At 45.8% G+C, this 70,705-nt stretch overlaps 2 protein-coding genes and 1 long non-coding RNA gene across 5 annotated transcripts; 2 read left to right on the top strand and 1 right to left on the bottom strand.

The window, feature by feature from the left end:
- Nucleotides 1–21,406: 21,406 nt before the first annotated feature.
- Nucleotides 21,407–44,338, bottom strand: TRMT61A (tRNA methyltransferase 61A). Its single transcript, XM_066188889.1, has 4 exons — nt 44,286–44,338; nt 41,276–41,640; nt 31,190–31,456; nt 21,407–22,819 (listed from the first exon to the last, which is right to left on the bottom strand). Exons 2-4 carry the CDS (start codon nt 41,604–41,606, stop codon nt 22,491–22,493), a joined length of 927 nt encoding a protein of 308 aa, XP_066044986.1. The 5' UTR covers nt 41,607–41,640; nt 44,286–44,338; the 3' UTR covers nt 21,407–22,490.
- On the top strand, nt 43,975–47,216 carry LOC136292743 (uncharacterized). The gene is made up of 3 exons (XR_010721954.1): nt 43,975–44,119; nt 45,139–45,317; nt 46,839–47,216. It is a non-coding gene; the product is annotated as an uncharacterized lncRNA (long non-coding RNA).
- Nucleotides 47,217–48,813: 1,597 nt separating this feature from the next.
- CKB (creatine kinase B) lies at nt 48,814–56,799 on the top strand. 3 transcript variants are annotated; one of them, XM_066188887.1, is made up of 8 exons: nt 48,814–48,899; nt 50,411–50,598; nt 51,082–51,236; nt 52,157–52,289; nt 53,211–53,382; nt 54,827–54,950; nt 55,662–55,851; nt 56,436–56,799. In XM_066188887.1, exons 2-8 carry the CDS (start codon nt 50,421–50,423, stop codon nt 56,612–56,614), a joined length of 1,131 nt encoding a protein of 376 aa, XP_066044984.1. In that variant the 5' UTR covers nt 48,814–48,899; nt 50,411–50,420; the 3' UTR covers nt 56,615–56,799. The 3 variants fall into 3 exon arrangements, with proteins under 3 accessions (XP_066044984.1, XP_066044983.1, XP_066044985.1); XM_066188886.1 differs by lacking the exon at nt 50,411–50,598 and adding an exon at nt 49,749–49,961 and having other exon boundaries at nt 48,818–48,899; XM_066188888.1 differs by lacking the exon at nt 50,411–50,598 and having other exon boundaries at nt 48,829–48,899.
- Nucleotides 56,800–70,705: the final 13,906 nt, after the last annotated feature.

The following is a 70,705-nucleotide window of genomic DNA, read 5'->3' as shown; positions in this document are numbered from 1 at the left end:
AAAACAAATACCTCAGGATAAAGATCTCCAAACTCAAGCATACTTCTAGGGATGTTTGGGATAGCTGTTTTCTTCCACCATCTTCTCCCCTTGCTGCTTCCACTTTTCCTCTCATGCCAGTGGAGTGAGGAGCTTTAAGGAGATGGACAATCTGAAAAATTAATCCCAAAAGGAAAAGGAGGATATCTGTTTGGTTCCTGCACACACTTGGAGAAACCCCAGTGCTTCATTGTAGGTGAGGGGGTTGGGACCACCATTTTCAATTCTGCAGTCAGCTTCTTGGCTGTATTGTCCTGGTGCTTTCCTTTAATTTTCATTGCTTTCCCCTGCCCTCAGGAAATTCCTGTCATTTTGTATGTGCCACCAAAATATAGAGAGGCAGTTTCCAGAAGGCAAAAGACAGGTAGCATCAAATGACTTCAGAAAACAGATTAGGATTTTTGGAGCATGTGCTGTGATAGGAATCTTCTTCACCTGCTGTTGGGAAGAAGATACTTCAGCAGCTGTGGATATAAATAGCACTTATCAGGCAGTGAAAGAGAAACAAAGGCTTGGGTGATTACAAGAAGAAATGTCTAGGGAAAGATGATTTTTTTAAAAAGAGCAATTAAATTGGCTCCTATGCAGCTGGTGAAGGTAAGAGATGTTTAGCAGCACAGTACAGAACAGCCAGGTCTAAGAAAGGTCTTTCAGTAAAGGTCAGATAAGAGCAGGGGCTGGGAGCTTGTGCATATATTGCACAAAAAAATCAGAAGCAAAGAAAGGTTATTGCGACTTTAATAACTAAACTGGGGTTTCTCTGACTGAGGAACAAGAGCCTGAACCTCTTTCAGCTAAGGGCTATTTTTTTTCACAAACAGCATTCTTCTTGTACCTTCACCTTCCAAAGATGGGCAGCAGATAATAGAAAAGCATAATTTCTCTGATGATTGTACTTCCTCTTCATTTCTTCATTTAAAAGAAAGATCTTGGGAGTGACTTGAATGCCAACAGGCCTCTGCAGTGCTCAAAGCTCCTTGGCATCAGCAGACGTGCTCAGGATGAGGTTGGTAACAGGGAAGGGGGCAGGTGCAGAGGTGTGCTGCTGCATCCTTTCAGCAAAGTGGTCTTGAGTGATCCAAAAAGAAAGTTCACATGAACAGGCACAGGGTGGTGAAACCAGTGGAGCTACAACCATGAAATCAATAAGAGGCCCAGGTTATTAATTCAGCATAAACCACATGACCAGTCATTTGTTTGACTGTGTTTAGATTGACTGCGCTTTACCTCAGTTCTACCCAACCTCTCAGTTTTGCCCCTGTTGAAAAAGGGGACAGGAAATATTGTACTAGAAAAAGGAAAACCTGGAAACACACAGCTCACAGGCAGCTGCAGCTCAGTCTATCATATGTGGGATTACATTTGGCTCACACAGTGCTCAGATAAATGGTGTGTGTTGCTTGAAATGTCAGCAAGGTCGCCCAAGGTGCTGGATGTGACTGGAAGGAGAACTGATAGTGCAAGGCCAGGCTGTTACCTCTGCTGTTCCTGCTGCCTGGAGCGATGGATTTCTGTATTTTGGCTGTGCCAGTGATTTGTTGCAGTGCGCTTGCTGCTCTTCAGAGAACAAAATGGTAACGTAGTTGCATAGATTACTTATCTGCTAATAAACCTCACAATGAAAACTGGGGGAGTGGGCAAGCAAATGCAAATACCTCAGACTGCATCAATCTCTGGGGAAAAAAATACATTCAGGGCAAACATAGTAGCAGGATTTGTTGGTCACTTAGCTCTGCCCTAGAGCAGTTTACTCCCAGATTTTTTTGGTTTTAGTGACAATGAAGGACAAATTGCAGTTGCATCGTGTGAGAAATAATAACTGTGCTACAGTGTGTTTTGCACTAACTTTTGGGGGGCTGATGCTTAGTGGCCAAGACTGGTGCATTTTGAAGCCCCACAGTATGAGCAACATGAGGGAAATAAAGTTTCCCTGAGATCCACTGTGAAGGCTTAAGTCCCTAACAAAACTTTGCCCCTCCTCTCTGGTCATGCCAAACTTAAAGTAACAAGGCCAAGACAAAAGCAGCAAATCACAACGAAACTTTCCTCAATTCTTAAAAAGTGGATTTTTCAGAAGTGATGCTGGTACCTGGCTCTGGTCCTTGCTTCCCTCTTTGGAAAGCCAGTCCAAATAATCCTATGCCCCCTAGACAAAGAGCCCTGCCTGTTTTCTGTTGCCCATAGAGATGGACTTTTCTTGAGCTGGGGATGATTTCATCAGCAATGCTAAGCCCCAGCCTCAGCTCCCTGTGACTGATCTGATGTGCACTGTGGAAAACAATGAGAATCTCAGGGTTAAAACAAGTTAGGATCACTTTTTTTTTTTTTTTTTTAGTAAGGCAAACAATTCCATGGCTGCAGTGCCTAGGAGAATCTCTGCCTCATTCCATTCTGAGTGCTAAGGCAGCACTCAGGCCTGCCAGGCATTTTTTCCCTTTCTGAACTAGACACTACTCTGTGGAAGAAAAAGTGCACAAGGAAACTCTGCATTTCTTGGTATAAAATTCCATGGTAAAAGTTCTTACTGGTCCCACTGCATCTTGGGGTCTGCTATGAACTGGGCTTTCAAAGCCTCAATTCTCCTTGCAGGAGACTGGACCCTCAGTGGAGTAAAGGCTTCAAGCCAGAGAGCTTGGTCACTCACTCATGCTCTCTTCCAACAGCCAGAGGCAGCTGATGTTGGAGACCTCCTGGTTTCCTTCTTTGGTTCCTGACTCCCAGGCCTGTGGGGAGGGGTCAAATGTTGCTGTATTTAGTAACATTTTCATGTGGGTGTGATTTTGATCAGTGTTGGTCCTTTTGGAGTACCTAACAGCTTCCACAAGCCCAATCTGTAGTCATGGTGCTTGTTGGTACCAGGCTGGTCCCAGGAGATACAAATCAGCTGACAAAGTTAACAGTCCACCTCCATCCCAGCTAATTTTTTCTGCAGAGTAGCTGTGAGATGCAAATCTCTCTGCAGGGAGAAAACCTCCCCTCCCCTCCCCTCCCCTCCCCTCCCCTCCCCTCCCCTCCCCTCCCCTCCCCTTTTCACTTTTTTTCTTTTTCTTTTTCTTTATGTGTGGTTTGCACATCTGAGATTCCAAGGGAAGGCTGTTCCAACCCCTTCTAAGCGCACAGAAATAGGCAATGTATCTCTGTTCCTGGGAAGAGCATTGGGATCCAATGGGATGTGTTGATGCCTTGAGCCCCCTGAAAGCTGACCCGTTCATGCCTCATGTAAGGGCGGGGCTTACCAAGAGCACCAGCAGAATTTCCTGCTCACAAGATAACATTATGGATTGTGCCCAGGATTCTTTAAAGCCTTTGATTGGTCTTCTCACTGCTCATTAGTGATGTCAGGGAAGATTTTCTAAAGCTTCCAGCCTCCCCCAATGTACACATGCCGACATACCTGCCCTGAAGATGTGGGACCAGTCAACACCCCCCACTACCAAGAGTAAGGACCCTCAGACTGACCACATCAGGACTCTGCATCCCGTGGTCCACCCTAACACCTGTTCTGAACACAGGTGGAAATCTCGAAGGCCAAAAAGGAAAGCATATCAAGGAAGATCAGAAATACCAGGAAAGCCTCAGGGGCTTTATTGGGGAGTTCAGTTCCAATTTAGTATAAAATTCACAGGGCTGGATCACAGTGGCACCATAGTGACGGACTGTGATTTTCCTGGGTCTGTTCGTCTGCCACCTCCTCTGGGCACAACCGAGTGAGAGGAGCTAATGAGGTCCAGACTGATCCAAGTTGGAAGGAACACACAGTCTGCTTCTCAGAAGGATTAAGAATTAAAGAGCCACTGTCAGGTCCCATAAGTGTAAGCACGAGGTACAAAACCCAGCAGCCCTGAGCTGCTGAAGCTGAAAAAGCTCATTGCATTCTTCACAGCAGGATGCAAAGGGCGTCAGTCCAACAGTGTCTGCAGAACAAGACCTGGCACTGTGTCAGGAGGAGGGGCTCTGCCAGGCAGGTTCTTGCAACAGGTTAGAAATGCAGTGATTGCCAGAGGTGGATTAGCACCTATTTACCCAGGGGACTTTAGCCTGAATGTCCTGGTGCCACACTCTTCTCTGAACATAGAGCTTTGTTGTACCAACCTGGTCCAAAGTGCCCAGGCAGTAGCATGTCCCCCAGTAAGCAGCAGAGGAGCAGAGGTGTTTTTGGAGAAGTTGTCCCAGCTGTGGTCCATGTGTGTCCTGAGTCACCCTGCTCTGAACCTGGAAATCTGAGTCACGGTCCCACTTCCCTGCTGGCCAGGAGCGTTTGAATCAGACCAGCAGCGTGAATCAGGACTGGAATGAGCCCTTCTCCTGAGTGTCAGGAGGCTCTGAATCAGGTCATGAATGAGTCCTTTCCTTCCAGACATGGAGAACCTGAGTCAGGGTCTAGGCTGATGCTCCTGCTCCAGAGCAGAGGCCGTTTGCAGAGCATGATGGCGCGAGTCCCTGTCGGGCAGAACAGGAAGAGAAACCATTGGATGGTTTGATTAAAAACTGCCTGAACGCTCTCATTCTCTGCCAATTTGCTGCAATATCACAGGCCCTCTGAAGTGGAGACGAGAAAGAGGAATACAAAGAGGAGTATTCTGGACCAGTAATGATGATTGTGTTGGAGAAAGGGTGCTAAAAAGGACATTTGCAACCTCCTGACAAGGATGTCCTGATTCCAGAGAGGATATCTAGTAGTCTTCAGCCCACTACAGAGCCTCTTGCCTCACTGCCTCTGTGTATAATGCAGCCAAGCACAGTTTGTGCAGATTTTTACTTAGGTTTCGAGGATCCTTGCCTAAATGTGGGAGTTCCTGTGTGCTGGGCAGAGAATGGTCATCTACCAGGGGAACTTGGAAAAAGATCAAATCCAGATAAGTAACAGTGCAGGAAAGGAGGCACCATCCATATTTTGTTAGAATGAACATTGCCATTATCCTAAGTCACCCAAGGGCAAAGTGTTGCCAGCACAGCTTCAGGCTCAACTTTTCATACTGCTTTTAAAGCTTTGTTTTGCTGACACAGGCATTCTCCCTCTCTGTCAGGGAATAAAGGATGCTTTCTTCAGCTTTACACATTTTTGCACGCATTCACTTTCGTGCTTTGATTCATTGACTTGTTAGTGATGGGAATAATTAGAGTAGGCTGTATGTGCTTTTCTGCACTCCTTATCTTCTTTATTATTGCCCTTGACACTAATAGTGCTCTTGGGCTGGGATGGGGATGATTCATGTGACACATTTTATCATCTGAGGATGGAGTTTACAAGGTGTTTTGCCTTCTGAGCAGTCCTGTGGTAGCATCTCTCAAACTTTGGTTTACGAGCTGCTGCAGTGGAATATTGTTGTCATGTGACCCATCCAAGGAGATGGTTTGTTACAAGAGAAGATGGAGGCAGAAGGAAAAATTTGTTAAAAGTGTGGGCCAGGTACATTTGTGCATGTAGCTCTCTGGTTTCAGAGGATGCATGGGACAGGACAACATGGATAGCCAGTCACTGCTGACAGCTGATCACTGGCAGACATGAGTGGATCAGCCAGGATTGCCTGAATATTTCGTCTCCGTCTTGGCAGCTGCAAATGTGACAGCTGGGTGCCAGCTCCCTACTTCCAGTGTCAAGGCAGAAGATGTTGGATCACATTTGGAGAAGGAGGATAGAGAATGGTGCTTCTTTAGTAGAAGATATGTTATGGCTGGAGACAAGACTGACTAATATCTGGCAGGAATGAAAGGATATTTTGAGCTATCTGTGTAACCTTCTGTTTCCTTTACTCTTTTCCTACAATATTCTCCCTTTCTATTACTTGCAGCTGCTTTATGTTATATATACTTCTGATCTGCTTTAGCACCCCTGGGAATCACTCTGCTGACTTGGAAGGGACTTCTCATCTAAGTGTCTCTGGGGTTTGTAGTGAAATTGGCATGCTATGTTTGGGTCAACAGTGATGATCAGAGCATAAGTATTGAATTAAAAATAAAATAATAACTAAGTGGCATCTGCCCCTAGAGGGGCTTCCCAGCTCCCATCACTGAGCACAGACACAGGTTTGGCCTTGCAGTTAAGTCTGTACACCCAGGGACAAAGTGGATGTGCCATGGCTTTTTTACACCACATTTGGCATGCAGCTCCTCCAGCCCCAAGGAGTTGGTCTGGCACTTCAAAAGCTCCAGAAGGGGTAGCTTATGTCCCTGTTGCTCACCTAATGCCGAGTTTATGCCTTATGATGTTCATCACAGGGGCATTAAATGGCATGGAAACATCTGCTCAGGAGCTGAGGCCAGACCGGTGACGCAGACACTGACTGATAGGAGCTTCAGCAGTGAGTGAAGGCACCGAGGGACTGAGCCATCTAAAAGGGTTCCATCATAGCAGAATAAAATAAAACGGATTTCTACCACTTTTTTCATGCACCAACCCTTTTCCAAGCAGTTACGACTTGTGCCAGCAGTGGAATTAACAGCTCTTATTTAGGTTGCCCTTTAAAGACCCACTTGGTACATCTACTTAATTGCCAAGTTACAGCAGGAGGCAATTTCGCAGTCTGGACCATGATTTTGAATTTAACTGCAGTAGCTAACACTCAGAATGGATTTTTGCTTTTGTTTTGTTGTAGCCTTGTGGTATTGTCCAAGTGCAAGATGCTGGTAGAAAGAATAATAATCCCTCTAGTTTCCAAAGGGATGGCTGGCAGGAGCGAAACAACATTAGTTCATATCCAAGGAATCCTGACGCAGGAGGCTGGGAGGGCAGGAGAAAGGTGATGTTGCTTGCATCTGAGTAATGTTTCGCAGCTCTGACAATAGCTATGGGTCTGGAGGCTTTGGGGTGCTGCTGATGGCCAGAAAGAATTTCCAGGCTCCTGCTGATGAGCTGCACAGCAGGCAACAGGTAGGAAGCATGGAGAAACTTAGCATCAGCTGTCATGATGGAGAGGAGACCAGCTCCTCCCCCCTTCTGAAGGGGCAGCAGCTCCAACCTGCAGGTCCAAGGGCTACCAGCTGTGGCTGTGGTCACCTTGGATTTGGTTCACTTTGATGTCTTGGCTTGCAGAGCACCACTCTGATGGGCGGCTGCCATGCCATGGGCCTTCCCTGGAGTGTAGCCTGCCTGTGGGACGTTGTGGGGCTGTGACATGCCAGCCAGTGCCAGACCCTCCCAGGTGCTGGGAATGGGGACAGGCTGCAGGCACCCAGCTCTCCCCAGGGAGAGGTATCATGGAGGTGTGAGTCCAGCTGGGAGAGGAGAGAGCTCAGCCACAGGAGCAGTGGCTATTCCTGTGTGTGGTTTGCTCTCTCTCCTCTCACAACCCCTTTGCTTTGGGAGGCAGAGCGTGTCTGCTAATGGCAAGCTGACAAGTGAATCAGTGCATATGTGCAACCAGCAGTGCCAGGGGAAGGAAACAGGGATTTATCCTCCCCCTGTTGCTTTAGACAATGCTTCCGCTTGCAGCCTGGGCTCCGGTTAAGGACATTTTATTGATTGCTTCTCTGGTTTACTACTGGCTGCCCAGGGAGCAAATAACAACATTTTAAATGAACAGGCTGAAATATGGCAAGGCGGGAGCTGACAGGCAGTGATTAAGCAGCTCTCTGATCTGGAGGAGGGTGAGAAACAAATGACAGTATATATAGATGTATGACGGCTAATATAGCAGGGGAGAGAATTAACTCATTGTAGGAAGGTGGAAGATCTTTCCGCTACTCTTATTCTTGTCTGATGATTAAGCTGCTAAACTAGAGGCTGCCAGAGGGAGAAATTATCCCAAATACATTTTTAAAAGGCTGCTGCCAGAGCTCTGTGTATCTGTGTTCCCACAGCACCCAGAGAAATGAGGGGCTGCTTCAAAGACTGCTGAAGTCAATGGGAGGGTTTCCAGTGACGTCTGTGGATGCAGGTCTGACCTTCAAATTCTGAGAATGGTTTCATTGAGAAAAACCCTTAATACATGGCACCCTTGAAAGCTGGTCCCCAAATCATTGTACTGAGAAGAAAGGAGGCAGTACTGGTGACCTTCTGGGTGCCACAGTAGCAAGCACCTTGGATCACAGACATGCAATTTGTATTACACACCTTTATATTATTTTTCTAATCTCAAGAGTCTAAGGGAGTAAAGCCACATTTTCCTCTCCCCCCCACTTCTGAACTGGTACATATAGCCTACGGTGGAGGGTCCAGTGAGTGGTGGTCTGCAAAGCATTTTGCTCAATGGGTCATTTGTGCTCAATGGTTAATTCCTTATAGTTAGAACAAATAACTTTTTAGGTAGAAGGAGTCCAGCTGCTGCTCTGCACAGTACCATGTGCTACCACTGTGTCACCTCGAACCCAGGTTCCCTAATCACATATGTCTGGTGCTGCAAGTGCATTATCTGCTGATAAGAAATATTTGCATAAGGCAGACTGATTTTTTTTTTAATATATCTATAACTTATATAAGAGGAAGTAAGTTCCTGGAAAATATTGGCAGAGAACTGGAGAGATAGCACAGTTCCTCTGACATCTGCCATCAGCCTTTAATCTCCCTCTATCACCATTTTTGTATTGCCATTTGCAATGGGACTGAAAGGCATTTCAAAGGGCGCAGGTGGTAAAAGAGCTGACTACAAGCTCCAAATCCATGGCTGAAGGTTACAGGCTGAGGTGTGGCCAGCAGTGGCAGGTCTGACAAATGGGTTGAAAGTCAGGTGCTCAATGTGCCATTGCCTTGCTAGACAGGATCTCAAAAGCTCTTGAAGGTCACCGGGGGAGTTTCACAGTAGGCTGATGGGAAAAGACTGTCTGCAAATCAGGTTTTCACCAAATGCAATGTTACTGTAGAATCAAAGTCCTCTTTGTTTAACAAGGACAACAGTTTACAAAGATCTTATCATTGCTAGATATTACTGTTACTCTGCAAAAGCACACAGCAGGGTGCCTGAGAATACAGGACGGTCATTAAATCATCTTAAAACCTGTAATTAAAAAATACTCCTTGTTTGGAAAAAAAATTAGCAGAGAATGCCAATTCTTCAATTTTTTGCTGGCAGGCAGAATTGAGAGATATCATGCAAGATGTCCATGTTATGTTGTGTCAGGCTGGACTTCAAGATAATAAGTTTGAGAGAAAGCTCAAGAAAGGTGAAGGTATGACTCAACTTCTCTGAGTGTGTTTTCTGGGCGTCCCACAGAACCAAGTGGTTTCCACTGACAACGCAAGCTAGCTTTGACTTCTGTCTCCGGGCATTTGCTTTTCTTCTCATTAAAATTAAGTTTCCCCACTGACACTCTCTCCTGGTTGCCGTTTCATGAGTTGTTGGACTTTCCTCAGGGAGAAGCAGCTGCAAGACCATATCATGTATACTCCATAACATGGACTTTGGAGGAAAGTGGGAGGAAAAAGGGTTGCAGATTTGGAGAGATGCAAAAGACACATTTAAAGCTGTTAAGGAAATGGCAAGCTTTTAAAAACAAGGCATTTTTATGAATAAGAAAAGCTCATTAAGGCTTTTTAAACATTGCCAGCTCTAAGGAAGGGGCATTTTCATTTACCTTTCTGTGCGAGGGATAACTTTCTGAGATTCTTGATATTTACATTGAGAACCGGCTATATCTTGTGAAGATCTGGAGAAAAATGACAGAACACTTTATTTACTAAATGGAAGCATTTCCCCTGTGTAACCCAGGCCCGTGGGATGCAGGTGAGAGGAGATGCCCCAGGGCTGCTCCACATGAATCCCTTCATGATACGTGCTACCACCAGCTCATCTGGCTCCCTGACACAGTGTGTGTTAAAGCTGAATTTGGCTACTGCAACTCTACTCCAGAGACCTCCAAACACTTTGCTTTCTTATTAGATGAAGAGTACAGAGTCCTTATTTTGTGCAGAGATGGGGTTGAATGATATGGGAAATTTCCCTAGCTTTCAGAAATATAAACTGAGTGATATAATTATGAGAGATCCTTGTTTCTGTGTACATAAGCATTCTAAAAGACCTTAATTTACTGAATAAACCCCTAATAAGCTGACTTTATAAAGCACCCTTCACTTTGCTTTTAGCATACAATGGATCATCATGTCCATAATATGGCCTTCATAGAGTAGAAAGTAATATTATTAACAAGCATGTTGGAAGGCTTTATATGAATAATAAAAGAACAGTAGAACACTAAGGGCAGAGCCAGCAGCAGTGCCTGGCCCTGTGCTGGCTGTCTGCAGAGCTCTTGCCTGTGACAGTGCTGTCTTGGACCCAAGTGACCCATCCAAGGTCAGACACAGTCTGGTCTGGCAGCAGCAAGCAGGAACAATGGCCCTGCTCCATCAGCTGAAGCTTTCCTGTAGGTAATCACTTTTTCCTTGATTTCTTTGTTCTGAATTTGCAAGAAACTGCCCTGCTAATGGAGGGATTTATTCCCCAGAGAGAGGCAGGGGCAGTCTCCCTGCCTGTGCACCAAATCCGCACTGGTGCTCCTGGAGTTTAGCATTTCCTCAGTGACAGGCCTGACTGGGAGGAGGAGGACTGGCAGAGAAGTGGAAAGACTAATTTCAGCAAGGAACATGGAAAAAGCCTTCCCAGTTCTGGGGTGTGAGTTTCTGAAATTGCCTCCTTCCTCCTCGTGAGCTCCTGGTGAGAGATGTGGAGGCAGCATGGCTCCTCCAAAGGGATAACATCCGTTCCCTGCAGTGTCCCGCGAGGTGACAGGGACATATGGGCACAGAGCACATGTATCCTCCTGCTCTTGCAGCTCACAGCAGCATTGCCCCTGGGGAACATCCACCTCAAGGGGGAACTTTCTGTTGCTTTGCAAGTGTGGACTGATGGCTGAGTGGGATTGTTTGTGGTGGAGGTACAACTGATTTGTTTTCCACAAATAAAACTTCTAATGCAAGAAAACCTCATCCATAGCTGATGTCTGAATTTGCAGCACATGACTGAGGCAGGTGAGGCTATACAGATGATTCTGGAGATAAAGCAAAGCCTGCATGGCCTTGGCACGTGCCAAAGTGCCAATGTGCCTTTTGAGGCATAAACCAGCCTTTACTGTGCCTACAAAGATGTGCAATTGCATGAAGTGAGAAAGTGCTGCTGCTGTGAGAGCACTTTGCACAGTTCCTGCTCTCAGGCATCAGCCCCAACGCCACCGCACAGCCCGAGAGCTGCCTGAGGAAGGGGAAGAGATTTAAACTGACACATTAAAGAGACCAAAATGAGAAGTTGTGGGTGCAATTGGGAATAAATGCTTCAGAGCTGCTAGAGCTTGTGCTCGAAAATAGCGCAGAGGAGGGGGGTTTAAGCCCTACACAGTATTTCCAAGTAGCCCTTTGGATAAATTGACACAAATTCCAGAGGGATTTTAACTACTAGGACAAGGATCCAGAGCCTCTGCTCTGCCTGTGCACAGGCTTTAACCATGTAATGGAAAAAGCCTGTTTTCAGTTCCATGGGGCAGGGACAGGAATTTGGGAAGGGAGCATGCTTATAATGTGCATGCTTGCACAAGATTCATTAGGATTACTTTTAGGAGTATTTATTTTACCTGGCCAGAAGAGTATGAGCAACACAGGCTCACTTTAAATACAAGACTACATAGTTTTGTGAGAAATTACGAAATAAATATGTACCTAGTGAAAGGCTCAGGAATAGGGTTAATTTTTATTTTGTCTTTCGCTTGTTTTTCCTTTTAAAGAAATAATACTGCTGTTAAAGCTTCATTTGCAGAGAAGTGGGGTCTTCTCTGGAACCAACTTTAAGCTGCATCATGAGGAAAGCATCTCTTGGACTTCCCAGATGCTTCTCTTGTGAGGTGGTGATAGGGGATGAGCTAGGAAAGCGAAACAGATGTTATTAGGATTCAGTTTATTCCTTTTTCCTCAGCTCCTGTGCTGCAGCACAAAGCTGCTCTGCTCTGAACTGTGGGAAGGCACAAAGCTTTGCTGAGCAGGTTTACTCCAAGGTCTTCAAGAGGTGAAAGAGGAATTTGTGCTTTTGCTGGCAAAACCCACTGCTTACTCTGTTGCCCCTACAGTTCCTTATCTGTAGTTAAATTCCTTACAAGGCTGTTCCATCACCTGTGCCTCTCAGCCCTGCTGGTGCAGTGCTGGAATTCAGACTCCTGCACTGTCACATTTGTCATACAGTTTTGAGGCTGTCTTGCTTCTTTCATCTGTGTTTCAAAGATAATGAGCCAAACACATTTCTGATGTCATTGGTTTAAATTTCCTCATTAATTTTAATTGCACTGCATAGGGCAACAGCCTCTAATTGCATTGGGAATGGGAATGGGAGCTGTGGGCAGAGACACGGCAGCTTCCTGCTCTTGGAAACCGAGGAAGGAAGGCTTTAGGTGGTGATCACAAGGGGAAATGATTAGAGCCATCTTAATTACAGGTACCCCCCAAGTAAGCTCAGCAGGTGACACAGTCTGGGGTCTTTATCAGATCAGAGCAAAGAGCAAAGAGTCTGCCCAGCCCATTCAGCCCTCATGGGCAGCTTGATAAGCTCAGTGCCAAGAAATGCAGCCGAGAGACCTCCCATAAAACTGGTACCAGTGAGATCAGGAGGACATCCTGATTGCGTGTGACTAACCAAGCAGGAAAGAAAAAACACCTCCTTAAGGCACGTAGGAATTAACAAGGTCAACTTATGCATGACAGGTTTAATCCCAGAGAGACCTTTCCGAGTTTGTCCGTGTTATCCCATCAAGCCTGGGAAGGAACCATCTTTCTTCCAGACCAGCACTGAACCCACTTTTCCAGTGCCTGTTTTTAGGCTCTTGCCTGTCAGTGGCAGTTTCTGGATGGGGTTTGAGTTATGGGGCCATTCCCATCCCCTCATTGCATGAACGCTGCTGTCACAGGCAGACAGCTGGTTTTACCTCTTCTGAGAAATTCTGTGAATTTTGAACCCTGTTCAGGACTGAACAAATCAACGGGGACTTTCCATTGTTTGCAGTGAGCTCTGGAGCAGCTGTTATTGTTCTTCATCATCTGCTGGAACATTTCTAATCGAGTTATTGTTGTCTCCTGAGGAAACTTTTAGAAGACTTTCAGAAACCTTCACATATTGGCAAAGCAAGTTTTTGGTTTCATTCCCAGGGCGATAGTCAGGCTTTTTCCTTTTTACTGACGTCATGGCTTTTGGATGTGCTCAGACTAACTCGTGGGTGAATTCAATATTCATCTTCGCAGCTTCTGCTACTTTTTCCTTTTTATCCCACGGTGGTTTATGGCCTCTAGTTCTTACAGAACCATGTTTAGTTTCCACAAAAGAGTGAACTAAAGACAGAAAAAGCCTTTATTCTTGAAATATTTCAGAAAAAACCCCAAAATGCTGTTGCTTATTATCCCAATATTTTTTGTTGTTGTTTTTGGTTTTGTCTTTTAATCCTTTTCCTTTGCAAAGATTTCTCACACATATGTCCATCTGTAGCCATTTTTCTTGTATGTCTGGGTTTTGTCTCTCTCTTGTGTGAAGACTGATGGGCATTGTCAGCTTTTTCCAAAGCTGTGGATTTGGAGATCCAGAAATCTACTAATTAGTTCATGTTTAATTTGCATGATCTGCAAGAGCAGTTCTGGAGTCTTGTAGATTTGTTCCAGCACAGTCAAATTATGCTGATCAGATTGGTAAAAAGCCAAAAAAAAAAAAAAAAGCATAAATAGCAATTATTTTAAATAAATTCCAAGCACATAAAGACTGATTTTAGCCTGGGCTAGCCTGGGCTGTTCAAAAATTTTGCGTAAATTGTTGTGTGTGTTTATTACATTATTTTTTCCCAAAGTGGAAGAGCTGGACCTCTAGTTGTCATAAATATGCTGAAATATGACAGGCAGCTGTGATCAGGAGCAGTGAAACAGATAAACCCCACAGCTGTGTGGTGCCTTGCAGGGGAGAGCACCATCACCAGCGTTTGCTGCGTCGCCTGTTCCCAAGGCAGAGCTGCCTCTTAAAAGTCCTTGTAAAATCCCACTGCCTGGAAACAAGCTGCTGCTGTTGAGCTGTGCTGCCTCCCAAGGACACAGGAGCTGGCAGGCGGGGGAACGGGGCTGCTCCCCGCTGCAACCCCTGGAGCAGGCAATGGGCTGGGAGGGGCAGCCGCAGGACAGCGAGGAGTGCCCGGCACTCCACCAGCCACTGCAACCAAAGATGCTACCTGGTAGTGCCCTTCCTGGCACTCCAGTGGCTGCTGCCCTCGTTTTCGGGGTGTAATGGTGTTCAAATAAGTAATTTAAAAGTCTTACTCTCTGGTACATCACAGATTCAAGCATGGGAGCCAGGAGGTTTAGCTCCCCAGGCTGCACTGCAGGTAGGAGGTTTCTTCCATCATCGGTCTCTGAGGACTGCTGCACTTGCTAAACAGCAACATGCACACACAGAGGATACATACAGGCTAGAAAATAAGTCAAGTATAATTTGAATGTTTATGGACACAGCTGAGCAAGACTTCTGCTTTTCAAAGGCTTTCAAATGTTTAGGAAACAAAGTCATAACGAAAACCTCCTGTCTTACAAGCAGGCAAATGTACTGTTAAGAACCACAAAAGTTTTGCAAGATAAACCTTATTGTGTGGTTGAAAGCACAACTGGAACTTGACTCTGACTTGCAGCAAGCAGCCATTACATGTTTGGGAAGTGTCACGGAGCTTTAGACCATCACTGGCAGAAAAGTACAGTGGGACATTGGAGTAAACGGGAATGATCTTCTAGATTAGCTGCACTTAGTCACGCTCTGCAAGGAGGTTTAAAACAGCTCCTGTGAAAAGGAACAAGCTTGTACTTCCCTCAGAGCATGACAGCGCTCCTCTCATGGTGTTTCTCAGCCTGGAGCAGCCAGCTGAGCACTGACCTTCCCTGTCCTGGTGCTGCAGCCCCAGCAACCATCAACTCACAATTCCCAACAGGGCTGTCCCCTGGTAACCCTTTGCATTTATCTGCATGAGTTTCACCTGCACTTTATTGCCCAGTCCATCATTAGGCAGGACTCACCCGTAAAGTCTTTCCATAGTTCCTTACAACCTGTCCCCATCCTTAGTGCCATAAATAACTGTGCACCATCAGCAGACTCCCCCGATGAAGTGCTCAGCCCTTTTTCCAGGTCATTTATAGCAACATCGAGCTGCACAAGTACCAGCACAGACGCCAGGATGCCACTGGTGACCTCCAGACTCCTGTGAGACACAGCTAGGGCCTCCTCCCTCTGTCCTTTATCCCTGAATTCATTACTCAGTCTTATTTATCCTACAACTAATGGCTTCAGAAAGTGCCTTAATTCTATTAGATTCCCTAGCTTTTTGCATGGGTGGCTCTGCAGCCTTACTCATGATCTTTTAATATTATTTTGGGGTGTATAATTGAATTCAACCACTCTTAGGTATTTTACAACAGAGTGGGGCAGACATGGAGGAAAACACTGACTATGTGTTTTGAGCAATTAGCAGCCTTTGTGGTGTTGCTGCTTTGTTAATTTTTACTTGAGAAAGTATTCTGTAAAAATGTGGCTGTTTTCTGCTAGTGTGACTGCTTTGGATCCAGACTATCCAAAACCAGTGCCATGTTTCAGCTGGTGGGGGAAGAGCACAGGATCTATCTATAGTCACTGATCCTTCTAATTCACAGGGAATTTGGGAGGTTTTTTTCAGCTCTGATAAAACTAATGCAGCGCATAAGCCTCTTTGAGTCACCCTCTCTGCTATAAGAACTACCATAAACAGCTGATTTCTATGAGGCAGATGTATTTATAGGCTTGGGATAGAATGTAGATTTTAAAATGCCACTTTTCTACTTCAAAGAGATTGACTTACATTTTTAATCTGTATAAAATTAATGCAGCTAATTAATGAAAATGGCTACAGAGTAAAATGAATTAAAGTTTCAGAAAATCATTAAGCATTGATATGGCTGCATGCTCTGATTTGGTAATGAGTTGTGACACGAGTCAAGACATTATCTAACTGCATTTGCATCCAGGTACTGTAAAAACTTGTGGGCACTGAGGTGCTGCCATGTGAGAGTTTTGCTCTGGAGGAGATTCTAGTTGAGCATTAGGAGAGCACTGTCACTTAAGAAGGAGCTGGGAAAAGATCTGGGTCGTCAGGTCCTGTTTTTCATTCTGCCACTGCCTTGCACAATCCTCTCATGCATCAGCCTTTGAAAGGAGCATGGTGCTGTGCGATCCCCAAAGAAACCTATGCCACCAGGGCCCAGGTGATCAAGGGAGATGTGCTGAAATCCCACTGAAATAAATAAGTAAGAAAAGTCAGTAGGAGCTGGGGCATGAAATCCTTTTACCTTCTTTGAGAAACCTGCTCTTTCTTCGGGCAGCCAGCAGCTCCCTAAATGTGGAGGTACCACCACACTCTCACAACAGCCGCAGGTACTTCCAATCTCCTGCCACGGCCATTTCACAGTCACTTCCCCTCTCTTAGTAAATATTTGCAGGATCAAAGTCAAACTGCATGAGAAATAAGGAACTATTTCTTACGAAGCAGAAATCCTGTCTCACACAGAGATTTACCGTGAGGAAGAACGGCATTTTCTTTTCCTAGGCAAGCATGCTGCACCCTGACTCTTAGATACAGCTCTGTCAGAAGCGGCACAGAAGTGGCAGGTGCAAAGGCACTTAGTCTGAAGGGAACTGAGCCCTCGTATTCCCTTGGGGGCAGAAAATGCTCCAAGGGATAATGCTCAAGACCCAGCACTATTCCTGAGGCGGGAGGAAGCCCCGGGCTTGCTGAGGTGCCAAAGGGTCGTGCACAGGTCGCATTTTGATGGTGGCTTTCTCATTTGTGACAGGCCACAGGTTCCTGTGTTCAGCCCACCTGGGCCTCCTGGTGCTGCTCTAATGCCAGCAGTGCACAGGGCTGGGGTAATGCCTTCAGAGGGAATACAGTCCCATTTATAGCCTGGGCAAAAACCTAAAGGGGTCCAATGTTTCCATCCTTACTCTGACGTGTGTCTGCAGGGCTGAAAATCAGCTGGTAACCATGAGAATATCTGCACACCCTGCTGCAGAAGGGCACTTTCCTCTCTCTTTAAAGGGCTGTTAAGACCAGTGAGGAAATGTTAGCAATGAAGGATCTTTCCAGGAACACTGGGTGGTAAAAACTGGAAGTTAATCTCCTGTCTGGGAAGATTGATGTGCTTGTGGGTTCTGTAGTTCACTGAAGTATAATCCATTTTCATACATGTTTCCACCTTATCTGACAGAGGACACAAAAACACATCAAGAGAACATGCAGAAACTGTAACTAGTTTCTTAGTTAAACCTGATTTTTCAACATAGGCAATCAAATCTCTCTTATTCAATGCTCTAGCCCAGTAATGTCCTGAAATGGGTGATTCTTTATTGTATAATATACAACTACATTGTGTATTTTGCTGACATAATTTGAACCATACTGAACTCCTCTAACAGTGTGACATGATGCATCTGTAATCCAACAGGTTGAGCTGACTGCAGACTTCTTTCTCCCTCCCTCCCTCCCTCCCTCCCTCCCCATCCCACCCTACATCCTTTGTTAAAACAGCCTGATTGAACCGACATCCTTACTAATGAGCATTTCTGATCCACAGCTTTCAAGAGGAGAATCTGGAATTTCCTGGGAAATTGCCTCTTTAGAGCAAAAGGCCAGGAAGTGAAAAGCTTTCTCCTAGAAATCATTCTCTACCTTGCTACTGCTCCTTCCCCTTCTTCCTCCAAGCAGATTTGGTTCTCAGATCCAGCTGATTCCTACAAATAGGCAGCTCTTGACTCTTAATTATTCTGACATGGTACTTTATGGACAATTTCTAAGGGGGTGGAGGACCAGTGTAAAAAGGATCAGAGCCTACAGCTTCATCTTCCTCACACCTCAAGTGGAATAAACTGGCTCAGAACATTTTGACATCACAAACTTCCATTCCACATGCCCAGAGACCAGCCATGCTGCATTGCAGACACATGGTAGGCGAAACTACTTGCAGATGTAATTTTGACTGAGGTTAGGAGTGGGGACTACAGCTCTCCCAAAGCAACATGAGGGAGAGGAAAATCCCGCTGCAGACTTCCCCTTGCTGTAAGGTGCCTAATACAAACGGAGGTTGCTAAAGCAACAGTTTCTCTGAGCTGACTAGACCTAGTCATGCACATGGGTTTCATGGTGAATCAGGATCAGCTTTTAGAAAGAGATGGAAAAGGCTCTTTCTTCTCCTTGCGTAGCTTTGACTACTCAGCTTGCACCTCTGGGAGCAGAAGCTCTGAATTCACTCGGTCCTGGTCTCAGACATACCCAGCAGCTATCTGGACCCCTGGGGAGAGCTCTGGAGCTCCACTGGAACCACTCATGCAAATTGCCCTCTTAACAGCTATAAAGGAATACGATATTTAGCATCAACCCACTCAGCCCCCACCAAAATAACTTCAGGCTGAGGTCTTCAGCAGCTCCAGCGTGCTGCTCTCTACAGGGTACCTGGTCAGGAGCACTCAGTTGTACCTGCAGGTTCTGATGGGGTGGCAGAATACAGCCCTTGTCCTGCCCTCCAGTAAAGAGGAGAGGAAAATGTTCTGCCCAAAGCCTGGCTGCGCAATCTCAGTGGGCTCGGAGCAGCAGGAAGAGCTGGTGCATGCTGTTGGTATGGCTGTCGGCTTTGGGTTTGAGGCAGGAGCAGGGAGATGATGGGAAGGGACCATTCACAGCAAGGAGAAGCCAAATTGTGCACAGTCGACCTTAGCAGCCAGGGGGAAACACGAGGTACAGTGAGATGCCCACAGGACAGTGTTCCCAGCTGGCCTTTGTGGCTGCTCCTATCAGCACATCAGCCAGTTTACCTCGGAGTTCAAAACTGCTGCCCTGTAGCAGAGGACAGCAGCCTGTGAAAGGAGACAGATCTCCTGGGTGAGATACGCTGGGTAAAGGGTTGGATACCAGTGAGGAGAATTATTTTTATTTCACTATTTAATTTAAGGTTTCTCTGTTCCCTGTGTTGATGCTGATGCAGAATCATTCCAGTTCAGAAGCTGTCACGTAGGGAGAAAGGAAATAACACAGTCTGGCTCCTCTCTTTCGGAATCCAAACAACATCGTTCCTCAGGAGCACTCGAGAGGCCAAGCAGCATGTAAATGCTTTCCCTCATGGCGACACAGAACTTTCTGGTACTACAGCAACCCCCTTCCTCCCTTTCACTGGTCACAGCTGCACGTACCTTTGGTGTAACATCATGGTTATGCAATGCTGACTCTCCCACTCTGCTCTTATCGTGCCTCTCTCCTATTTGTGCAAGCAGAAGCTGAGACAGAGCCCAACAACAGCTTCCAAGAGCTTAGCCATTTCTCAACCCTCATTTTCCAAGCCTACGCTGCTCCCACTGGCACAGAGGTGAGCCGGGACCACCAAACACCCCTGAACTGCAGCCCAGGAGGGCACAGTTCTCCAGCCTCCAACCAGAACAAACCTGGGAAGGCATGAACACAGAGGCTGCCCAGCGCACTCCTGCAACCAAGTGATGCAGACCCTGCTGGGATGAGCACTCACTCCCAAACACATCACTGCATCTCTGGGCCCCCCTCCTTCCTAGGTCACCATGACTTCCTCAATCATCCTGTTCACCAGGACTAATGGAGCACAGATGTACTCTCAAGGGAGTGAGTGTGAACCAGAACCCTCATCTCTGGAACGTTTCCCAGGAAGAACCATCTCCTCACCATCACGTATCCCAAGTGCCTAAGGAGAAGGCAGACCAGGAAATTAAGCAGAAGAATGAGTTCCTAGAATTTTGGCCACTCTATCCCTTTAAGGTTCTCAAGGAGGATTTACGATCATCTTCTTCAGAGAAAAGTGTTGTGCTAACAGGTAGGCACGAAACAACCACAGTGAGATACAGATTTGTGATGCTTTAATTAAAGCACAGGTAAACTGTGAACAGCAGCAGAGCTCCGAGTGTTTCTTAGTCACTCATCTTAGTCACTGCTGTGTGCCTTGTAGGCTGCCAGGTGTCACAGCCTGCTCTCCATGCCAGCCTGCAGGGCTCGGGGCACAACGGGACCTGGCTGTTGTGCAGAGCTGTGTCCTAGTGGTCGTCCATGACTGAGGGATCTTGGTGCATGGCAGCAGTGAAAAGGTGCACCTGAACATGTGACTGAACTGCACCAGGGCAGGAAGAAGTGTTTTGTTCCATACTGGAGGCTAAAATGTATTCAAAAGTCTAAAAGTCTGGCCCAGGCAGATTCCCCCAGCGTGGGGGGAAAGACCCATCTTTCTCATCTACCACTTTTGGCACAAAGTGCAACCAGAATGTAGAACACAGGTGACCATAAGCAGCATTAAACAGTAGGGGGTCTGGCAGCACAGTACTGTCCATGCTGGACAGTGTGGGATCCTCCCTGTGACCCTGACAACAAAGCAACAGCAGGAAGTGGTGCAGTGCTGCTGGCCATGGCTGCCATCAGCAACAAAAACACAGAACCCTTTTTAATATTGCAAAGACAGAAATGAAATCCTCTTTTTATGCAATCCTTGTCCTTCCTCAGCAGAGATCAAATCAATATGGGACCAAGCAAAGTCAATGGTTTATTTCAAGGGGTTTTGAATTGGGCTTTGTAGGCAAAAAGGCATCAGCCTTGTTTCAAACTCCAGGAAGACACTTTGGTATTTCCATTCCACATCTATTTGTAGCACAGAAATGTGACTTTGTTCCTTTTAGTCCTGTTTAAATGTTACATTACTTTAAAATAAGGTCTGTCTGGAAAAAAACAACCAAGTTTGGGGCTGGAATTATCCCTGGAGAAGCTTGGGGATCCCCCTTGTCAGTGAATGAGGATCACATGGAAGGAATTTCAGAAGAACCTTGTGGTTGTAATTCCCCATCCTTTCTTCTGGAGTCTGTCAGTAGCTGTGCTGTGCTGCTTGGTGGTGATCCCAGCACACACAGACGTGCACACACAAACACATATACAAACGTTCTAACACAGCCACCCAACCCCACACACAGCGTCAGCAGCTTACTGCACAGCCTGGAGAACATGAACAGCAGCAGAAAGGGAACTTTCCCATCATTTCTGGGGAAATGCTGCAGTTGTAGGCCAACTTACATAACTGATTTAGCTGAACAGAATTGCTTTCTGCCTTTAATCTGCTCAACAGTTTATCTCTGCAGTCGTGATCGGTTGAGCTCTCTTTAAACCGTTATGGATTAGCGTTCTGCTGAAACACGTTAAAAGCTTAGCTTTGTTTATTTTTGTCAAGAATGGGGGAGGGATGTCAGGTTAAATGTTCAGGCAGCACTTTATGAATGGCTGTTTCCCTTGCATAGCAATCGATACGCTCAGGTACTGAATGCAAGGCACAGCTAAATGCTTTGAGCGGCAGCACTAGTGGCTGGAATAGGAATATTTGTGAACTTACTACTAAAAATAAAACAAAAAAAGAAGGAACTTAATAAATTTGCACGATTATTTTAATCTATAAATACAAAATGTAATCCAGCATTCAAACAGTTCATCACACCCACCAGCTCTATACGGAAGACCGAAGAGTAAATGATCTGAAAACTTAATTAATAAGGGTGGTCGAGGATTTTACTAAGTTTGCATTATTGATGTAATTTGGAGACAGAAATCCTGCCAAAAGCAATCTTTCTGTCATTCAGCTGCAGGAAAACAGTACACCATAATGGAAATAAACCACCAAACAACTGGAACCTCATCCACACCACTTACAAAGAGGTGCTCAGATAATATTAGCCATCTGTTCAGTTAATTTTCACAGTGGATTCATCAAGTGGTTGTTCCATTAGAACATGATTGTATGGATCCAGGTTCAAATTTCTACTACAAACCGATGAGCACAATATACCAGTTTAAACAAAATCCACCAATTACCACACTTCTTTGACCTCTGTGAAGTCAAAATTATTTGCAGATGCCAGCCTGGAATGGAGTAAGAGGTTGTGTTCCTACTCGCTGCCAATAATCCTCTGGAACACTATTCCAAGGAAACACTGAGTCTGTGAATAGTTGTGCTGGCAATCCTATAATCTTGGAACTTTCTTATCTAAAATGGAGGAAGTAGGCACTTTCACATTCTTCAGAGCAACACAGATCCTAGAGAAGTTAAAAAAATAGTGTCCAGTGATGCTAGGAAAAAAAAAAAAAAGCATAAACCTGGGAAAGTAATTCAGAAAAAAAAGGAGGAAAAGATCCAACTTCTTTGTAATTTGCTTGTTTTTTGTTTTGCTTTCTTATGAGAGATCTTAATTCTGAACATTCTAGTGAATGGCCATTCACTATTAATTTATCTTCTTTCTGACAGCAAGTGGAGCACCATTCCAGAGTTTCAACATTCCCTTGATGCTGCTCTGCTTAATGCTTGTGTGCTATTTAAACAAAGCATATTCCAACCAAATCTGACTATATATGGAATTCCCTGACAAGTAAAACTTTGGATGCCATACAGAAAAAGAGCCATGAAGACAGAATGCACACAAACTCCACTCCAGACTGCGCAGACTGGGCATGGACTACACCAGGCTCTTGGTGGCAAAGGTCAGGTACCCAGTGTGCCCGACCACCTCCCTCAGTGGCACGCCACTCTTGAACTGCACAGTCCCTTGCTGCAGATTAGCACACAGGCTGCCTTGGTGTGATGGGTTGCTGCTGTCAAAGCCACTGGTAGAATTATCCTCAGCTGCTTTTCCAAGGTCAGGGATTTGCAAACTGATTGTCCTTACGTTGTACACTCGGAGCAGAATTTCCAAGGTGTTGATCTCTGTAAAACCATATTCTTCCATTGCTAGGCAGGTTCTTTGAACTTGTTCAATGCAGGGGGAGAAAGAGCAGATGCGGCCACCTGCAAAATAAGACAGGTAGTGGAAAAGAGGGCAAAAGCCAAAACGAAGCACTTCTCATCTTTTTTCAAATTCTCCCAGATGTCCATAGACTTATGATTGTACAGACAAAATGAAAACATTCTTCAATAAAATGTTTACAAGGCAACTTTGTTGGTTTAAAGTGTCAGCACAAAATCAAACATGGACAACTCTACAGGACGCTTCAAACCCTTTAAAAACGACAACAGCAACTTCCTTCATCTTCCACATCCAACGTTGCCCTCGACATTTGTTCACAGCAAAACTGTTAAAGTTGATCCCTTCAGAGCAGGGACTCTTTTGGAATCACTCTCCACTGTTCTGGACTGAGGCACCAAACTGCAGCTGGCACGTACACAAAGCCAGAAGTCATTCTCCACACACTGCACAGTGCTGGAGCCCCAGCGCGTGTGCACACGCCCCTGACAAAAGCGGCTGTGTTTAGTTGAGGACGATGGTATGCGTGGACAGAATAAAGGGATCTCTCCAGGCCATAGATGGAGTGCTGTTAAGGCTTTACCCTTTTAGCCAAGCTGAGTAGCATGTCTCCTGAGTATTGAAGTTTACTGGATATCACATTGTGCAGGCTTACAGTAAACGCTGTAAAACTCCGGGACAGGACTTTTAAGTGATAAACTAACACTTGTCTCCTTGTCTGTGCACAGTTCTGATTTTTGATTCTCAATACAGAGTATTAATAGGCCCCTTACACCTTTCTAAGTGCTACAATGTCACCTTAACGGCTGAGAATAGAATGATTCAGATTTACTCTGAAAAGCCACAGCCAAATCAGATCAAAGAATTATAAGGACACTGTCTGCCATAAAGCCAGGGCATGTGCTTTCACCCAGGACACAGTGTCCCACAAGGCAACTGCCCTTCCTGAAAAGCTTTTGTGCAGGAGGAAAGAACACTGGGCAATGCAGCTTCAGCTATTGTTTCACTTATTACAATTAGATGAAAATGCCTGCTGACCTGATTTGCATTCCTTCCCAGTCCTCTCCCGGGCTCCAGTCAAACCTTGCAATACCAGTCATCTAAGCAGTTAAAGAACCCATGCAAGGCAGAGCAAAGCATCCTGCTAAAAATAGAGGCAATGCTGGGACTACATGAAACCTGCTTTATCTCAAACTCCCCTTTTTTTTTCCTTTTTCGTTTCTAAAGTCAGATCTCTAAAAAAAGAAAGCATCAGGTCTGAAAGCGTCACTGTAGCACTCTAGTTACTGTGCAGCAATGATGTGCTGGGTACTGCCTGGGGAAGAACACTTTCCACAACCATTAATCCACCATACGCTAAGTAGGATTTAATTTTAGTCCTCAAATAAAGTCTCTGCACCAAGGGGTTCTTATCATGAATCTTCAGAACAAAGTACCCTGGACAAGTAATCCCCTGGAGTGACAATTAAAACCCAAATCTAATAATCACCTGCAAAATTAATGCTGGTATGTGTCTTTATGAACCCAGTCTGTTGATGCTGATTTAATTGCACGCCCAGTCCATTAACTCCCATGAAATTAGATTTGTATGTTCATCAGGATGGCCAGCACTACCAAAATGTTCCTGAATCTGACAGTGAATCTTTTCTGGCCAAAGAACTTACACACTTCTACCATGCTTGCAGATACAAAACAGAAAAGCTGGTGAAAAAAATCGGTTACATAATTAAAAAGCTACTATGATGCACGTATGTTACAAAGAAAGAATTTACATTCTTATTGTGTAGGGAACTGAACAAATGTCTGACTTAACTAAATGTCAGTTCACAGTAACGCTTTGTCTGCAAAGCAAGAATCTGCCGAGAGACCAGAGACTACTACTTCATTCAGGCTTTTTGGTCTTGAGGTTTTATATTGCAATAGAAAAGCAAAATATATTTACATTTATGGTAAGTCTGTTCTTATTTATTCTGACTCTAAGGGTTTAAAGATATGTTTAGGCTTTTGGATTCACATGCTCTGGATTTACAGTCAAAAACTCAAAGCCTGCACACAGCTGTTGCCATACAAGCGGCAAAGCCACCTACGGTTCTTGTCAAGCCTTCAATTAAAGGCAGAGCACCCTTCCTCTTGCCTGGGGCTGGTCAGCTGAGCACAGCACTGTCAACACCAAACTTGGTGAAGATTTATCAGGCTGCCTCCTCACAACTGCTGGGGGAAGCAGGGTTACAGAAAACAGGCTTTCAAGCAGTTTGGTAAGGAAGAAAGCTCTTGCTTGCAGTAGCAAACATCCAGAGGGCAAGCACAAAAAATAACGTTACTTTACTTCCTGCACTGCTGGAAGTTTCTCAGGTGTGAAAGATAAGAAAACAGGGAATTGCTGGTATTCCATCTAACTGAGACCATCCAATGGGTTTTAGTAGTTCTGTCAATTTTGTTTTCCCCTTTCATGCCTATTGTTCTCGTTATTTTTATACATCCCTCCCAAATAAATATACCTACAAAGAGCTTAGAAGGAAACCCATCAAGCATCTATCCTTACAGACCCTTACAAGTGGGAGAGGGGTCCCCTCTGCTTTTTCCTGTACTATCAGGCAGGCCAGATCTGACTTACAGTTTCAGGCTGGAATTGTTTGATTAAGCAGATATTAGAAGCAAAGATTGGAAAGCTACAATTAGCAGAACGCTGGAAGGCAAAAATGAAATTGCAGTTCCAGACTGTGAGAGGCTGTCTAAAATAGAAACATTTGGGAAGTTTCAATCCCTATGTTGTGTTTAGACCAGAAAAAATACAAAAGGTAGAAAATCATCACTCAGAAGGACATGCTCATCTGTCCCAGGAGCAGAAACACTGTCATCTTTAAGAGGGCAGATGCTTCTGAATTCTGCACACTGTAGGCTGCCCTCTGTACCCGGTTGGACTACCAGCTAGGCAACACTCCTTCTGTCACAATCACCAAACAGATACAAATCTAGATTTCAGCATTCACAGTTCTCAGACTCTTTGAGAGCCCTCTTGTCCTTTAGACACCAAGAGGCTTTTAGGGCTTAAAGGACTTGAATATGCATTACTTTGTCTTGCCATGCCAAGGATTCCTTAGTGAATGAAGAAAAGACATGAACTCCCTCCCTCTCCTCTCCTCCCTGGGGCACATTGCGCTGTCTGTGGATCACAAAGGGGTGGACTAGACTAGAGAGCAGTGAAAAACATCTGAATGGAAACTTTTTTGTACAAATTGGGTTTGTGTTCCTTCAGAGCTCTCCTTTTAGGAAAGCTACCGTTCCTAAATTTGGTTAATGAGATCTGTGTGTCATCATAAATTGATATAGTAATTATGAGAGATTAATCCTGTTCACATTGGGAAGCTGTGTGAGCTTTTTGATCTGAAGAGCTGTCTAAAAATGTGTTTATTCATGTATAACGCATCTGACAAGTGCTACAGTTGAGGAGAAGAGAATAATGAGACTGTATGAAAGACTTAAGTTTTTTTCTACCTTCAGTTTTACAAGCAGTGAGTTGGTTTGAAGCATTTAATGAAGAGGTTAAATGTCCTGAATCCATAGCCTGGAACAAGCCCACACAGTCCTGGCAGTCACTGTAACCAACAACAGTGTCGAGAGGACATGAAAATGGAAGTACAATTCAGACTGGAATAATTAGAAAAGCAAGCTTAAGGGAGGAGGGAAATAGAAGATTTTCATCCACATAGTACTGTACATTTCAACAGACTGTATCTAATTGGTAATTGAGGGACACACCACTGAATCTCTACAAGAGGCCAGTGCCTCGAAAGTTGCCAGAATGTTCCTGTGCAACTCCAACAAACAATTTTATTTCTGGTTTGTCTGAGCAAGGACTAACATCTCTACCAGTTCTATTTAGCTAGTAAGTGCATTAGGTTTCAAGTGTGGAAATCTCAGTGCTACCAATTGACAAGAAGAACTCCAGTGCATGCTTATGATAAAGAAAACATGTCCAAGAAACGTGCTCTTATTTTTGTAGGTTAGTGTATGTGTCACAAGTGCTCTGACAAGTTCTTTCATCATCCCAGTATTATTCAGATGATGCACACGTGGCACAGCACCATTAAGTTTTAGGGAAAAGGGCCAGTAATTTTTGAATGATTCTGTGACATAAAAAATATAGCACAGCATTTTTACCTCTGGCAAACAAACAGCTTGGGTTTTGGGACTTCAATGCATTGTCAAAAATTGGAAGATTACATTACAAAGACCTCAAGGAAGAAAAAAAAACCACACAGGCATTATCACTGTGTAGGGGTGAGGCAGGAGAGTCACTGAGCAGCATCACTGTGGCATTTACTCTATGCTAGTAGGACACTAAAAATATTGTCTCTGCAAAAGGGGACAGAATGTCCTTTAAGTGCGTGTGCTCGTGGGCGATTTGATGTAGCTTCCCTGACAAGTGAAATTAGAGGATTTGGCTGTTGGAAGAAATTAAAGGATGTCTCTTGATTCAGAAAAGAGAATTTTCTCCGAATCACTTGCCAGCTCATTAATAGGAGTTTGATGCGATTTTCTGCAGATGTGACCTTAACCTCTGCACTTGTAGGTGCATCATTCAAAAGGAATTTATTCCTGCTCATTATTATGGGCTGGTAAAAGCATGTAACAAAGAAATTAAAAAAATCAGTTGGCTCCATACCGAGGAAGAAAGCCTAGCAACTTTCTTTAAGGATCCTTTAATCTCAAACTACTTCCTTCAAACTGTGTAAAAGCCTGTAGCTCTGGCTGGTCTTCCACAGTGAGGATTTTGATGCAGGAATCCTTCAGCTTGGCTCTTTACACTTGTACTTCTGGCCAGGCCCACTGTGTGCACCTGACCCATCAAGCCCTGACAGACCCAAGCTAGGGATGAATTAGTAGTCCAAGTACTTCATATGGTGAGGGACAGAAGTTGCTCCTCAAAGCCACACCTGGGTGGTTTAAAACTGAATACCTCTGGAATATGAATAATTCAGAATAATGAATATGAAATGAATAACCTCTGGAGCTTAAAAAAAATTGCCAGTGAGGCTTCCTACATGGACACAGAAGTGTAGAGGCCCAAACAGGGAGATGTTCAAAGCAAATTCTACCCGCAGTTCTGGGGGGAGAATTGACAGCACCATATTACCTGATTCAGGTGTTATTTTAAGGATCACAATTTGACAAACTCATAACTTAGGGGCTTTACGATGCTCCAGAGGGAATGGAAAAATGTGAATTTAAGAGTAAAATCTTTAAAGAAAGAAAGGAAATAGAAGAGAGGTGGTTTTAATAATTTTGTGACTCAGACTGTTAAACACCACAAGGAGCAACTTAAAATGCAAGAGGCTAATCCAACTTAATACATGGCTGTAATTTTCCATCCCCCTACCTGAAAATTTAAAATCTGTATGAAAATTATTGTACCAGTGGGTTTCTCCCTCATCTTCCCCAGCCTTGGAAGAAATAGACAGTATTTATGAGAGTAGAGTAGGTGGGTGCAGAATTATATTCAAAGCACTACAGTATTCAGCTGTGAAATGACTGTGAGTCAAAAGTTTCAGGGCATTTAAGAACTGTAGAATATTGAGGATATTTTGGTTACCTCACAATTTTCTCATTTTCCTAATTCTTAAAAATTTAGCCTGAAGGGGTTAACATCAACTTTGCAAAAACCACCAAGGTCAGATATTGGGAACAGCAGCTATGACTACAGAAAAGCATTAATCAGCAGATGCTGCAGAAGAAAAACAGTGCAGGTCTGGAAATGAAGTTCTGCAGTGCAGCAGTGCCTCAGAGATGCTACAAGCAGCGTTTCTGCTGGAAGTGTGACTGGTGACATCAGCACAAAAGGATGCAGCTGAGATGCAAACCTGAACGTCGGCAGAGAGCATCACCAGAGAACAAGAACCTTCTAGTCACAAACTTACTGTGTCATTTTATTCTTTCAGCTCTTCACAGGTTGACAGTGCTTTAAACTGGAGGCCAAGCTGCTCTAAGTTAGTGTATTTACAGCATGCTGCAAGGCATAATGTGAGTGATAATTGTACTCTGTAAGGAGGATCGTTAACACTCAGCCTACTAGGAGCTGCAACTATTCAGGACCATGAGCTGAAGTAGGAGAGAAAACACTGATCTGATAAGGTTCTGTTAAGGTTGAGAACTCTCCCATACTGTCTCAGCTGAACTCTCTATGACAAATATTGGGGTTTTAAGGAAGAGAGTAGCTAATGCGGTATATTGAATTTGCTTAGTTCTGATTTGATTCAAAATACCTTAAGACATTAGGGACTAAATTACCACTCTCTGGCAGTACAGCTGTGATATTTGCATTGCACATCACACCAAAACCCACAGTGAGAATGGTTCAAATGTGACCCTGTCCAGATCTGAAAGAGAGGGTGTGGACAGAAAAGAGTGGAATTCATTTCTTGCAGTGATGCTTTATCACTACAGGAACCCTTGGAACGGGGTTGAATAACAGCAGAATGTGCACAGGCTGTACTGCAGAAGAGCTTTAACTCTTTGAAAACAAAACAAAGGAGCACTATTAAATTATCTGCCTGTGGTAAGGAAAGGGAAGCAGTTACAGATAACCTTCTGCCGTATTTTAGATTTAACAGCTGCAAAAAAACCCACAACAAAACTACCCGCATGACTCAGAATAAAACAGAAAATGTGTAAGTTTTTACATATTACTACTATAATCAATTATATTTTATATTAAAAAGAGTTTTTGTTTATATGCAAAATAGCAAAATTTAAAAAATGCCCCCAGTCAGTCAGGTATCAAGTTGTCCAAAAGAGGAGCCTTAGACCAGCACCAGATCTCAGACATGGGGGGCTGGTTGCAGCAAAAACTGCAGCAAGGATCAGCAACTTGGCTTTTTGAGTGGTTCATAAAGTGAATGATGCCACTTCACAAACGCAAAAATGTGGGATTTTGAAGTCTTATTTATATTGCCTAAGCAGATGTAACCTTGTAGCATAGCACAGAAAAGCATAGCCAGATGGTATGGCCGGTTTGGGACTATAATACATTTTCTAGGATTTCAAATGCTGGAGTGAGACGAGGATTCAAAACTTGGAACTGTTCAAGCAGCCCTGCTTAGTATTCTAAGCATGCACCACTTAAATAATTCAAATTGGACTGCGCAATGCAGCGCCTTCTAAGCTGGGAAGTCAGCTGAGTGTTGTGCTCACTAGATTAGATAATTTGAGCATGGGAAGGGCATTGTACAGTGCAGTGATTTTTTCCCCCCCCAGGACACACTGGAAAAGCTGCTACAAATTGAGCTGTAACCATTGCAGGTACAGAGTGCTAACAAGGCTCGCTCCATTTATTCACTGTTTAAAGGAAGTGTGTTACGTGGGTATCACAAAGCTTTCTAGAAAATTTTCAGTAGTAGCTGAGGTAGCCTAACAGCGGGGCTGGTCCTGACTCAGCAAGGCAGTGCACATTCAGTGACCTTTAAGAACAAGCTTAAATCTTGTGATTTCAAGAAGACTTAGCAATTCACTTGAAGTCCAGCCTGTGATTATATATTTTAACAAAGGACTGGGCCTTGGCACATAATCAAGTTTTTTTTAAACTCATGTCCCGGCATAGACACTGTTCATCACTCCATGCCCTCTTGATCAGAGAAAGTCACTTTTGTAGATGGAAGCAATTTGGCAAAAGTTTATTCAGATCCACACTATTATGACATTAGAGGAAAACTTATTCCAGGATAAAAAGATTATTTATTCACTGAAGCTTATTTTTCAATAGGGAAAAGAGGTATAAAAAAGAGAAGAAATCTGTGCAAAACCTCAACATCAGCTCTCACTTGCTGTCACAATTCCAGAGTAACTGGCATAGGCTAGAACATCTCCTTTACATTCCATTCCCACTGTATCCAATGGCAAACTTCTCACTAGCTCCAACCACAAAGATTTAGGACCTAAACTGGCAAGCATACGTAAGTGTAACCACATTTTTTTAACAGTAGCATTGGGGTGCTCTGTTAAGTATGTACAAATCTGCAATGACTGCTGTCAGCTGAGGCTGAACACCTTTTATACAAACACCTTTCCACTGAATTGCCAAAGAAATTTGCTTTCAGCATTTATTGTTACTTCTGCTTCCCACACACCTCAGATCTAGCAAAATGCACTTGAGAATGGTTCAAAGGAGTTTTTATAAACTGCCCATGCTAATTGCAGCAGCTCTCACGGGCTTGCAGAAAAAAATTGTTCTTCTCCTTTCAAATCTTCCACTGTAAATTGATGACGCCTTTTGAAGGTTTTACAGCCTTAGAAATGCCTGGAGACTGACATCTGAGAACAGTGATCACAAAAGGTAAGGGAGCACATCTAGTGTATAGCTGAAAGGCAGAGAGATATGTGCACAGTACTCCTGAACAGAAAGAGAAAAATGCAGTTACCTTCAGCTTTTAATGCTGACTTTGCATGTCCTATGGCTTCCCATGGAGATGGAATATCTAGGAACACAGCATCTGCAATGTTTGAGACTCCAAAGCCATTTTTGCAGACATCCTGGTTGGTCACAGTGACCAGGTGCTCCACCCCATGCTCCCGGAACTCCTCCCGCGCCTTCTCAGCCCTTTGCTGGTGGAACTCCACCGTGTACAGGTGCCCGGTGGGAGCCACTGTCCGGATGAGAGCATGGGAGAGGGATCCACTGCCTGTACCTGGAAAAGACAAGCAACTCGTGAAATTGAGTTTGTCAGTGCCAAACATTAGAATGAAAGTCTTCTGCATTAGTCTTCCTGCTTGGAACGCTTGTTCCAAAACTCAAATGAACACAAACCACTGGTTCAGCTCCTGAAAGAGAACAGTGCTTCCTTCACAAGGAGGGAAGGGACTAGGTGACCTAGGGAACAGTCTTCCGGGTCCTCAAAGCATTCATTGAAAAAATCTGGCAAACACAGGATCTGTCCCATCTCCCTAGAGTAGGAAACCAAGGCCAAGGGTCAGCTATGGCTATAACAACTCCCACTAGAGAACACGAGGAAGTAAATGCAACAGGAAAAATTCAGGGAAATTAACTGGAGAGGTTTTTTCAAAGTTGTCAGACTCTTCTAGGGTGAAAAGAGATTAAGGCAAATTTTAATGGATTTTCAAAACCTTATACTTCACTAAACAAAGAAAATATGTTGGCATGGATCCGTGCTTGAAAATCCTATTAATATCCATGCAAACAAATGCCTGTCAGGATACAATTTGCTTTGCACAGATCTCTTAAGAGACATCCTCAATTCCCACTGGAATTACCCAAAACTAAGGCCTCTTGGCTCCTTGCAGCCACACTGATCAAACACCTGTTTTCACAGGTCACTTACACACATACATGCCTACACAAGCTTAACTTAAGTCTAACAAAATCTATCACAAAATTGTAGGTAATGACAATTACCACATACAAACAGGGACTGACAAGATTTTTTCCCCTGTTTGAGTTGATAATTTAGGAAACTTGCTTTAAATGATCCATTGGCATATTAAATAGATGAATGACTAATAACAAAGACTTTCACTTAAGAAAACACCCATATACCAACTCTCATTGCAAATTAGTCACTCAAGTGGCATTAAGCAGAGTAACCCCCCAATTCAAAACCACACAGCAACCCCAAATTATCTGTGTTTATTGATTCATAATTCTGTGCTTAGAACTCGTTTCTCCTGTAGACATAAAATCTATTTCTAGCTATTTTCCATGACTGTTCAGCCTGAGGCAAGTTCTTTCAGCTAACACGAATCTTCAAAAACTTATAAAGGACAGAATCTGAAGTACAGCAGCTCAGTAACAAGTAGAAAGGAAATTAATTAGGGGGCACAGGGGCTGGTACTGCCGCTTAATTGGCACAGCACTTTTCATAATCATACAGGAAGTCTAAGCTCACTGGCAGATCCCAGGTTCTTGCCCTCTAGTCACATAAGGGGAGGAACACTGCTGTGGCACTGTATTTAATCCGGCAGCTCTGAAAGGGGAGGCATTCAGACTGTAAACAGAGCTCAGGGCCCATGTTTGTCACCGGATCAAGGGGCTGCACCGCGGAATAGGCACTGCTCCTCTGCTTCCCTCTGAGAGGGCTCTGACCCCAGCGGGCAGACTGGCACCCCCCTGCAGCTTCAGCAGAGCAGATTAGAGAGGGAGAGAGGACCCACAGATTTTAGCACTGGCTTCAGAGAGGTCCACGAGAAGAGAGAAACTTGTACACGCATGCATTTAATGAAGTGAAAATACAGGCATTCAAGGTAGTATTAAAATAAAGAAAAAGCAAAACACACCTACACGTGCATACATCAAAAACCACACTGTCACAGCACCTGAAGGATCTAAATGTCAAAGTGAACTTTTCCCCGGTCAAAGGAGAAATGGTAGCACAGCAGCCACATGGTTGTGAAAACTCAATATGACTGCATAACAAAGAAATAGTATTCCATTGATATGTTTTTAACAACAGAAGCAGGGAACTATTGCTCACAGGAGGCTAAAGACTGAAACTCTGCCCTTACATCATGCCAAAAGGGAGGATTACACAACTGAGAACTATTGTAAAATGAGGGAATTTAATTATTTTACCTCTTAAATGCGAAGTGCTGCACACTTTCTGCATCTCTCTCTGCTAATCTAAAGGAGTCAACAGGCCTGGGCTGTAAGAAGAAAAGGGAGGCAGCTTGCACATATATCCAGTTTCATTGTTCATATTCTTTTACATTTTTAATCACCTTCCTTTTAAGTCTGCTCTTAAAAACACCACAGAAGATACCATTTGTCTCCTTTATAGGAAAACCCATCAAGATGTTTTTGGCTTCTTTTCTAAAACCCTTTCTTTATTCACAAACACTCCAAGCCAAACCCTGAACTAAAACCAAGATGTTGGAAGTCACCACTTGCAGGCGTATTACAGACAGAGCTTTTGTTAAAAAAAGTTGCCAGGAATTATTTATTGTTGACTGGCTACCACAAACATGAGAACAATACATATGTATCACATTTTAACATATCAAATTCTATCACGTTAATATTATTAATGGGAGTATTTCCGAAGATGCTGCCTGCCTTCTCTGTGACAACACACCCAAAACTGCAGGAAACAAGGAGCAAGATGGTTATGAATCACCCACTATTGTAAAATCACTCCCTGAAAATATATTCTGATCCCAGACATGTGACATGATGATGACCCTTAACTCTCATGCGCCCAACAGATCAGCACATTTGATGTGATCCATTAATAGGAGAGTCTGGCATGAGTCCATAGCTGCCACAAGCCTTAAAGCCCAATCAGCACTGCCTACACAAGGCAGGGGTTCAACCCAATGTTTTTGTGATGTAGAAGGGGAAATTAATGTTTATATTCACCTTCTTCCCTGCAAATCTGCAACATTCAACATTTCTGTCCTCCTGCTACCTTCTGAATTTCTCTTTGTTCTTATTTAAAAATCACTACTGATAAAAAGCAAAATATGACTCAAAGAGTCTTAAGCACCAGTCTGGAATAAGTTCTAGTCAGGTACAAGTTTCCTTGGGAAATGAACGGTATCCTTAGCATGATACAGAATCAGTCAGGACAGCAGCAAAACCCGAGCAGTACTACTGCAGACATACTGGAATGTTCCCAAAGCAGAAATAGCATACTTGAATTACCTGTATACAAATGAACCAAAAAACTGGATACGCAAAAATTACTATTTTGTATCAGAAGAGGCAAGATCAGAACAGGAAGAACTTAAGCAGATTTTCTTTCTCTTAAAGGTGCAGTGAAACGCCTGTGTTCCTGATATGACCTAGAAATCAGGTAAGACAACTAGAACAACTAATGTATAATTTTATCACCAGGATGCTCCCTTTCTGACAGCCTGCAGAATAAATAGCCTTAGAAACTGTTTGCTCTCTACCACAGGACAATGCCCACTTAACTACCATGTTTTAATCATGGACTCTACAGAACTGAGGTAAAACAACAATGCAAACTGTACCGAAGACAACCCTAACAGCCCAGCTGCTGCTTTAGAGCTCACTTAGGTGAGCACTTATGTCATTGCTAATTTTCACTTGGAAAATGTGATGCTCTTTTACATTGACTGTTCTGTGATCTCAAACATCTTAGTCAAAAAGCAGACATCTGCATTGCAGGCATTTAATGAGACACCGCAGGGGCCCCAATATGCCACACTCAAAGCTCAACATCTGAGGAGGCAGCACTGTGCAGGGGATCAGCACAGTGTCAACTAGGAATGGGCTCCACTTCAGTCAAAGGCAGGAATTAAGCTCCTGTGTTACACCCATTTAGGCAGCCAACGACCCTGCACACTGATGCAGCATCCTTTCCTCCCTCTTGTGCTCAAGCACATGACATTCCCCTTCTCAGACACATATAAGCTCTAGTGGAGTGTTTTTGCCCCTCTCCCAAAACAAGCAGAACACTGCAGCTTCAGGATTTCAGTCCTAACAAGTGGACACCTATATAAAACACTCTAGCTCAGCATCTACTGATACTTCCTTCTGATTTGCAGACAAGCAAGTATTGATCAGATGAACTTCTCCATTGCCCTGACCTCCAACAGATCTGTTCTCTCTCTCTGCTTATTCAAATGACAGGTTTTCCACAGAGAAGCCTCCACACACCTCAGCTATCTTGAAACAATGTCCACGTTAAAATAATTTCTCACCTTCTCAAAAGTTGCAGTGGACAGTATCCGAGCTGTTCAAAAATAAAGCATGTTATTGCAGCACAGAATACTGCCAAGCCTGAGTGTCACCACGGCATCAAGCACAGTGCTTAACTGATATAGAATACAAAGTACATTTTACACTGTTTTCCATTGTTTCCTTATTGCAAAGAATATTTGTCTAATCTCCTGGAATCCTACCCATGCCATAATTATAAGTGACCTGATTCTGTGTTTGACACATTTTCTCTTTGCAAGCTATTGCTTGGCTTGTCTTCCCTAGAAATTTCTCATCGTGGTGCTTCTTTTTAAAAAAGGAGCTACAAATTGTCATTTAGGATCTATAGATGTTTACAGCTGTGTGTAAGCAAAAGCATTTTGGAATAAAGCTGAATAAGCTCTTAAGTGCATAAAAAGGTTCATATTGCTTGGAAACACAAAAAGAGAAAAGTATGCAAAGTGTAATTGAATACTGAGTCTCTAAAATATCTAGTAACATTTCAGTAGAACTTAAGCTTCTGATGCAAAATTTGGCTACCTAAGATATTCTGAAATGAGTAAATACAACAAAACAATGACAGTGTTGCTCTATTTGTCTCCTAGCTACGCCACTTAGCCCTTGCAAAGAGTAAGATAGGTCATGAATCAGCCATGAGAACGGAAGGAGCCTCAAAACCAAGGGAAAATTAATCTTGAGACAGAGCTAACAACTCCACAGCTAAAATCTGTCAAGAAATACTGAACAGATGAAGACTGCTCACTGTGCATGACAAGTTTGTGTAATGATCTATAATGAATACATAAAAAAATATTAAGCATTTGATGGAAATTAACCCAAATATCTTACTGGGAAGATAGTCAAGGGCCCAAATCACGGTAGCAGAGGTAAGACACAGGAAGAGCAGGGACAGAGAGAAGGAAGAAGAGAGGGAAGGAGAGAATTTCACAGAGTTGAACTGATGGCTGAAAGAAAAAACACCAAATCAAAAAGTTCACTTTACAGTCAAGAAGTTCCCTTTACAGAAAACTAGCTTATCTGCCTATCTGTCATGGATACCATGCTGAAGCAAGCATTTAAGGCAACAGGCTGGAGGTCAGAGAGGGCCACTGCTCATCTTCAAGGCTGGCACTGCCTACAAAAGAATATGAAGAATTAATTTTTCTTTAGAGATTTAAGTGAAGAAATAAATTTTCCTTGCAGATTCAAAAGTCTGATTTTTTTAGAAAGGAATCTTCTACAGAATGGACATAATATGGTTAACTGTATGGTTAGGTTCAGAGCTGCATGGGAAGTGTGCTTGGTGGTCAGGTGAAATTACAAGATCAAAGTGAGTCCAGAAAGTCTGGAAACAAACCCTCTAGGGTATGAACAGCATTCCTCATCAGCTGCATGACAGCCACAAGTCTGAATACATTCATTACACTGATGCCTCATGTGGTCACAGGTTTGGTTCATAGAATCATCATAGACTCACAGAATGTTTTGGGTTGAAAGACACTTAAAGATGCTTTAGTTCTAACCCACCTGTCTGGAGCAGGCAAACCTTTGCACTAGACCAGGTTGCTCAAAGCCCCATCCAGTCTGGGCTTCAACACCTCCAGAAGCATCCACAGCTTCTCTGGGCAATCTTTGCCAGGGCTTCAGCACCTTCCCAGTAATGGGTTTCCTCCTAAAACCTCTTTCAGTTTAAACCTATCACCCCTTCTCCTATCACTCCATGCCCTTGTAAAATTCCCTCTCCCCAGATCTCTTGCAGCCCCTTTAGATACTAGAATGTGCTTGCTATAAGATCTCCTTGGAGTCTTCTCTTCACCTGGCTGAACAAGTCCAGCTCTCTCAGCCTGTCTCTACAGGCAAAGTGCTCCAGTCCCCTGCTCATCCTCATGGCCTCCTCTGGACTTGCTCCAATAGATCTACATCTTTCTTACTGCCCCTCTGTTGGGACCCCAGCACCAGTTCAGTGCATTGGTATGGCAAGAGAATATTGTGGTTTATGACATCTGTACTGATGAGGCCTTTCTTAATACTTCAAGAGGTGCTATACAAGGATCAAGTTTTCTAATTCTTCTCTCACTCTAACCTGAACAGCTGCTAAGAGGTAGATAAGGGAGACATTATAAAACACAGACATAATTAGTTTGGGCACATTCCCGAATCAAATTAATACTTCCAAACTTTGGTCTGTATTTTACACTAAAAACAGAGCTGCAAATAATTTACATATACTTATGACACAAAAATAGTAAAGACATGAGCAGTAATTGTCAAAAAGTCTATAAGCACTTCAGAAGAGTCATAAGCATACAGACGACTTGCTGGGAGTCCACAATAAACGCTTAATCATTTATTAAGTATCCATTAATCATTAAGTCCCCATTAATTTTTTATGAGTGTACTCTTTAACAAAATCTATACCCAGGCTGTGAGTTTGAAAATTTCATAATTGTTTTTGAGAAGCTCCAATGTAAGGCTGGTTGGCAGCTCCTGTTACTTCTTCTCTGAGAAACCATGAGAGCCCAGAGCACTGCTCTCAGCCTTCAGAAATCCAGTCCCTGAGCTCAGAAACCCATTGCTGTGGAGCAATGAATAGGGTTTAGCAATTTTTAATTTGGGATTTAGCTGAAGGGAAACAAAAAATCCAGTTAACATTTTTGCTCATGTGAGTCTGATTTTGTGAATGCTGAAGGATCACTGGGATGGTGGTTAAAGTACTTCTGACTAAATTACATTTTGTCCAAATACTATGCTCCATCAAAGCCAAAATATTTCTGAGATTTATCAGATTAAATGAGGTCTCACATGCTGTACTATTAAGGCACTCTTTTACGTCTCACCATGAAGAGTGGACAGTAAAAATGCCGTGATTATGGGGACTGGAAAGAAGAGGATTTTGTTTGGAAAAAATATTTGAAAGGTTTCATATTGGCTCCAGTCTAGTATTAAAAATAAACGTAAACCCCTCAAAATTAGTTGTCAAGTGGAATTATGATCCCTGAAAGCCTAGCCTGGGAAGTTGACATGAAGATTCGATTTGGAGAGTGAGGTGAGACAAAAGAGAAAGATTTAGCCTTTTCCTTCATCTAGGCATTGCTGCACATGCAATAAACACAAAAGGAGTTACTAGACTTACCTGACAAGAATGAAACTTTCACACTATTGGGCCACTCATAGAAGATATTTAAGCAGCTATTTGGGGTGTCATAATTTTGAAAAGATAGGGGTGTTAAAAACTGCATCCAAGTGGGGAATTTCTCAGGGCAGGGACCAATATTTTAGAAAGATCTTAGCTCTAGTAACAGTGTTAACAGGTTCAAAACTCAACACACCTTTATAAATAAGAAATTAGCAGAAGACAGAAAAAGGATCATATTCCTACACCTCTGTCATGAAACATCAGGTAGATGCAGAGTCTCCTTATAGCCTCCTCAACAGAGTATGCCTGGGTCATTTTAATTATGCATGTGTTGCTGACAAGCTTGCTCTTTATGTGTTTATTAAAGATGATTAAACATAGCAAAAACTGTATTAACATGTTTGTATCTCTTTGGACAAATCATGACTAATCAATTTAAACTATGTAATTAAAGTGACATAAAATTAATCATTCTGGTTATTCTACTCAATTTAATAATCACATGCAGAAGATTATTTATATTCACAGCATTTCAACACGATGCAGAGCGTACTTCATCTTACTTTTTCAATCATTTCTTCTCACAGTTGTGGAGACCAATGCAAAATTCTGCTAGCTTACAATGGCTAAATACAGGACACACTTCTTCAGTTGCATTAGTAAGACAAGAGGAAAAGAGCCCACCTCTTTTTACAGAGCCTGCTTTGCCAATCCATACAGCAACTGTGTATATAAATTCAAATAATAAAAAAGACAGACCTCTGTGCTAATTAATGCTTAAAATACACCTAAACTCGGCACCAGCAGGAAGCAGACTCAAGTTTTACTAGACTAGATTTCCTGTCTTGTTTCTACTCATCACCATTGGGTTGGTTCTGTCTAGCCCACACAAGGTTAATCTAGAGCTGATGATTTTGGATCACCAAATACCATCGAACTTAGGATGGCACCAAAGCAGGCTACATCACCACACTGGAGGCTCCAGTTGTCAATACCTGTCAAGTTTTTAGTTCAAAGTAAATCTGCAGTAAGGTCTCCTGCTGCAAGGTTAGCCAGATGGATTTGTTGCAGTATCCTTTCTTCTTTCCCTTCTTTGTCAACAGTGAATCTTGCAAGCAATACAAGCATAACTACAGCATTAAACTGTCCAGTTTGCCTGGAAAGCTGAAGTTGCAATACATTGGCAGTACAAGCATTAAAAGGAACCTGGGGACAGTTTCCCCTCAGCAAAAAGGATTGGTTTGTGGCTATGACCTTTGACTCACAACATTTTTGGAAATCATCAAGTGTTTCCATTTCTTAGTTGTTTAGATAAGCAAGAGATTAAATATTTTCATCCCCTCTAGGCACCTTTGACATCATTGAAAATATTTTATGTACAGCTCTGTACATTTGACTAGTCTGAGTGAGACAGGACATGGAGCAATTCAAATCACACCCCCCCCCCCCCCCCCAATAATTTGCTGTTTATTTTTCCCATCCTGTCTAAACATAGCAGGGAAGGGAAGAGCTGATGCATACAGAAACTTCCCATAACAGAACTAAGAAACATCTGATCATCCTACAAACCAAAGTACAAACTCATAGGACCCAACTATTTTCACAGTATCAGAGCCTTCTGCACAGGGCTTTGCCTGCTTCAAATGCTGCTGTACAGCAACCAGCTAAATGCACTGCCTGGTTCTTAACAGATGAAACTGGGCGCAGAGATAAGTGGTGTTTCAGTTGTGTTAGAAAGTGGTCATTATGCCTGAAAAGCTGCCCAAAATTATGCGTGAGTGGGAACAGGAAATGGTAAACTGAAGAAAGTACAGTGCATCACAGTCCTGTCATGCTGATCCTTTGCCATATCTGTGCCTGAGAGAGAAGCGTATGAAACTGCTTCATAAAAATGCTCAAACAGCCAGAAAAAACAAGGACAAACTACCTCAGTTGCTATTTCTCCAAACTACAGAGATTCACTCAAATCAAGCAAGCCTGTAATAATGAAGTTATGAAGAAATTATTATAAACTCTATGTAAACAAGAAAACTTTTATGTCAATTTTCACTCCTTACTTCCAAATTAAGCAAAATCATGGAAGCTGTAATTAAACCAAGTTTAGATACAACACACAGCCCTGTGATGAACATGTCATCCATTGTATTTAATCACTGATTCTGCACGAGGTTGTGGTGCTACAAGTAGATTACACTTGAGAAAAGAAGAATGAAATTTATGTGCTTACACAGTACCATATATAAATACTGCAAATTTATTTCTCTCATTAGTTCAACAACCTATCACCAGAGTCTCCTTCACCAGGTTATCTCAACTATGTCCTCTGAAACTGCAAATCCTGATTTAAATCTTGATTTAAATCATGTATTTAAAAACATTTTAAGTACTTAACAGCGGTTTCAGAAAAGGGAAATGAAAATGTTTACATATTTGCTCAAAGATAATGAATTAAACAAACACATGCTCAGAGGTACCACATACATGAGCCTGCACACTGAGGTAGCACCAATTTTTGAAGAAACAGCAGCTGATAACGTGCACATGATATAGAATTCTTCAACAAGTGGGCAGAGAATATTGTATCACAGTGGGAAAAATGTGCAACTTTTTGCAAAATACAAAGAAACCCCTGTTTTTTCATGAAAGTGTTGGTGTTAGCTCCTAATAAAGGATTTCAACAATAGTAATTATTACCTGATTCACACACTATGGAGCCGGGCTTCAGTTCCAACATCATGGTGATTATAGAGATGTCAGTGGAATACAGAATCTGTGTCCTGTGTGGAAGATTCATGGTCCACAGTTCTGGAGTTGGATGAAGAATGAACACCCATCCACCTTTACTGCAGGTCACTTTGGAGCCATACTTCTTGCCTATAAGGTCTGTGGAGTGCCTGATGACCCCGTACTTAGTCTGTGTCACAGTGCCATGCTGGACTTTCACAGGAAACATGGACTCGTGGCCCAGGAACACAATAGCTGTGTCACCATCCTTTATTGTATCTCCATACTCAACAAAACTCATGCTGACAATCCTGTAGCTGGCTGATGGTTGTCCCCTAGAGAAGAATAAACATGTCAGGAGAGTTTCACAGCACCCTGACGGAGCTGAACCTACAGACATAAAAGCAAGTAATTTTATTTTCTCCAATACAGAACAAAACCACACTGTGCAAATGGGATGCTAGCAAGAGAGCTCCAGGAAGTTCAGGGACCTGCTGTCTGCTGTACTCTTGATCCAATTACAGTCAATGTAAGGATCCCACAGATTTGAAAATAACAAGTATTCTTTTTGGTTTATGGCACATATTAAAGAAAAATCAGGAAATACATTATGGTTTATTCAGCCTGCTCCACAATGCTACTGCACTGGAGGTTAGTACCAATTTCAGCATCCTGTTCAATTACAGTTCCTGAGCACTCAGAGCATGTTATTAAGTTGCAATTTCTCTTCCCATCTTCTTGCTTATTTCATGGTGATTTACAACATAAAGACATTCTGCCACTTGCCTGGACCTCAACCACCAGCCATCAGGACCAGTAACAAAAGTATACTTGAAAGTTTTCCAAACGAACGTTTAAAGATAGGCTAAGGGCATTAATTTATGCACAAACTTGACTAACTACATGCAAAAAAAAAAAAAAAATAATATTGTGGCCTTTAATTTGTCATTGGGGGTGCAAAGTAATTGTCTGGGAAGTGATCTCTGCTCCAGCTAAATGTAAACAACCATTTGCAAGAAAATGCCAACAGTCTAATCACTTCAGCCCCATGGTCCAAGAGCTGTTTTAGAGAATTACAATTAAATTTTGATGGCTTTGAGGAGACAATCTAGAAATCAGAAGGCAATGAAACCTGACATTGCCTTTCAGATAAAGCAGCTAACTGTCTAAGCTGCAGGTTGACCAGTTCATGCATGAATTGCTTAATGAAGTACTAGGGATCCCGAAGTTAGAAATTAAAGCCTATGACAGAAGGCTTTGAAAGTCAGATTTCTGGTAGTACACCATCCCTGGCAGAATCAAAAGCAGCATTACTTTTAGTTTCAGAATAATTACTGAATTACAGCACTTTTGTGTTGAATGCTTAAGAGTCTGGTCCTGCTCCATCATTTTAACTGAAAACCTTCAGTTCTCAAAGTGTAGTCTGGTGTCTGTAGTCTGGCTCCTGCCTGGAACTCCACGTAGCTCAATTTGCTGTCAAGCAGCTAGATTTGTAATTTTCCCACTGCAGTCACTGAGGTTGATAAACAGATGTGCTTGTGGCTGAAACTTCCAAAGCTTATGACATGCTTATTGCATAAGGTGTTCAGATGCCAAGGCAGAAGAGGCTTGTCTGGACATCTGGTGAACTAGTGAGAAGGGCATCCCATGAATTCAGAAATGTGTAATAAATAAAGGACATTGTGAGATGGAACAAATACTGTCTTCTATAGCTTGCACCTTATGATTATGTTCATGTCTTAATCTTTCATAAATGACACATCGTTCTCATTCCATATACTTTCAATGCAGTGCAGTTTTCAGCTCTCACAGGTGTTATTTGAAAGGACCTCGAATGGAATCCATTTCTTTCACAGTATTTACTGCAGTTACATCCACGTGCAAAAGTATCCTGAAGCAAGCCTGCAGGAACAACGAGCTAATTTTCCCTGCCTTTGATTACAACAACTGGTTCCCAGCTTCCTTGCCTTCCTTTGAGCCACTACGCTTACCACAGCTAATAGTCACAGCAGTGACTCACAGAATCATCAGGGCTGGAAGGGACCTTTAAGATCACCAAGTCCATCCATGTCAGTGCACGCTGACATCCCAAGTGACACGTCTCTCAGGCTCAGACCTCACCTGCCACATTATATTCATACAGCTGGGGCAAAACTGGCGTCTGTGAGGAATTTTGGAAGTTTCTTTGCGTTGCGCCCTTGTCAAGGAGCGCAGTGAGCTACAACCACTCGCAGTATTTCCCACTCCCGGGCAGTGCAGAGGCTCCCGCACTGTTACACTTTTCCCCCGGGCAGCAGGCAGGGGATTGCTGCAGTTCCGCTGTCGCCACACGCTGTGGGGGGAATGGCGGTGAGGGGATGGCAGCGGAGGGAAACTGAGGCGGTGCCCCCCGACACCGGGTCAGGACTTTTCTCTGGGTTTGCCATAGCTGCAGCGACCTAAACCCAACGCCCCAGGCGGTCCCTCAAGCCTCACAAATAAAACCGCTAACATGATGCTGTGTTCCCCTCGGTCATACCCCAGGCACACATCTCTCTTCCCAGACCAGCTCGCACAGGGACCTGGCAGGCTGCCTCCCCTGAAGCCCGGCTGCTTGGCACGGGGGCAGGGGAACCTCCCGCAGACGAGGCAGGCACAGCCGCCTCCCCGCCCAGGCACACGCAGGCCGGGGAGTCGCTCCCTGCTCCCGCCCAGCGCCCGCCCCGGTGCCGGGGCTCCCCTCAGCCCCCTTCCGCAGCCCGAGGGCGGCAGTGCGGCTCCTGCACCCCAGCAGCGCGTCAGCCCGTCCCAGCGGAGCCGGCAACCTGCGGGCAGGTGAGAAGCACGGACTGGGCAGGGAAGGGATGCGAGGCGGCTTTCGCCTGCGGGAGAGCGGCGTTAGCCCATAACGGCCCCGGGCGGCGGCTCCGCGGGACAGGAACGCCCTCGCCCCAGCGCCCCGCGTCTGCCACCAGTTCTTCCCGTGCCCCGAGCCGTTTACCTCCCCAGGCCCGGCCCGGCCCGGCTCTCCTCACACGCGGAGCCCGCCCAGCGCCTCCTTCCGCCTCGGTCGCAGGCTGCTGACGCTCCCGCCGCCTCCGCCCCCTCCAGCCCTGCCTGGAGCCGGGGAGCCGCCGCCGCATATGCCCGGCGCGGTCAGACCTAGTTCCTGCAGCCGTCCTGAGGCATCTCTCAGCCCGTCGTGCCCACAGCTCCATCGAGGCGCCTGTTCCCTTCAGCCCGCCATGCCCACAATCGAAGCATCCATCCACCCCCCTGCACAGCCGTCCCTCAGCCCCATCGAGGTGCCTGTCCCCTGCTGACCGCCCCTGCTCTGTCCTCTCAGCGCTCCTTGCTGGGTCCTGAGGAGTGGGGACGGTCCCTAACCACCCTCAGCAGCCCTCCAAAGACACCCCGGCAGTCTGTTCCCGCCTCGGGCAGCTCCCTGTCAGTGAAACTTGAGGGGCCCCAGTGGGTCACTGTGAAAAGCCACGGCGGGGACTGATTGCCCCAGTGGGAGCTTGGCATTCACCGCCCGTTGAACGTGCGGGGGCGTCTCTCGGTGCTGGTGTCTCGCCAGCAGGGCTGAAGCCCCTTCCCCACGGAATGACCCTACCTTTGCCACTGGCAGACCTGGGCCTTGCCTCCAGGGCCCAGGCAGGCAACTTACAGAAAGTTCCACGTGCCCTTCCCCCAAGGCAGCCTCAGGGAAAGGCAGCTCGAGGCCAACGAAGCTCTTCCCAGGGGTTTCATAAGGCTGCAGGAGAAACCACACTGTGGGCTCAGAAGCAGCAGAAATGTTATCTAACCCCGTAACAGGATGGTACTAACTCCTACTTCTGTCTCGTGTTTAGGATCGAAGTGATGTGGAGAGCCCTGCCTGCCCTGGTGGTACGGGGGCTGTAGTCAGGAGGCAAGGAGGAGCAAAGGAAGAGAATCTTGCCTCATCTTCTGCTCACAACAAGCCCGTGCCACCTGGCATAGGAGCGGTATGGGCATAGCAGGGAGCAAGTGAATCACCCTGGACGTGCAGGTAGTGTTCCCAGCTAAATCAGATAAAATCTGATTTAAATCTGTACTGTGCTGCATTCACCAGTAACCTGTAATACACAATAATGGAGAAAAAAGTCATCCTTTCACAATCACAAACCCAGTAACGGAGAGCTGTTTAGATGGTGATCTGAGATTTTTAAAATTAATGTGATTCCATGAAGTATATGGGATTTTTTCCCATTAGCTTCAGTGAGAACATATTTTTTGTTATGGTGTTGACCTGCCGATAGCATAATTGCAGTAGTCTTTGTTAGTTATGAAACTCTTCTCCATCTAATCTAAACATAATGTATGCAGTTTCAGAGGTTTCTTAAACTGCAAACTCCTACTCAGCTGTTTTTCTGACTGGCAATCATGGCTCTACTGTGCCTTTATATTTGCACCCACTTTGTTTAATTTTCTGTCATTTTTAGTGTCATTGGTTATATTTGTCATTGTTTATGTTCTCATGTCCTTTCTTTCTCATGATGGGCTGCTGTTCAGATCACTGTGGGCCTGACTGTGTGCAAGATTGAGACACTCAGCAACTCTTCATTTCCACAGGCACTCAGCTCACTGGAAACAATCAGTAATTTTCAACAGACTGCCTAAGCAGTGAGAAAAAATACACTAAGGATAACAACTAAGCAAATACATTTTAAGTGATAAATGGGAAGAGAAGTTTCATTTGACAAGTTAAGCAGATGGAGCTATGGCCAATTTCTTTAATCTACTGCCATGAGTGTTATGTTTAATTTTCAAGTGGTGTTTAGTTGTAGATTAGGAATTGGAAACAATTCAGTTGTTCACAGCAAACCACTTTTTCTTGCTGTTTCCTAATTTTGAATATTATTCTGTGTTTCCAAGATGATGTTTATCCCCTAATTCTTCAGGTTCCTATTACATTCACGCAAGTAATTTCAGAAGACACATTCACTAGCTAACACCCATCTCCTCTTGCACTTGTATACCACACAACATTTATAATTAAGCCTCTTAGGAAGTTAGCTGCATGGCCCATGATTAACTTCCCTTAATTCTTCATTGTTAAAGCTCAGGGCAAAGATCTCTGGAGTACTCAGCCCACCTTTCCAACCGGAAATGTAGCATATAAATCAGTATTCACTAGATACCATCCCAGCATGGAAAGTGAGTATTGGTGCCTTTATCACCGTCTAACAGGCCATACAGGCTTATCCAAAGCGAGTGTTTCCCAGCAGATGAGGCAGATAAAGCGGGTGATCAGAGGCTGTTGACACAGGGCACAGCATCTGTAATTAAGTCACAAGGGAAGCTGGCACGGAATGCTGTGACAAAGACAGGACTCAATTTACACACAGCTTTCAGCAAATCTTAAAATGCTATCTGAGTAAAACCCAGCCACTTCTGACTTGCTGCATGCTAGAAATGTGTCAAATAGTGGTGAGAAAAGGGGGGTAGAGGGTGCACTGTTTATCAAACATGTAAATTTGATATATTTTAGTGATTTTATGTTCCTGACTCTCTTTCCATGTCACCCAAGTGCTGTGAAGAAGAGGTGTGTGTTTGTATTGGAAGTGCTGTAATGTGTGGCACTGAGACTTCTACCTGCTTACCACGACTGGGATTCCCTGGTATTCCCTGTTCTGCAAGACTGGGAGAAAAAGAGCATATCCAATAAAATGGATTCTTGGATTTTGGATCTTGAGGTGACCTTGACTCCACAAATCTCCAGGACAATTAAATTACAGAACAGTTGATTGCTTCTTTGTTTGTGTGGCAATAGATTATGGAATAAGATAAAAGCCTTCAGAACCTACCCTGATTGGCTTTTTTCTGTTTTGTTTTCTTTTTGTGGAGAACACCATCACAAAAATACGCTGTAATGTAAGAAAATGGTTTTAGTATATTTCAGTTTCAAATTAGGAATAAAATATTCATGTTTTACATAAAAAGTCCACAATCAGAATTATGTTTGCAGTTGAGGTAATCCAGTGATATTACATTTACATTGTAATTTATTGAGGGCTCAAGGTACAGTTTTACACTTAAAATCATTTAATACTTGTTTAGCCATGCATTATTTGCACCTTACACTATTCTGAAGCTTGAGCATTGTGTGAAACTATTAGTGTGTAGGTGAAGATTTTGTGAGGTTAAAAGTGCAGAGGAGACCTAGAGAGAGGATTTGTTCTTTGATCCGGAAGCTGAGACTGGACTTGCACAGATGCCGAGCCTTTGGCTTCTCCTGGAGATCTGTATACTCAGCATCTCAGTCTACCAGACCTGGAATAACTCGGAAATCTGGATGGCAGCCAAACATAGCACATTTTTATTTGAAGCAGTCTAGGCTTTTTACTTTGCAATGATTTCCTCTATATTATTATTTTTAAGTCCTAAGCAGTTCTGTAAAGTGCTCATGCTTCTTGTTGTTAGGGTGAGGGTACTGGTCATGGTGCTGAAAGGATTGTGATGGGGAAAGAGTTTCAGGTGATGTCTCCTGTCAAGGAGCTGTCTCCCGACAGCTCATGTCAAGGAAAGTAACTCTGGGACTCAGATCTGCACTCTCATGGATAAGCACATTCTGTTTGGACAGGAGGATAAACATGGGTTCTGCTGTGAGAAACACGTCAGAGAAAGATAAATATACCATTATGTAAAGGTGAAAGTCAAATCAAGATGCTCATTCACATTGTTAACATATTATTATTTCTGAAAACGGCAGGATTCTCAGCTGCACCTTAGCTTTGGGACAAACCTGCTCATTCCTACAAAAAGAGCAGTGGAAGTCCCTGTTTTCGTGAATTTCAGGTGAGCTTTAGATGGGTCAGATCCCAGAGTTCCTGTGCCTGCCTTTAGCAGGAAATCACCCTCTCTCCAATAAAAGCTGAAGACTTTTTTTTTTTTTTGGCACATGACAAGAGCAGAGGATTCACTGCGATTTACACAAGCACCCTACTTCCTTTCAAATTAAACTGTAAAACGAGCCCACGGTTTCGCAGGTGCTGGAGGCGAGGCGCAGGTCCTCCCTCTGCAGAACCAGGCTGCCGGGGGCTGGGCGCCACATCCGCAGCCACTTCAGGGGTTTCTGCCAGCTCCGGGGGCACTTGCCACTCACCAGGCACACAGCACGGCCAGTCCGCACACTACATAACCCGTACTTTGGGATGGCGCGTTATCAGACCCGTGTTTGAACCCTCCGCCAAGGTGTTGGCAAAGGTGTGAAGCCTACAACCGGCCGTGTTGGTGTGCGCTGGCACGCCTCGGCTGGCGGCACACGAGGCGGATTCCTGCCCTACGGCCGCAGGCCCGGACAGCGCCGGGGCCGCCTCAGCGCCGCGGGCGCGCCCCGGGGGGCTCCCTCACCCCCAACGCACCTCCCCGACGCCGAGCAAAATGGCGGCAAGCTCGAGCCCGGCCGGCGGCGCAACGCCCGCCCCGCCCGCCGCCGCGCGGCCCAATGGAATGAATGGGCTATAAATAACGGCCAATGGGGCGCCGGCTTGAGCTCTATATAAAAGACGTGCGGCGGGGCCGTTGGAGCTCCACTCGGATTCGGGCAGGGCAGTGCGCGGAGATTGTTCCTGTAGCTGTGAAGCCCGCGGTAAGTCCCGGGGCAGCCGAGCCGTTCTGCAGCTTTAGAACAAAGGATCGTAATGTTTTCCTTTTTGTTTTTCCTTTTTTTCCGCCTTTTTTTTTTTTTTCCTCATTCCCCCGCTGTGTGGGGTGGAGCCGGTCCGGCTGAGGAGGGGCGGCGCGGGGCAGGGGCGCAGCCGGCGCGGGGGTTGCGGGGAGCGGCGCAGGTGCTCGCCGGGCCAGTTGGGCTCTAAAACCAGATTAACCCGGTATTTAGCAGGGTAGTTACATATGCTCACCCCGTCCAGGTCCCCTGAGGGAGCCGTCTGTTGTGTAAGGGCTTGTTGGATGCCACCCTCCCCACCCGGTCGGGGAGCAGCCGGGGGTCCGCGGACGAGGAGGGCGCCGTCGCTCCTCGGGAGCCCGTCGCCGTTCAGCGGCGAGAGGAGGCGCGGCCGCGCACCGAGGGTGCAGCGGTGCCGCCCCGCTCACCTGCCGGCCGGTCCGGGGTCCCGGCGGGACCGAGCACCCCCCGCTCGCGGCCGCCCCGCCGCTCCCCCTGCCCCGGAGCCGCGCGCGGGGTCTGCCCGGCGCTGCGACGGCCGCTCCGCGCGAGCTTGGGCGCGTCCCCTCACCCGGGCGGTGCCCCGGGAGAGCCCTGCGGCCGGCGTGGTGGGGACGGGGCAAGGCTGGTAGAGGTGAAGAACTTCTTTTCTTTCCTCCCTCTTGGCGCTTGTGGAAGGTGGTGTAGCAGCAAAGATGTGAAAGGCGCGGGTGGAACGTGAGCCAAGGTGACCTTTTGGGTGCCTGGCGTTCCCCCGGGCGGTCCGGAGGCTGCCAAGCCCCCAGTGATAGGCTTCCCATCTTTCTCCCCTAGTGACTGCGGTAGGGTCAGCCATGCCCTTCTCAAACAGCCACAACCTCCTGAAGATGAAGCACAAGCCTGAGGATGAGTACCCTGACCTGAAAGCTCACAACAATCACATGGCTAAGGTGCTGACCCTGGACCTGTACCAGAAATTGAGGGATAAACAGACTCCCAGTGGATTTACCCTGGATGATTGCATCCAGACTGGGGTTGACAACCCAGGTAATGGGATCGTTAGGTGTGCATAATGATCTGTTCTCCCTCCTGACTGGAAGTGCTCCTTGACAATGGTACCCAAAGTTCTCAAGCTACTGAGGGACAAATCTTCTAAAGCATTGAGAGACTGCTCTAAAGGCATGGCTCTGTTAGGAGGCCATGTTTCCATCAAGCTGTGTTCCATGCTGTGATCTGACATATCAATTCCCAGACACTTCAATTATGTAACTGCTCTGCTAAATACTTTCAATCTGAAGAGAAAAAAAAAAAAAGTCAAACCAAATGCATTCTAATTATAACTCATCTGTGGAGGGGAGGAAAAAATGTTAGTTTACCTGGCTGTCCTGGTCAATTCCTATTCCAGACTGATTACATGATGTTCTGTAGCACTTCTATGAAAAAGGGGGAGCAGATGTGCTTACATGTTAACATTACAGTATTTATTTTTACTCTAGCAATATCAAAATGGCCCAACTAAATAATCAGAGACTGCCTCCTGATGAGGAGTACCCGGACCTGAGCACCCACAACAACCACATGGCCAAAGTTCTAACCCTGGATTTGTACAAGAAACTGAGAGACAGAGTCACGCCCAGTGGCTTCACCCTGGATGATGTCATTCAGACTGGGGTTGATAATCCTGGTAAAATGCATTGAGAATATTCCGTGTGAACCAGCTGAAGTAACTGGTGCTTTTGAATATGGTGACTTAAAACTAATCTTGTGGAGGTGGTATTTATGAGCAGACTACAGAAATGTAGCTCTGTAGCAGAAGGAGCAAAAAAGCAAAGCATGCTTGCTTGCAGCAAAGCATGATTGTTTAGACATAAAGTTCTATGCAGTGATCTAAATTAGCTAGTGAAATTAGATGTGCTGTGCAAATTTGTCCTAAACCAAGCTTGACAAATGAGCATGGTTTAATGACAACAGCTATGGGTTTCCATAGCACTGCATTTGCCTAACTGGGTGAAGTATAAAATGTAGGGTCTCTCCAAAATGTTTCTATGTAAGAATAAATTTCTAAGTGACTAGACTTGCCACTAAAGAACTTGCCTGGTTAGTGCTGCACTGGAATACGGCCAAATGTTGCCCAAACTTAGCTCTTCTGACTTTATTACCACTCCAGGCCATCCCTTCATAATGACAGTAGGATGTGTGGCTGGTGATGAAGAATCCTATGAAGTGTTCAAGGAGCTCTTTGATCCAGTTATTGAAGACAGGCATGGTGGCTACAAACCAAGTGATCAGCACAAGACGGACCTGAATGCTGATAACCTGCAGGTATAAAGTTTTGGTCAGTTACAGATTATTGGTCTGAGGACTGTGAAGTTGTTGGCAGCTGCCTGAACTGGTTGCTCAGGCTCTGCCCCCTCACTTCCACAGAGCATGGACACTTGTGCTGTGGGTCTGGGGCAATCAGCCTGAGGAGCTTGCTGCTCTGGGATGTCAGTGGCTGGGTATGGCTGGGCAGCTTGTGTGCAGCAGGAGGTTTTTTCAGGTGCTGCTGCAGTGTGGGTTGTACCAAACGTCTTCAGTGTGTATTTCCATGAGCTGTGGGCTCTTAACAGTCAAACTAAACAACACTGTCCTGGGAATCAAGGCCTATCATAAAATTTAAACACTTTTTTGTCTCTGATCTTGGCTCTTAATAACCAGCGGATGGTGTCATGCTATCAAATATTTTTACAGCTAGGAGTAAGGATTCTTAATCATTTTATGGATTTTAAATGTTACTGTAAACTAAACTTTGGGAGTTCCTAACTCCATGTTGATTGGCTAGCCTTAAATCATATTGAAAATAAGAGAGTTGGGAGAACAGTAATGAATAATTCTCATTTGCAAGAGTAAACGTGTACCTAAAGAAGGTTTTGCCTCATGTTGATGGCTCTAGATTGCAAATCTGTAACGAGTAACAGAAGCCCAGACCACAGTCTGAAATGGACATGAAACTGATGTTTGGGTGTTATCCCTGTTTTCTAAGACTACTTAGTAGCCGTAGCCTTGGCCTCAGAGCGGGAGTTGTGTTACGCAGATACTTGATGTAATGCTGAAGAAAATAGCCCTGCAGTGAGGCAGTGGCCTACAGGCCAGGTAGTTAATACCTCAGGTGTGAAGTGCATTCGTAAATGCATGGGGACTACATGTGTTTAGGGAAGATATCTTGGTAACAGGACTGTACTTCCTGGTTTCCTAATCTTTAGGGAGGTGATGACCTGGATCCCAATTACGTGCTAAGTTCCCGTGTCAGAACTGGCAGAAGCATCCGTGGATTCTGTCTTCCCCCACACTGCAGTCGAGGAGAGAGGCGGGCTATTGAGAAGCTCTCTGTGGAAGGTAAAGTGAGAACTGGGTGCATCAGGGACACAGTTCTGTCCTTTGCGCAAGGGGTGTTCTTTGCAGTTTGAAAATGGAGGCACTTGGCAAAAGCCACCTCCCTGGAGACTTAGTCTGAACATGGAGCTTTCCCTGGAAAAGGCTCATTGCATTAGAGCTGCCTCAGCATTGCAGCTTGTAGCTGAGAGCAAGAGCACAGAGGGAAGTTGGAATGCAGGAAGTTGACCTCTGCTGATCTCAAAAGCTTCTGTCTGTGTGTGTGGGGAAAGAGGTTGGTTCATCAGGGCTCAAACCTGAAATGTAACAGGTATGTAGCAACTACAGGACTTGAGTCATGGGGTGCAGTGTTTTGTGGCTGTTTTTAATTGACTTTCATTAATGTTCAGCTTGCTTAGAGGTGTAGTCTTCTTCCAAGTCTACAGCTGGCTAGAATAAGCCCTGGTTTTCAGTGAAACTCTTCAGCTGGTTTGTTTTTTGTTGTTTTTTGGGTTTTTTTTTTTTTTCCCCTTATTGCCTCCTAGTGCTCAAGGTACAGTTCTGGAGAGTGAGAGTGTAGTTTTTTCAAAACCTTTCAAGGGCAGGGTAACAGTCCTTGACTAGAACAATACTGCTTGTTATATTTATAACCTTGGTTCTCCTTGGAAGAAAAGCAGTCTCCGTTCGTACAGTTCAGCAGCAGTAATGATTCTATACTGCACGTAAGGGAACAGAGGCTACTTGTATAAACCTGGAAGGTGCAGACAAATCATCTGATACTGCCTCAAATTCTGTTCTGCCACAAGGGCATTGCCATTGCAGATGAAAGCAAAGGAGGAACCAGACCCAGGAGATCAAACATTGCCATACTTTGTGTGTGGTCTCCAAAGTGCTGGGAAAGTCTAGCACCTTTAGTCCCATTCTAAATGAGCCTCTCTCTTTCAGCTCTGGGTAGTCTGGATGGTGATCTCAAGGGAAAGTACTATGCTCTGAGGAACATGACTGATGCAGAGCAGCAGCAGCTGATTGATGACCACTTCTTGTTTGACAAGCCAGTTTCTCCTCTTCTGTTGGCATCTGGGATGGCACGAGACTGGCCTGATGCCAGGGGTATCTGGTGAGTAGGTCTGAGGAAGCAGTCACAGAAGTCAAGAAAGTCTTGCAGTTTTGGTGGTGACTTGTACTGTTGGGCAAAAGAGTAGCTTCTCACCTTGTTTTACTGTATCTGGTGAGAAACTTCTATGGGAGAAGTTGCAGTTAACCAGCAACATTTGGACAAGAGTTCTTATGCTGGTAAGAATAAGCCAGCTTGGCTAGCCCAGAACCAGAGCCTGCATGGGTTAGTGAACATACATAAAACTGAATCAGCTTATGGAAGTAGACCACTTGTAAAGGGGCAGAAGTGCCACTACAGTTGGCTCTTCGCACAAGAGTTGAGAGTAACTTGTGGTACAGACAGTAGCATTGTCTTAGCTCAGAGTCTATCCTGGATGCAGTTACTCCCTTGTACTTCTGCTTGCAGAAACTCATTGGTGCTGGACTAGTATGGCTTTATCTATGCTGGTGATGAGATCTCCCCCCTGTCCCCAGAGACTCAGTGACAGGAGTTGACTGATGCAGAGGTGTGGAATAGAAGGACTCTGCTTGTTTTCAATGTAGGTCACCTACATAAAACTGCATCTCAGGAGCTTCTGCAGCATAATTAACTTGCTCCCTTGTAAGCTAAGGGCTAGGTTTTTATCAACAGGAATGCTCCAATCTTATTACTGCAGCTGTTTCAGTACAACCCAGAGGAAGCACGTTTTGTTTCTGTAGGTCACCTTTAAGATTGCATCATCTACCTGCAGATTGCCAGCACCAGATAGCGCTGTCATCTGAGCATGACTAATCTACAGCCTTGAAGTGTAATGTCTTAGTGTTGTCTGCATAAATAACTTTCCTCGGGTACTAGCTAATTTTTGATCCTAATCAAGTTCAGAAATTACCAGCATGATAAACACTGATGATAGTACTTGCTGTCAGCTGCAAGCTGGGACAGGAGGAGCTCATTGTTCAGAGGATTTTTATATAGCATCTCTAAAGAGCCCTGATCTAAGATTCATAGTGAAAGTAAGGTACAAAGTGCAGTTTGACAGAATCTGACAAAATACCGCTAAAAAGGCTTGTTACATGTGGTGTCATTATGAACATTATTGTACAGGACTCCCTCAAAGTCTGCTGATCACCTTCCTGCAAATTGCTGAGCAGAAATAGCTCGATTTGTAAACTGGAGCCACAAGTGAGCTAGGGGAATTGTGGGGGTTCTAGGTTTTGATACTGTAAGACTAGGTAATGCCATGTTATTACTCACTCTGTAAAGGCCAATTCAAATTAACTCTTGAAAAGAGCAGGGTAACAACTACCAGCTTAACTCAGGTCCTGCGTGGGCAAAAGAAGGAAGATCAATCTTGTTGAAGCAGATAAGTGAGCCTCTTGAACTAAAAACTGCAGTGATGAGCAATTTGGGACTGTCTTCAAAATGTGAAGTGGGAAAGACAGCAAACGATTGCTTTGTCTCCTAGGCACAATGATAACAAGACTTTCCTTGTTTGGATCAATGAGGAGGATCACCTTAGAGTTATTTCCATGCAGAAAGGTGGCAACATGAAGGAAGTATTTACCCGTTTCTGTACTGGACTAACAAAGGTAAATCACTATTGTCTGGGCTGTAGGTTCAAAAGGCACATGATTCTCTGGCTAGATCTGAGTTTTCAAGCCCCTTCTAGAGTCCTCCATGGTTGTGTTTTGTAGCCTGGATCTCTGGGAACGCCCTGATGAGATCCAGAGCTGTGAGGGTGCCAAAACAGGTGTTTTGGCAAAAAACCTTGTGACTGTGTAATCTAGAATATGTTTGCTTGAAGTGGTGGCACCCTTAACCAAATGTCTCAATTGTATTTTAAAGAAGTTCTACCTAGTTCTCTAAAGCTTTGAGACACCTTGGGAGGGAGAAGAAATTGCTTGAATATGCATGGGCAAAACTGGACTCAAGTTTTTAGGCTGGATTCTGTTTTCTGCTTCTAGTCTTGATATGAGCTTGAGTTTTATCAGCCCCTTTCCTGATCCTAAGAGATGTGCCAACTTGACCTGTATTAAATCCATCTTCCCAACAGATGGTGGCATCTAGAAGTGTAGCATTTAAACTTAGCCTGTCTTACTGCTAGGAGCAAGAGGAAGGCCTTAAAAGCCCCTTGTTGGTGACCATTTTTTCCATTGGGAGGGGGCTTATGCAGCTGGAATGGCTGTTCTGAGTGTTGTGGCTGTTGCTGAGCGACTGAAGCTGCAAGCGAGCACTAATGAATGTCTTACAATCTTAAGGCAGAGAACAATCTCTAAACATTCATTCTTTCCTATTTATAGATAGAAAGTCTCTTCAAGGCCAAAAACTACGAGTTCATGTGGAATCCCCACTTGGGCTACATCCTGACCTGCCCATCCAACCTTGGAACAGGGCTCCGTGCTGGTGTGCACATCAAGATCCCACACCTTGGGAAACATGAGAAATTTGGAGAAGTCCTCAAGAGACTTCGGCTGCAGAAGCGAGGCACAGGTGAGAGTTGGTAACACTGATGGCCTGAGTCAGGGTGCCTTCAGACACCAGCAAGAGCCTGGCTGTGGCCAGAGCCATCTCTTGGTTCACTCTGTCAGTGCCTGTCACACCATCCAAAAGGTACCTTGTAAAGTACATGGAGAGAAAAAGTTTTCAAGTTGTATATTGGAGGAGTTGAGGCTGTCAGTGCTCTGCTTAGTATGTGCTGTGCTGGCTCTCTAGTTAATGCCCTGTGTGTCATTCTGAGCACCAGATAAAGTGGACCTGCTGGCAGCTGTTCCTGTTACAAACAAGGGTGGGAATCCTGGTTTAACCTGTGGCTAGGAGGTGGCTCCAGCAGGTACTTGTGACCTCAGGTTAGATTGCTCATGGGTCAGAAGAATAAAGCGTTGGCCTAGTTGCATGTTCTGTGGTTCATGTTGGCAATCACACATGGCTTTATCTTCCTGCATGTAGGAGGAGGTGCCGGTGGCAGGTTGTAGAGAATGGTCCTGCTCTGTCCCTACCTCATGCTAGTGAGGGAAGAAAGGCAGATTCACCTGCTCTAGCTGAGGTCAATGTTGTAACTGAATCTCTTGCTGCAGGTGGTGTGGACACAGCTGCTGTTGGAGGAGTGTTTGATATCTCCAATGCTGATCGTCTTGGCTTCTCTGAGGTGGAGCTGGTGCAGATGGTGGTGGATGGAGTGAAGCTTCTCATTGAAATGGAAAAACGCCTTGAAAAAGGCCAGTCCATTGATGACCTCATGCCAGCTCAGAAATAAAGCACTTTATTCTCATGCTTCCTAACTTATTGGATGAATAATAAAATGTCACTCCAATTCAAACCCTTGGGGTCAGAGCCCACTTAGTTACACTGTAGAGAAGTCTTCCATCCATCTGTGTTAGAGTTTATTTTTTTGATGGTTGAGATGTTGCTGAAAATGAAATAAACTACTGTTTGGTCTGAGATGTCTTAGATACGTTAACTGAATGTCTTTGAGATTTAAGTGACTTGGTTTTCATAGTTATGCTAGATGGTCTGGTTTTGTGTGCAAGCACATCTTCCCAGGTGCACTGCTGCAGACCAGCTGAGTTGAAATGTTAAAGCAATTTCAAAAGTTGAACCTTTTAACTTGATTGTAGTTGCTGTAAATTTGAGAACTAGTGTTAAACATGAGTCACTGCAAACATGCCCTACCTCCAAGGCTTTGACTTGTGCATCTGCTCATGCCAACTGTAAACTCTCATTATCCTGAGTACTGCAAGCCAAGCTGGCTCCTGTAAGGGAGGGGAGACAGGGCTGGGTACAGAGGCCTGCTGCTCTTCTCTCAGATGGGCCCTCAGGGTGCAGGGCAAGGCTTTGAGGTCAGACTACAGCCCATGGTATTACTGGCCCTGAGCTGCTTTGTGGGGAGAAGGTTGCCTTCAATCTAGGGCTGTGCAGACAGCTACTGTAAACAACCAGTTGCTCTTTTGAAGCTAAGGGGTCAGGTGAAACCTAGATTAATTCAGCCCATGCTTCTCTCTTAAGTCATTTCAGCTCAGCCACGGCAGAGATTGGGAGCTGGAAGCTGCCACTTACAGGAAAATACCAGCTAATTAGCTTTAGTCCTCTGACTCTTGTTGGCCTCTGCACCAGTTGCCCCAAGAACCTAAAACTGAGCAGTATAGTCAATTAAAACATGCTAAATAGTTCTTTCCAAACTGGGCCTGGCTTGCAAACTTGGGTAGTTCTCTGGGTCAAGATTGCATCAAGCAGGTCTGTTCTCCAGAATGGCTGTACGTGTGTACTTGCTGTGTGGAAGCATCACATTATTAACATACAAGAGCAGCATTTTCCACACGTATTGCTAACTCGGAGCATCAGACCCTTGGAAAGAACAGCCTTTGCAGCTCATGCAGATGCACCTGCTCAACACCTCTACCCACTGCTGAAATGCAGCTTTGGTGGAGGGAGCGTGATGAGAGGTTGATGCTGAGCTTCTTGGTGTGCAGCTTTATATAGGTTTGCGTAGATAACTGAAGCTTTCTTTTGTAAAGGCTGTGGTATTTTTAAGGCTGTGATTGCAGGCTGTCACTTAGCTGAAGAGATGATTTCAGCTGGGGTAAGCTAATTTAATTTTGGTGAGAAAAGGCTGAGTGAACATTTCAGATAAGATTTTTTTTTCTTTTAATACAGCTTTGTATGTGTTTCAAAGTTAATTGGGTGGGGGAGAGGAGAGCGTACGTAAGAGTTTTGTTCTGTACTGGGTGTTCCTGTGTTTGAGTTAATCAGCACAGGAGTTTTCTGTACAAAGCTTGTGAGAGCAGGGAAAAGAAAATGGTGCAAGAGACAACCGGTTGGTTCTGTATATTCTTTAGATCCCCCATGCCGTGCTTCATGTCACTGTTCACAGACGCTTGGCAAATAGCTGGTTTTGCTTCTTGTAATCAGAGAGTGTTCATTTAGTGGTGCCTCTCCTCAACACAGCGTTGTTACTGCGCTCACAGCAATTACCTAATGGAAGGAGTTGCCTGAAAACTTGTCTATTTTTTTCTAGCTATATCAGCTGGACTAATAAAAACATTTCTCTCTCTATGCATCTTGTTTCTCCTATGTTCCTAAGCCATCAGAGCTGTTAACATCTGTCTGCTTTCGGTCTCTGAGTCCCTGCAGTCTGAGACAGCACCTGTAGCCGGCTAAACAATTGTGCTCAAAGCAGCAAGCCAGTCTTTAATGCCTGCATCCAACTAGAAAATACTTTTTTTTAATTGGTTTTCTTTTCCACCCACTACCTTTACTGTGTTCCCTCGTGTTGCTGCCATGCGACCGTGCTTTTGTTTCAGCTAGTACAAAGCAATTGTAGATATTTCAGAGAAAGAATGTGTCCTGGCAAAAGCTGGACACTGTGACCAACCCCAGGTGGCTGGTCACAGGTTTTTTTGCTAAAAAGCTCTGATGAAGAGAGAAATTAAAGCTCCTGCGCCCTCACCTTAAAAACTGGTTTGGTCTTTGGCACTACTCACCCTTGTGCCCTGGGTGTCCATCATGGACTGTATGGAGCAGCCGTTTGCTTGTGCCCTGGGCACTCAGAATGGTGCCAGCTGGCAGGCTGCCATGGGCTGGGGGTTCTTGGCCTTAAACCCAGGAGCGGAGAGGAAAGTTATTGGTCAGTGCTGTGATTTTTCCAGGGAGCCTGCAATTAACCAGGTGTGCCCTGTCGCCTTTGGAAAGGAGCCGTATAGCTCCTGCTCTCATCACGCCCCACGGTGATGGCTGTGTCCTCACCAGACCTGGAGTGGGGACTGCTCTGTTGGTCCCAGCAGTGCTGGGGATGTGGGCTGGGGGAGGAGAGGGGCCAGGAGCCCGATGGACCATCTTTGGGCTTTCCTGAGACATTTCAGCTGATCTTTTCTTCCCCACAGACTGGGGAGCAGGGATGGTCTCTGCCATCCTGCTGCTTTGAGGTAGCCCCTGCCTTGTCTTGTTCTCTTTCAGTACCCCTGCTCCTACCGGCTGGCATGTTGTCCCTTGGGAGCTGCGAGACATGCACCACTTTTATTATGTTTTAAAGAGAAATTTCTGTTTGTCATTACATTTTCCTCCTAACCATTTCTGCTTCCCTCAGGGAGCAGCTGCCCAGCCCTGGCTGGTGTGGTGCCAAGCCTTGCCTCTGGACACGCGTGGCACAGGCAGCACACTGCCTGCTGGCACCCCAGGGTCCTTGCTCAAGAAATGAAGCTGCTTGGGAAACCATTTGCCTCTCATGTTACACTCACTGGCAGGATGAATGCTCCTTATCCCACTTCTGTGCGATCTACTGGAAAATGATTCATGGCGTCTCACCCTCCTGTGGGCTGAGCACCACGGCACCACTCCTGGGCTCTGGGCCCTGGCGTGGGAGGCTCCCGGCCCTCAGAGAAGTGGTCAAGCTCCCCACACGCTCCCGTGTGCCTCCGGCCAGGCGAGGGGATGGGATGGCTGCTGCCTGAGCAGCTCCAGCTGCTCCAGGGAGGCTCCTGCTTCCTGGGACAAGTGGCCAGACTGTGTGCCTCTTCTCTCACAAAAACAAGGGATGGAGCAAGGTGGTTTTACCTGCTGGATGCCTGGTGAGTGCTCTGCCTGGGGCACAGGAGGCTCCTGCTCGAGTCCTGCTCTCCACAGACGATTCTTGCACAGCTCCAACCACAGTCTAGGGCAGGGCAATGCTTTCTTCCAGCTTTCCATTTTGCTCAGCATCCATTGCTAGGCCAAGAAGGTAAAGGAAGGTGCTATTGCCTAATGTCTCCAGCACTCACCTGGGAGGGTTTAGGCTCCAGCCTGTCCTCAGATGAGTATTACCATATTTTTACGCAACATGGAATAGCTTGAGCAGAAGACTTTGAGTGATCTTTGTTCTTTTCTCCACCCACCCACCCACACACAAAAAATGTGGTAGTGTGGTAGGCAAGGCACTCTTCTGAGGATGGAGATGGCATCACAGGCTTTTCATCTCCTGTTTGCTTTGCTTTTCCCTTGGGGAAGCAGCAGCCCAGCAGGCTCCTTTGGCTGCTCCACATTCCTCTGGCTAGTCTGCCTTCCCTCCTCCTAAAAATACGTCGGTACAAAGCTGGAAATAGCCTGGGCAACACTGTCTCCAGCTCTCCCCCAGTGGGGCAGGGTACTTCCCTACCATCATGGGGCTCTGTTGGGCTTTACTTGTCTGCAGTGGAGGGGGAGCCCAGCCCAGCGATGGAGAACACTCCAGAGCACAAGATGAGAAGCTAATCACAACTGGGCCCCTTGCATTGCTTGACCTTCTTTCCCTGGTTATAACACATTAGATTTATTTTCTTACACAGAAATCACACAAGCCCCTGACCAGCTGCCGTTCAAGGCCCAGATGGGCCACTTGCCCTGGACTCCCAGGCCCCAGCACCTCACCAGCCATGAGCCACTGGCCAGAGGCGAGGGCTGCCTCAAGTGTCAGTACTGAACCGCTGGGCTTCCCCCACCTTTTGAAACACCATCTGGGTGGGGTTTTTTGTCCAAATGCTGCACAGAGCCAGGCTGAGTGTGCCAGGTGAGAAGTAGTACCTGCTACACCCACAGTGTGAGTCTAGTGATCGAATTGGCAGCGTGAGCTCAGCCTGGGATTGACAATTAACAGGGAAATTCCGCAGTATCAGACAGGGTAAAAATAAACTCAGATGCATCCAAACCTACCAAAGATTTTTGTTTTTCTCCTTCAGCCAGTGAGTAAGACTCTGAGAAATGATATATATATATACGCATATATATATATGTATATATAAATTAAACTTTTAAAAGGGCAAAATGCCTCATGCTCAACACCCAGAAAATGGGTAGAAAAATGTGAACGTTGAAGTTTTTAATGAATGTGAAAAGTTCAGCTAAAAATACACAAGAATGGGCAACCCTGAGCTTTCTTCAGTGTAATTTCAGAATAAAACCAGAACTGAAGCTTAATTTACCAAATACACACAAGCTCCAGATCTTTGCAAAGACCTCAGCTTTTCCCTGTGTTTCGGGCAGGTGGGTGTGAGGTTTGGCTGACAGCTGCAGTCTGGTTGCTTTTTCCACATCCATTATTGATGACAGGAGAGTGAAACTGAGAATAACCTGGAAGACCTTGGAAGTGTCAGCTTATAAATTTGCAGTGACTTATTGCGATGGTGTTTGATGGTAGCACTCAAGCACAGCAAAGCTTTCCTGGATTACACGGGGAAGAGTGAGACTGGAAAGTTACTGAATTAACTCACCTGAAACCCCATGCCTGGTCCAGCAGAGCAGTGAGTACATACACTAAGGACAGGTTTGCTGGGGTGTAAATAGTGTCTATTTGCAGTTCAAATGCTGCTGTACATCCAAACTGCAGCAAAGCTGGAGGGTTCAGCTCTGGTGCCAGCTCTGCCCATGGGCACTGGTGGAGGTTGGGCACTCTCTTTGGCACAGAGGTGACTTCTGCTGTGCTGTCTCAGCTGGCCAGGGACAGGCTGGAGATGCAAGCAAGGCGTCTTTGGGGCACAGTTGGTGAAGCCATTTCGGGCAAGGAACCTGGTGTTTCACTGAGGCCTTGCAGTTTGCCCACAGAAACTGGCCAGTCTCCCTGCAGGCTGTGGTGAAATCCCCTGAATCATTACTAATCCCTGCCGGGGCTGTCAGCATTCCCAGGCTGCTGGGCACAGGGTGCCTGCCATTACCAGGGAGCCAGCACAGCCATCCCATGCTGGCAGGGCTGATCCAGAGGTCCTGTTGGAGCCAGTGACTGAATATGTCCAGCTGGGCAGGAGAGGAGAGGTCTCCAGTGGGAATGGACACAGGAGGGCCATGGAACCACTCTGCTCCATGAGCTCTGCTGTGTTCAGCAGAGGGCATCGAGATAGCATTGTCTTGGATTGTTGCTGTAACAGCCTCCAAGCTGGAACTTGTCTGGGGAGAGATGGCTCCAGAAATACTTGTGGGAATATGCATGAGAAGAGGATTGCAATGCATGGCCCCAGAGTTTCAACTCCTCTCCATGGGAGAGTCATGGCTGGCTTTTTTTGTTTCCTTTTTTTTTTCTTTTTTTTTAATAAGACATTATTTTAAAGGAAAATGTCATTGAGCATCTTGATGATGCTCTTTCCCTTGTGGTTGGAATGGGTACCTATCTCCTTCCCTGTGACTCTGGCCTGTCCCCCCTTTGCCCCTGTCAGTGCCCTTTCCCCTCCTCCATCTGGTGGGTGGCCCAGGGTGCTCTCTGATCCCACCAAGGGATGGCTGGTGGGGTCCCAGCAGTGACCCAAACCTTGCACTTGCCTGAAGAGCTGGAAGGGCCATGAGAAATCAAACTGCTCAGTTGTTTCCTGCTGTTGAGAGCTTCAGGAGAGGCTTGAGGTTTTCTTACAGCTCTCCTGGAGGCTGAGGAGAGCTGAGGAGTGAATGCAAGGTCAGGCATGCATGGCCACATGTGCAGGGGCTGCAGTGTGCCCAGCTGCCCCAGTGCTCAGCTTCTGTGCCCACCAGGTGCTTGGGCACCTCCCAAATCTGCCTGTGGCTCTCCAGAGGCTGATCCCCAGCCCACAGTAGTGCTCACAGCATCCCACAGTGTCGCTGCTTCCCACCACCCAACTCTTTTTGAAGCCTTATCCCAACAGCAGGAGGTGAGTGCTGGGGATGGCTGCACCTCCCAACAGCCCCAAAAGTCCTGGCCAGAGTCCCTGGCCAGTGGTGACTGTACAGACTGATTCTCACTGCAAGCCACCCCCTGACTGCATTAAGTGGAAGAGAGCCAGGTCTCTGATCCATCAGCAGGGCTGCTCCAGCCAGCCCTGGGCCGGGCTGTGTGAGGCACCTAATGCAGCAGCTGCTGGGAATCACCTTGCACACCTGAGCAGCAGCCACCTTGAGCAGCAACTGAGCTTCCCTCTGCCCATTTACTACTGTGCTTGCTCCAGCTCCTTCCCTGCCGTGCTGTGAAGTGGAGCAGGGCTCACCTGGGCACAAGGCTGAGCCAGCAAGCAGGGACTGGCCAGCCCAGAGCCTCAGGTTGTGTGTTTTCTGTTACTTGGTGGTTTGGTCTCTTTTTTTCTGTGTTTTTTGTTGATTTGTGGGTTTGTGGTGTTTTTTTTTTTTTTTTTTTTTTTTTTTTGTTTGTTTGTTTGTTTGTTTGGGTTTTTTTTGTTGTTGTTGTTGGGTTTGGGGGTTTGTTGTTGGTGGGTTTTTTGGTTTTGTTTGGGTTTTTTTGTTGGTTTTTTGTCTTTTTTTTTTTTTTTTTGCAATGAAGCCTGGTCTTTGCAGAGACTTGTCAGCAGGACAGAGACCTCTCAACTTAGCATGGGGGGAGCTACTTGCCTCAGATTGCAGACAGCAGCTTGGGTCACTGCTGAGCCGAAACAAGGTGCTGAGGGCAGCCTCAGCAGGGGATGGAGGCAATCCCTCTCTGCCAGACCTGTCCCCTGCTGCAGCAGGGCAGCACCCCTGGCACGGGGGGCTGGATCCTGAGTGTGTCAATAGGGAAGGGTCCCTGTGGCAGCATGGGGCTCTGTCCTGACTCATGTGCATCACTTCCTGACGGTAACCTAAATTTTGGATAGAACCAGGCCCCAGTCCCATTGGGAACGATCAGTCTGGCTGCAGCAGCCACCAGTGGAGCATCCAGCCTCTCTCCCTGCTGGCAGTCACAGATGCTCGGCACCATTTTGTGCTGGTGGTCACTTGTGTCCTCACACAAGCAGCAGGATTGCATGTTTTGGGATGCAGCCCTCAGCTGCTACCCACTGTCAGAAAGAGACCACGTCTGTCTCCTCTCCTGGGGGGTACCAGGATGTTTCCAGGGGCAGAGCACCCCTCCCTGCAGCCCCCTCCTGCTCCCTGGATGTGGTGGCCCTTTGGTGGCCCTGCTGCTTGGGTGTGACATTCCAGGACATGTGTCTGGGAAGACCCTTGCATGTGGTATAAAATGCAGCTTTAAAAGCAGACTGAAGCTGTATTTTGTTTTTCCTCACAAGGAATAAAGGATTGTCCCTGTAACAGTATTTAATGAAATTACACCAAGTTGTGGGTCAGCTGAAGAGGCAGATGGCCAGTGTATCTTTTCCAAGTACTTTTATATAAATCAGTGGATCAGTGTCAAAACCAGCAATGACATGTTTTTGTGGTTAGTGCATGTTCTCCATCAACCTGGACTTTCCTGGGGTACCTGTACAACCTTCTTCTCTTTTAAGATAATTTCCACTGCCATTGACATGGCCACACGGAGATTATTTTTATACAACCTAGCTCAAGAGTGAAGCCTCCACCAAGAGGAACTTCCCTGGAGAGTCATCATTTTCTACAGGAGTTAAGTGCTTACCTGGCTTGCCTTTCAGCTCAGTTTATTCACTTCCATCTAAAGCCAGCCCTGAACAGGGACCACCAAAACCAGATTACCTAAAAGGGATTTGAAATAAATACATCAAAAAGGTACAGAGAAACAATGAAATAGCATTTATAAACTCAAGAGCTATTTGAGGCTGAATGAGCATGGGAACACTCATTAAAAAGACTCAGAGAACTAGCAAGTGAGGTAAAATGATTTTTAAGATACTAAGAAACATCTACCAGTGAGGGGGAAAACACTTTGTTGTGTGCCAGTGCTTTTAGTCCCATGACACTTCCAAACACAAACCAGCACCATTAAACTTTATTATTCCTCCCTTCTGATTTCTGTGTGGGTCATTTAGAATTACTTAATACTGAGCTCAGGGGAAAACCTAATAAGCCAACCACTAATCTTTGAACTTGGCATAATTCTCTCCTCGCTATTTCTCAACATGTTCTGTCTTGTCCTGCCACCCCACTGAGACAGGCCTGGAGTTCTGGCAGAGGTGGCCAGGCCAGGCTCCCTCTGGCACCCAGGTCATGGTGGCCACGGCCAAGGGGCTGCAGTTTCCAAACAAACTGTTGTGGGAGAGATTTTGGGACTTGGAAATGAACCTCTCAGAAAGGGTAACCTGTGGTGAGAGACTAATGTCAAGCACACTAAGACTGGGATCCTTGGAAAGTAACACAAGGAAATTAGATAGGTATACTCTATACCTATACTCTATACTATACTCTGCATGAAGCATGAGGATAAAACGTGTTTTAGATGCAGACGAAAGCTTGACAGCGTTTTTTCTCCTTTCCAAAGTAGAAAAGCCTCCCGCCACACCCCGAGGTGAGGGGGCGTGATGCCCACCCAGGTGAAGGAGATCCCAAAGTCTGTCTTGGAAAAGAAAACAAGATTGCTCCTTCAGTTTATGCCAGGCTTAGTGCTAAGGGTACTTTGTGCTTCTCTAATATTACATTTAGCAAAGCATCATTCAGGCTTTTAACCACTCCTTGGAGAGTATCTTAGCTCCGTCTCACAGCAGGGAGGAAGCTGCTTTGCTGAGGCTGAGGACAGGGTGACAAAGGTTGCTTTTGGACATGATCCTCTGCTGTGGTGCTCAGCCTCTTCAGAGGTGAAGGTTAACCTGGTCATTCTTCTTCTCCAGATGAAACATAGAGAAAAGAGAAAAGATCGTGGTTTGAGATACAGAATCCTCCTTTAGCTGAGTGTCTCTCTCACATCCAAACTCATCCACAGTGCTGGGCAAGGATTTCAACCAAGTATTTTTGTCCCAGCTAGCTGGATTTTATTTATGCCCCTTTTAGTCTGTTCCTTCCTCAAGATTAAAATAAAAACAACAAAAGTAAAAATAAAGTACAGAGGTCTCAAGAGAGATCAACCTTTCCTCTCCCTGCTGCCTTTCCTGCAGAAATAGAAAATTCCTGCAGAATTTCTCTTGGGAATGGAAAAGACTGGAGAAAGCACTTTATTAAAGGTGAAAAGCCTTGTGGTCCACTAGCAGCTGGAGACCTTGGTCCCTCCCACAGGTCACCTCCCACCAGCATGAAGACAGCATCAAAGGGGACCCCATCCTCGAACCCAGCTCAGGACAGATCCCTGTGCCAACCCAGGTGCTGGCAGCAATATCACACTTCTAGAGACGCGGCTGAATCCTGGCCTGCAGCCCCCAGCCTCATTGTTTCAGGCAGTGGGCTTTATCCTCCAAGTTTTGGCCATTTTGGGGGTGGAACCATACCTTGGGGGGTGCTCCATACCTTGGGGTGCTGGTGGTGGCAGGATGGGGCTTTGCCCCAGGGGGCTCAGAGGGCTCGGGAGGCAGCAGGAGAGGTTACAGAGAGCAGGGGCCACAGCAAGGATCCACCCAAAGGAGCCCCAAGAAAAAAGGGGGCAAAAGCAGGGAAAAGCTGGGGAGAAATCTTGCAGGGTGAGAGCGGGGTCAGAAAGTCAAGGCCAGAGCTGAGCTGCCGTGGCAGGCTGTGTTCTCTGTGTTCTCATGGAAACAGGAGCGATGTCCTCCAGCTTGGCTGTTTTCTCAGTTCATTTTTAAAGGCAGCTCCTGTTTACGCAGAGGAGCGTTCCGGCAGCCCCTTCCCGGGGAGGAGCAGGGCAGTGCCAGGGGCACAGGAGGGACAGCTGCCCCTGAGCTGGTCCCCATTATCTAATCGGGACGGCGGGGGAGCCCCATAAATGGCAGCACCAGCAAACCCTGGCTCCGCCAGCCGGGAGGCTCTGGGTCTGCTCTAGGTCAAAGTCACAGCCGGCGGAGCCCAGGAGCAGAGCTGGTGTCTTTCGACTTCCCCTCTACACTGAGCAGGCCAAGCATCCTCTAAATAAAAGTCCTCCCTTGGCTTCTGCGTAGGAAACAGCCGCCTTTCGAGCAGCTGGGTCGAGCAGGAGACTTCCAAATCAGGGCATCCCAGTCCCGCTGCGGCCCCGGCGCTGCCTGCGTGCGAGTCTCGGTGCGGAGTGCTCTCTGCTCCCTGCGCTGGAAACGGGTGCCTGCCTGTTCCTATTAAAGGACATTGTTTAATCTCCAGCTGGGCTGATGCTCACGCAGGCTGGAAGCTGCAGCCCAGTAGAAATCCTTGGCAAGCGTCATTAGGACATCAGGTCTGTTTTGGGATGCCAACCAGGTGGGGTGCTGCTGCTACAGCCAAGGGTGCTGAGCCCCCACCCCACTGCCCATGTGGTGCTTCCTTGGGGCAGCACCCCCCGCCCTGCCCTGGGACAGACCCACACTGGTGTGGGATTGTGAGACCTGCAGGTCTGAGGGATGCTCTGTGAGCCTGGGTGTCACTCTGCAGGTGATAAGACCATGTGCCATGTGTCAGGAGAGGGGGACAAGGCACCCTGAGGTCCAGCAGGACAAGCTCCACCACGGGGGTGACAGGTCAGGTGAGCACCCATCAGCTGCAGTGGACATTGAGGGCTCACAGCACACAGGGGCACCAGGAACCCCAGCACCTGGCTGGATTTGGGCTGGGCTCAGGGACAGAGGGCTTGGCAGGTGAAGGCTGCCTCCACCACGGGCCATGATCAAACAGTGCCTGCAGGAAGGGCACAGTCCTTCACTGACCAGGGTTTCATGATCTCCAATTGCACCACTTTCTAAGCCCAGGCTGACCCCACAGCAGCAGGTTGTGGACAGGATTCCACTTGCCTTTGAAGCTCTATTTCCAGACATTCACCTGCAGGCCACACACCTGGGGCCACCACGAGTTACTGCAATTTGTGACTGATCTGTTTTAAACCACAAATGGTCCCTACTGTCACCTCAGAGTCCACCAAGTTGAGTGGGGCCAGACCTGACATGATGTGTCCTGCAAAGCATTAGAATTTCTGCTGATGTTTTCACCTCACTAAGGTGTAGCTTGGCCCAGAGGTTCACAAAAGTCATAGTTGATGCTGTCCAGGAGCAGTGGAAGGGGCAAAGAGCTCCCTTGTCTTTTCCTGCTTACACACCAAGGCATCAAACTTTGCCTTTAGTTCAGGCTCAGCCAGGTCTGGCCACCAGCACACTAAGCCACCTCCATCCCTCCTGTCTCCTCCTCCTCCCAGATTCCCAAAGGCAGGGAGGGGTGCAGACTCATCATGGGAGCAATGACTTCTTCCACAGAAACAGATGCCTGCTTCAGCCAACACACTGTCTTTGTGTTGAGCTCGATCCCACCTATTCTGATTGTCACTGTTGTTATTCTTTCTATAACTGTATTTTCCTCCAGACTTCTGGCTCCAGGAACAAATTACTTCAGCCCAGCCCACTCCCAGGGCTGTGAGGCTTCAAAAGAAGTCTGAAAGACCTGTCCTTCCTGGTGACAAGTGCTCCTTCCTTTGTATTCTCTGGAGACAACGTCTGAAGCATGTCACAGGTAGGGAGGAGCTGCCCAAGAGAGCAGGACCGTGGCTGTGGCCATGGCAGGAGGGACTGAGTTCTGTCAGCCAGGTCAGGAGCAGCTTGGGATGGGGCAGGAGGGGAAGGGGTGATGCTCCTGGCTAGCACCAAACCAGGGGTGGCTTTGCTTCTTTGCCAAAGGAGAAAGCTTTCGAGATTTTTATGTACTGCTGCAGGCTAAGTGACTCACAAAACCGCTTGCTGATCCTTCAGCAGTAGAAGTGAGGCAGTCACAGTTGTCCGTCCAGGGACACTTCAGCATGGATCCCCCAGCTCTCTCCCTGGGACATGCACAGGATACCCCAGGTCCAGCTGACGCAGGTGGCCACACTTCAGCCATAGCCAGGGCTGTCAGTGAGATGCACAGTCCTTTTCAGCAGCTTCAGACATCAGCTCTGTACAGTGAAGATCCGAGGGACCTTCTGGCTCCCCAGAGACATCACTTGGCTGCCCTTCAGAGCTGACTGAATATTTATGACCTCCAGGAAGGACAGCAGCAGCTTGAACGCAGGACAAATAGCCACAGGGCTGTGGTATTGTGCTTCCTCCTAGTTCTTTGCTGAGTCTTATGACTGTAAAACAAACGTGAAGGTCCTCCTTGCATACTGTGAATCCCTTCTCCAGGAGAGAAAATTTCATGAAGGTTCTCACAGTACTGTGAAAATGTATCACCTCACTTTGCTGAGAAGAAAATTTGAGACCTTCTCAAACTACCCCACTTACATCTACCAACAGAGAGGTTTTGTTGTCCTACATGTCAGCCTACCCATACTCACCACAGCGGCCAGAACCACAGCGGCCAGAAAGAGATCTAACTTAAGCCTTGGGAAAGTCTGACTCCTACTCTTCCTGCCTTGTGACAGACACTTGTACAAGCTGCACCACTCCCTCTGTGAGAGGGCAGGACCTTCCCTTCCTCTTTCACACAGGCACAAGTCTTGGCCACGTGGAAGGGCAGCAGAAAAGCACCCAGCCAGCCAAAGAAGAAGTTGGTTTAGCAACTAGACAAGAAACCAGGGCTCAGAAGTGTCCTGGCCCCAACCCAGCATGTATTCAGACCAGAACAGAGAAATGAAACCAGCTGAGACAGGAAGAGACTTTTTGCTATCATCAGGCAGAGTTTTGTCCTTCACCCTCCAGCTCACGCCTGTCCGGGGCTGCTACCAGCCCTGCCAGTCAGAGCTCTGTGGTACAAGTTAAGACAGCAGCAGACCACACCTAGAGAAGGGTGTGCCAGTGGGGCTCTTGTTTCCTGATGCTCCCCAGGACCTGCCAGGCTGGATCCTTGCTGCAGGCAGGGGTGATCACTGTGACCACACACTGGGAGTGGGTCCCTGTTACAAGCACTGGGAGGAGGAACAAGTGACTGTCCTAAAAACTGACCCAATCCTCCAGCAGTGCCAGGGAGAAATGTGTCAAGGGAAGAAACTGATGCTATGCCCTTTTCAAATCCACAGATCTATTCCACCTGCTTGAAAATAGAAGCCAAGATTAGATCCCCCAACCTTTCCTCCTCTAGATTTGCCTCCATTTGTGCTCAGTCTCCTGCATCAGGAAATGGCCTATTTAGGGACCCCCATCACCTGCAAAGACAGATTTTAGTACCCTTCCCTGAATCTCAGCACACTCTAGGATTTTCCACACGGCAGCTGGTGAGTGGGATTGCTGGCAGGCCTTTTTGTCTCCCGTGGCATCAAGGCTGAGCAGGGCTGTGCTTTAGCTCCTACTGGGTTTAACACCTCATTTCCTTTGCTGTCTGTCCCAGAAACATGAGGAAAGGAGGCTCTGTGCCCTTCAGGCTCAACAGCAAGTTGTACAGCACCACACAAGCACCAGCAGCTATGGGCTGAAGAACTGGTCTGGGAGCCCAGGTTTGCTGGTGACTGCAGATTCTTTGCGCACACACTGATTCCTTAATGAGCACAAGCAGCTGATTGGGTCCTCCTCAGCTGCACAAATAGGGTTTATGAGCTGAAGAAGCTGCTCATAGAGTCACAGAATGATTTGGGTTGAAAGGGACCGTAAAGACCATCTAGTTCCCTGTTCCCTGCCATGGAAGGCACCTCCCATTAGATCAGGCTGCTCAAAGTCTCATCCAACCTTGCCTTGAACTGTTCCAGAGACAGGGCATCCACAACTGGAGA

The sequence above is a fragment of the Chamaea fasciata genome, unplaced genomic scaffold, assembly GCF_029207755.1.
Source record: "Chamaea fasciata isolate MVZ Bird 193981 ecotype frontalis unplaced genomic scaffold, bChaFas1.0.hap1 SCAF_7, whole genome shotgun sequence".
Lineage (NCBI taxonomy): Eukaryota > Metazoa > Chordata > Aves > Passeriformes > Sylviidae > Chamaea > Chamaea fasciata.
Note: the sequence above shows the minus strand (reverse complement) of the source record. Positions and strands in the feature narration are given on the sequence as shown.

Bases quoted from the DNA above. Each gene is read 5' to 3' on its own strand.
- TRMT61A (XM_066188889.1), bottom strand. From the start codon at position 41,606: ATGAGTTTTGTTGAGTATGGAGATACAATAAAGGATGGTGACACAGCT. The intron at 31,457-41,275 runs GTAATAATTACT...TGTCTTTTCCAG, and splicing joins CTCCATAGTGTGTGAATCAG to GTACAGGCAGTGGATCCCTC. The intron at 22,820-31,189 runs GTAACTGCATTT...CTTATTTTGCAG, and splicing joins GTCAGCATTAAAAGCTGAAG to GTGGCCGCATCTGCTCTTTC.
- CKB (XM_066188886.1), top strand. From the start codon at position 49,769: ATGCCCTTCTCAAACAGCCACAACCTCCTGAAGATGAAGCACAAGCCT. The intron at 54,951-55,661 runs GTAAATCACTAT...TCCTATTTATAG, and splicing joins TCTGTACTGGACTAACAAAG to ATAGAAAGTCTCTTCAAGGC. The intron at 55,852-56,435 runs GTGAGAGTTGGT...CTCTTGCTGCAG, and splicing joins GCTGCAGAAGCGAGGCACAG to GTGGTGTGGACACAGCTGCT.